This window comes from Eublepharis macularius, chromosome 15 (assembly GCF_028583425.1).
Source record: "Eublepharis macularius isolate TG4126 chromosome 15, MPM_Emac_v1.0, whole genome shotgun sequence".
Lineage (NCBI taxonomy): Eukaryota > Metazoa > Chordata > Lepidosauria > Squamata > Eublepharidae > Eublepharis > Eublepharis macularius.
Window position 1 is genome coordinate 36,898,915 of NC_072804.1, and position 70,818 is coordinate 36,969,732.

General features: G+C 44.5%; 2 protein-coding genes across 7 annotated transcripts; both read left to right on the top strand.

The window, feature by feature from the left end:
• The first annotated feature begins 11,026 nt into the window (after positions 1 to 11,026).
• KHDRBS1 (KH RNA binding domain containing, signal transduction associated 1) lies at positions 11,027 to 42,723 on the top strand. 5 transcript variants are annotated; one of them, XR_008598268.1, is made up of 11 exons: positions 11,027 to 11,563; positions 24,544 to 24,668; positions 25,148 to 25,264; positions 27,029 to 27,175; positions 31,807 to 31,940; positions 33,343 to 33,556; positions 34,157 to 34,224; positions 34,992 to 35,050; positions 36,882 to 37,074; positions 39,986 to 40,243; positions 42,311 to 42,723. XR_008598268.1 is itself a non-coding variant. In XM_054998840.1 (9 exons), exons 1-9 carry the CDS (start codon positions 11,236 to 11,238, stop codon positions 36,977 to 36,979), a joined length of 1,290 nt encoding a protein of 429 aa, XP_054854815.1. In that variant the 5' UTR covers positions 11,027 to 11,235; the 3' UTR covers positions 36,980 to 37,851. The 5 variants fall into 5 exon arrangements, 2 of the variants coding, with proteins under 2 accessions (XP_054854815.1, XP_054854816.1); XR_008598267.1 differs by having other exon boundaries at positions 39,986 to 40,039; XR_008598266.1 differs by having other exon boundaries at positions 39,986 to 42,723.
• A 1,638-nt stretch (positions 42,724 to 44,361) lies between these two features.
• TMEM39B (transmembrane protein 39B) lies at positions 44,362 to 59,357 on the top strand. Of its 2 annotated transcripts, none has more exons than XM_054999987.1 (9): positions 44,362 to 44,479; positions 46,393 to 46,593; positions 47,926 to 48,145; positions 49,931 to 50,023; positions 51,262 to 51,416; positions 52,531 to 52,867; positions 54,453 to 54,640; positions 57,472 to 57,592; positions 58,820 to 59,357. In XM_054999987.1, the coding sequence occupies exons 2-9, from the start codon at positions 46,466 to 46,468 to the stop codon at positions 59,054 to 59,056; spliced, it is 1,479 nt and encodes a 492-aa protein (XP_054855962.1). In that variant the 5' UTR covers positions 44,362 to 44,479; positions 46,393 to 46,465; the 3' UTR covers positions 59,057 to 59,357. The 2 variants fall into 2 exon arrangements, with proteins under 2 accessions (XP_054855962.1, XP_054855963.1); XM_054999988.1 differs by having other exon boundaries at positions 49,931 to 50,014.
• The last annotated feature ends 11,461 nt before the right edge of the window (positions 59,358 to 70,818 follow it).

Below are 70,818 nucleotides of genomic sequence, written 5' to 3' on the forward strand. Positions count from 1 at the left end.
AGAGCTCAGCTCCTTAAGTCACTCAAATGTTTTGGGAAAGCTTCTTAAACAAAAATACAATAAAATATTAAATGATTGACTTGGAGTCAATAGGAGTTTAGGATGATTAGTTCATTAAAAATGTTTCTCCTTACATATGTATACTATTCAGATTCATCCTAACTTACTAATTCATCAACAGTTGGAGTGATCCACACCCATTCTGGGCAGATTGTTGACTCTATTGCCTGGATCCTCTTTCCATCCATGCTGTGCAATGTAATATCTGCATAGAAATCTCTCTGCCAATTGAATGTAACATTTCCTGCATCTGTAGAAGTATAGTCTGAGTCAGGAAGCGTAGGCCACAATAAGTTTGTTAATTTTTAACTGAAGGTGCTGTAAGACTGTTATTTGGACTGCAGCAGACTAACTTTCAACTGTTAGAAATGCGCTGCAACTGTTAGATGCGCTGCAGCATCTGATAGTTTGGAACCTGTACTCTGGATATAAGGTTAGGACAGAATATGGGGAGAAAGAATGGTTTCCAATTGGCCAAGGTGTTAGACAAGGAAGTATTTTATCTCCCTGTTCAACCTATATGTAGAACATATCATATGGAAAGCTAAATTTGATTTAGATGAAGGAGTGAAAATTAGTGGAAGGAACCTTAACAATCTGAGATGTGCAGACACCACCACATTACTGGCAGAAAATAGTAGACTTGAAATGACTACTGGTCAAGATTAAATGAGTAAGTGCCAAAGCAGAATTATGACTGAATATTAAAAAAAAACAAAAGTAATGAATAGAGCCCGCTCTCATCAGTTCTCAGAAGCTAAGCAGGGTTGGCTTAATTAGTAATTGGATAGGAGACTTCCAACAAAGACCATGGTTGTAGAGGCAGATTTGCAGAGGCAAACCACCTCTGTTAGTCTCTTGCCATGAAAACCCCGCCAGGGGTCGACGTAAGTCACCTATGACTTTAAGGCGGTCTCCACCACTAAGGAATTACACAATTTTAAGGATGAGAATGAAGAAATTGAAATAGTTAAAGATTTTCTCTTCCTTGGCTCGATCAACAACCAAAAGGAAAACGGCAACCAAGAAATCAAAAAGAGATTGAGACCTAGAAAGGCAGCCATGAAGGACCATGAAGATCCTTGGAAGGAGGCTATGAATTAACACGAAGATTTCTTAAGTGTGAAGAAGTGTCGCTGGAGACAAAGATCAAGATAATTCATACTACGGAATTTCCTATTACTATGTATGGATGTGAAAGTTGGACAGTGAAGAAAGCTGACAGAAAGAAAATTGATTCATTTGAAATGTGGTGCTAGAAGAGAGTTTTACCATGGACCGCCAAAAAGACAAAAAAATGGGTTCTAGATCAAATCAGACTGGAATTCTCCCCAGAAGCTAAAATGACTAAACTGAAGCTATTGTACCTTGGTCACGTAATGAGAATACAAGACTCACTGGAAAACAATAATTCTAGGAAAAGTTGAAGGCAGCAGGAAAAAGGGAATACCTAACAATGAGATGCATTGACTCAATAAGGAAGCTACATCCTCCACTTTGCAAGACCTGAGCAAGGCTGTCAATCAGATGACATTTTGGAGGGCATTAATTCACAGGATTGTCATAAATCAGAAGCAACTTAATGGCACGTAACACACACACAAGGCGCCTATCATGTTCTCTCTGAGTCTCCCTACAGGAGACATCTGACATGTGAAGAACACATGTCAAGAGATGCAATGTTAGCTGGGAAGGGTAGTTTAAAAAGACAGAGGCAGCAGCAAGGCAAAGGCTTTGCCCATTTCCATTCCTCTGCCCTCAACTGTGCAGTTTTAGGATAGGTGAAATTGACAGAGCCTTTGCAGAGGCAAAGATGAAATTAACAAACCCTCTGAGGAGCTATCTCCACCGGCTCTCTTTTTAAATTACACTTTCCCGCTAACGTTGCGTCTTCTTACACTTGAGGAACACATGCCTAGGTAACTCGTGTAGAGAGACTCTTGGCCTTCTTTTTTCTAAATTAAAAAGTCCCAAACTCTCCAGCTTTTCCTCATAGGAGAGGTGTTCCAGCCCCTATGCCATCTTGATTGCCCTCTCCTATACCTTTTCCAGTTCCTGTTTGTGTGTTTTCATTTTATTTATTTTATTGTACTGAATGTTTTGTATTGTGAGCTGCTTTGGGTCCTTATGGGGAGAAAACAGGATATAAATAAAGAAGAAGAGGCAGCCCCTCTTCTGTCTGTCTGCCTGCTTTTCTTTCTCATGCGCGCACATATGAATACTAGAAGGAATGCAGTTTTTGAGATGGTGCCTGTAAGAGGCAAGTGCATTATGTGCAGAATTACATTCTTCAGAAGTACTGACTTGAAAGTTAATCAATTTAAAATTCACATGATTAATCAATGATTTCACTGATGACAGCCATTGGTATGTTTATAAATACATTATTTGTTGCTAAACTGGGAGGGGGAAAGGAGGCATGCAGGCATACTTGGGAGTAACTTCTGAATAAATATGCTTCAAATCAGGATATGATGTCTATCACATGGGTGGGCTGTTATTAGTCAATATCACTATGAATGTATTTCTTGTATTCCTAATTTATTTAGCAACTTTTAACACTACTTGAATTTCTTACTTTACATCAAAGCAAGGATCCATCTAAGCCAGCATCCTCTTTTCAATACTGCAGCTGCACAAGAACAGCAGCCCTCTCCTCTTTTTCTCCGCTTGCACCTGGTATTCATAGGTGATGCAGTTCCACAATTTAAGAGACCAGGTGAGGTGGTTTTTAAATGATGGCCCAGGAAACTTTAAATGGTCCTTAGGTGTATTTCGAGTAGTCCCTTAGAGACTGCATTAACGTTGAGAAATGAAAATGCTGAACAGCCAGATGTTTTTTCAAACTTTCCAGCACATGCCAAAGAGCCAACTCACTATTCAGTTGAAATGAAACTTTAAGAAAGGCAGCTTACTGCCCTTAGCAGTGCAAGCAGCAGCAGGAAAAGTAGAAAGAAATCCTCATCTCGGCACACGTTTGTCCTCCCTGCATGTATATATGCATACAGCTTTGACAGATTGCAACCACAAAGGAGAAATTCAGTTGCTGAACCTTTCAGAGCAGAGAAAGAAAATGTGGTTTGCCACAAAGAAGACCATAATACTGATCCTTAATGCATCCATTTTTAAGAACTTTGATCCACTGTGGTTTTCAGGCTGGCTCTAGGAGACCTTTGTGTGGAAACTGCCTCAAAGTAGGCCTTTACTGCATACTGAAAGCTTGCTCAGCCACAATGGTAGTGCCAAGGAAATAGGACAATTATGGGCAGAAAGCCACACCAATAATTAACCCTGAGCCAACACATTTTCCATATGCCATAATTGGATGACTTAAAATCACCCTATGACATAGATTGCTAACACAGTGTCCTTCTTCTTTGTCCTACTGATGCAAATCTTGACTTTATGATCCAGAGACAGGTAACTTCAAAGCTGACATCAATGGAAAATGACTGGCGGCCTGCCTGTGTAAATAAGAAGAATGCAGGGTTGTCCCCCTCTATTAGAAAAAAAAAGATGACCCCCTTCCCTCACACAGCTGGTAGGAAAGAAACTGCATAGAATAGGGAACCAAACATATTGCCAGTTTTCATCAGCATTTTCTCAATGCATTTATCTCTGGGCTTTACGCTCCAGCTCTGCTCTGCTGAAATGCTTTCAGTCATTTTCTACTCTTACAGTGAAATCCTAAGCAGAGTCAAACCAGTCTGAGTCCATTGATTTCAGTGGGCTTAGACTGGAGTTAACTCTGTTTAGGATTTCACTGTTAGAATTCTTTCCATGAAAAACTAGTGTATGGAAAATATTACATCAGATCTGAAAATCCAGTCTTAACAGTTGTAGGGTGAGGTCTCCTTGGTGGCACGTAGCACCAATTACTAGCTACAGCTGTTCTTTAAAAAGCGTAATCTGGCTATGCTGATCCATTCTCTGATAACGTCCAGGATAGATTACAGTAATGTGCAGTAGCTGGGGATGCCTTTGAAAACGTTGAGAAACTTCAGTTGGTCCAAGAAGCAGCAGCCAGGCTGTTATCAAGGGATTGTATCTCTCTTGTGTGGAAAGATCTGCACTGGCTGCCTCTTTGTTTCCAAGCACAATCCAGAGCGCCAGTTCTTACCATTAAGATCTTAATGCCTTGCTCTGGGGTACTTACAGGTCCACCCTCCTTTTGCAGAGTCCAGCCAGTCGGTACAGATCCTCCCCCCAAGCCCTGCTACACCCACCTACAGATCCAATGTAGTGTAGTGGTTAGTGTCAGACTAGGATCTGAAAGACCCACGCTCAGATTCTCACGAGCCATGGAAGCTTGCCAGGTGACCTTAGGCCAGCCACGTATTCTTGGCCCAAGCTACCTAATGGGTTGTTGTGAGGATAAAATGGAGGAAGGAAAATGATGGAAACTGCTTCAAGTCCTCATTGGGGAGAAAGGTGAGGAATAATTGAAGGAGATAAACACACATTAAGGGAAGGAAAGTAACGACCAGAGGCAAGGCTTTTTTTTGTGGTGGCATCATACCTTTGAAATGCCCTCCCACTTGACCCTGACTGGGTTGCCAGCTGGGTTGGGAAATTCCTGGAGATTTAGGAGGTGGAAGCTGGAGAGGGGAGGTTTGGGGATGGGAGGGGCCTCAACAACATGAATTGATGGGGTCCTCTCTCCAACACCGGGGAACTGATCTCTGTGATTTAGAGTTCGGTTGTAATTTTGGGAGAACTCCAGCCATCACCTGGAGGCTGGCATCCTAACTCTCACCTACCTTCTTCTCTTGCACATACCAGGCGAAACATTTCTAGTTGCCAAGGCAATTAACTGAGAAGTTTTGTCTTAAAAACTGTTTGTGTGCTCTTCTTCTAGCCCAAGGGGGTGCTTTATAGATATTATTTTAGGCTGCTAGGCATTTTTTTATGCCCCTGACTTTTTTATAGCATGCTTTAATATTGGTAATTCTTGAGCTTTTATTTTATGATTGAATTGTAATGTTTTTAACCTTTTCAGCAGGTCTCTGGAGAGGCAGGATATAAATCTTCCAATTAAATTTAATAATAAATAATTGAATATTACAGGAATAATACATGAGTGGGTTTTAGCATTCTTTTTGCTGTTGCTACTAGTGTAGTCCAGGCAAACCCTCGGAAGCTAAGCAAGATTGGCCTTGGTTAGTAAAGGGATGAGAGACCTCCAAAGAAGACCAGGGCTGCAGAGACAGGTAAGAGTAAACCACCTCTTTTAGTCCCTTGCCCTGAAAACCCCAGCAGAAGGTGCTATCAGTCAGCTATGACTTGATGGCACTTTCCACTATCACCAGCAGTATTGAATGTTTAATCACACCTGTAGAGAAAATACAATTATGCATTGAGTATCTATAATGCCAACTTGAATTCATTAGAATCTGTGCTGGAAAAAGTGACATGACCAGAAGTCTGTGGAGGAGGGAATGAGTAACTAACGTGAGGCTTCAGTATTTGAGAAAAGATTTTAGTGTGGAAACGGAGGGATATTGTGTGTATCTGTACCCCAGCTTTCCAGCAAGGAGTTCTAGGTGGGAAAGCGGGGGCCATCTTCAAAGCAACCCTGCAAGGACTGTGTGAATTTCATTTTCGGATGTCAGGAAATGCTTTTCCATTTCACCTGCACCATGTTTCTGTTTTGCCACTAGAGAGCAGCAGATAAAAAAGTATTCAGCTTTGAAGGAAAAACAAATCAGGAACTAAATAGAGGACAGTACGAGTGGTAGGTACTCCACCTTTCTCACCAAATTGTAGATGTACATTTTTCATGTTTTTACAATTATTATTCAGCTGTATTCTCCACAACGCAGTTTGTAAGAATCTACAGCCCTGAGGCTAAAATTGCTTTGTTGATGGAGGATTCACATGAACACATGAAGTTGCCTTATGTGGATTAATCAGAGCATTGGTCCATCTGGGTCAGTACTCGAGTCTGACTGGCAACAGCTCTCCAGGGTCTCAGACAGATTTCTTCCACATCACCTATCACTTGAGCCTTTTAAGAGATGCCAGGGGGTTGAATCTGAGGCCCTCTGCATGCCAAGCAGATGCTCTACTGCAGCCTCCCTCCACCCCAGACATTAAAGAAAGGGGGGAAGGTTATCTCACACGACTAAGAAAAGGTTCAAAAAGAAGTTCCGGCTGTAATTGCGCTCCACTTCACACTGTCCAGGGCAGGCCTTCCACACCATGTGTGTGTGTTGTACAATAATTTGTCATAAGCAGAACATATCCCCGATTCTACATCCATCTCTACTTGGGATCTGTTGCGGCTGAAACTCAGCAAACAAATAAAAACAGAAGGGCAGTTACATCACTAATGTCCTACTTCCCCAGCATCAGAAGCTGAATATGGTGCTCTCAGGGTCCAACCATGATTGCATGACTGGCTATAAGTCTGGTGACGAAAGTGCCTCTTCCATATGTCCTGCTCACAGACTGTTACCTTATTTTTATTTATGTTTTTTTTTAAAAATTACATTTCACTTTTCTCTCTGATCAGGATCCAAAGCATCTTTTCACACCTGTCTCCCTTCTTCCACCATATCCTCACAACAACCAACTTTGTGAGGTAAATTAAGCTGAGATATTGTGAGGGATCAGGGTCACCCAGTCTGCCTGCCGTACTTCCTTTCACCTAAGCTTGCCAACCTCCAGGTGGAGCCTAGAGAGCTCCTGGAATTACAATTCATCTCCATATCAGTCCACCCTAGAGAAAGTAGCAGCTTTGGAGATAAGACTTTAGGTATCTAGTTACTGTAACATAGTGGTTAAGTGGTTGGGCTGTGAGCCAGCCCTCTGCTGGTTCAAACCCCACTACTGTCCTGAGTGCAGCAGGTAGCCTTGGGCAAGAGGTCTCAGCCAGAGGCAGGCAATCTCCTGGCAGTTTACTCACTTGCCTACCAGCTTGCCCACTGGCAGGCACCCTGGGAACAAGGTTTGCTTGGGGCACTCCTGCAGTTGGTGCTATAGCATCACTCCTGGAAGCGATACCATTGCATCTTTGCCAAGAGTGCATGTGCGCTTTGCATACCCGCAAATAACCTCCTGCTGGTGAGTACTCGCCCCCCCCCTTCCGCCAGGAGGTTATAGGGACCTGGCAACCCTATCTCTGCCCCAGATCTGCTGAGATAACACTGATTTTGTCCACTATTGAGTGGGCACTAGCCCATCTAGAAGTACAGTTATCAGAGCTTTTTTTCAGGGGGAACGTGATGGAACGGAGTTCTGGCACCGCTTGAAAATGGTCACATGGCTGGTGGCCCCGCCCCCTGATCTCCAGATAAAGAGGAGTTTAGATTGCCATGGCGTGGAGGGCAATCTAAACTCCCCTCTGTCTGGAGATCAGGGGGCGGGGCCACCAGCCATGTGACAATTTTCTCCAAGGGCAACCCACTGAGTTCCACCACCTCTTTTCCCATAAAAAAGCCCTGGTTATTATTGAACTTCATTGAAATCCCTCCCCAAACCTCCCCTCTCCAGGCTACACCCCCAAACCATGCATTTCTCAACCTGGAGTTGGCAAGCTTACTTTCACCTGAGCCCCAGATACCAAGGAGGAGGGTCCTCAACACCCTCAGTTAGGGTTCCCAGCCTCCAGGTGGTAGCTGGAGATCTCCCGAAATTACAACTGATCTCCAGGTAACAAAGATTATTCCCAAGGAGAAAATGGCTGCCTCTGAATGTGGACTGTATGACATTACATGCAGCTGAGGTCCCTCTTCCCCCAAACTCCTCCTCCCCCAGGCTCTACCCCCCCTCCCCAAATCTCCAGGAATTTCCCAACCCAGAGCCGGCAACCCTAGTTTCATCCGTTGCAATATACTGTCTTGGAGAATGTTTCACCTAGGCATCCCATTCCCTCAGTGGAAGCGGGGGATCCCCTGCTTCCAGCCTCTGTCCCCTGCCCCTTGGCTGGTGGGGTGGGGGAAGTGCAGTGAACAGGTCTGGGAGGAACCTCCAGGGCCAGCACATGGCAGATTTGCTCCTTACAGGCGCAATGATGTCACTTCAAGTGATATCATTGCACCCAGTGATGGGCACGCTCCCATGCTTTGCAGGTGCCAATTTTGGCCCCCGTTGGGATGAATTGGCCTAGCACAAAGCACACCTACTGCCAGCACCATGACATCACTTCCTGATGCCAAATCCCCCCTCCTGCTAGGAAAGCATATGGACCTGGCAACTCTACCCTCGGACCTCTCTGGCTCTCTACCACCCTCTGCCCACTAGGCTGTGGCCTAGCCAAAAACTGCCTCCAGGTCAGTCTTATAAACAGCTGCCTGAGGGCAAGACCATCCCAGATCCCCTCCAATGTCCACAGGCCGGGGTTTCCAGCCTGGTTACTGATGGGGCTCTGGGCTAATGGCCCTTCCCACCTGGCCCCTCAACTTCCTCTCCCCCACTGATCTTTCAACTGTTCATTGTAGATTCCAACTGGCAGGCAGGCAGGCTTCCCCCTGCTCAGGCTCTTCTACTGCAGTCTGAGAATGGGCACCTGGCCCTCACATAAGGGACTCCCCGTTCAGGGCTGCTCTTTCTGCAGCTGTAGGCTGGTCACGGCTCTTGCCAACGTGATCTTTCTGTTAGGGGATGCCAGCTTGTGTAAGGTGGGGGAGGTAGGGGAGTGTTCCTCCCTGCAAGGCTTTTATGCTCCCCCCTCCCCACAGCAACTTACCTGCCTTGAGACCAAGGAAATAAAACAGGGAAGATTTTTTTCATGTCATTTTTACTCTCTTTCCATACAGATTACATAGACAATTAAACAGAAGCATAAGCGATAGGTTAATAAGCACAACAACAAAGAGCAGAGAAATTCAGACTGTAAATAACATAACCACTATAATCAGTGAGTTATGTTTAAACATGCTTTTTTTGAACATATATGTAGTATTGAACTTCTTAATTGTAACAACTAATAAAAGGCAAAAACAAAGAGTTTCATCATGAATTTTTATTGTTCCCGTAGTGAATTTAGAATCTATAAATCTTTACTAATACCAAACATTTTGGTAACAGAGAAAGTTCACCATTTAAACTACTTTCTTGTTTGAGCATTAAAAATACATATTGCGTGTGATCAGAAATGGAATCTTGATTGAGATCATTATGTGATTCTGTAATTACGGTAAACTTAGGAAGATGTATTTTAAATTTTTATTTTACTACTTGTTATTGTCTTTTTACAGTAAGGCTTTAATCCTATGCCCATGGCCTGCCATGGCAGCATAACTTTCATGTATTGTGTACGCACATAGGCTCTGTCTGCAACATCCAGACCTCTGCATCTTCCAGAGTTCTTCATTGAATAGACAGAACCAATTCACCTATACTTGGTACAGATGTAGGGTCCACTGATGTGATCCACAGTTCTACTGAAAGGACATGGGACAGGACCAGGGTGTGAACCTACTCCCCTTGCACAATTTCTCTTCCTTAATGAACTTTCTGAACAGCCCAACTATTAATTCAGATCCATGAGTTGGATCCAGCAGATTTCCACATGTGCTAGAACCCTTGTGCAAGCAGCGTCACTACAAAGACCGTGCTGGCAGCTTGCACTTTTCAGTTACTGATCCTGACTTGTATTTCTGCTTGTGCAAGTTATCATCAGCTGGCTCATCCTGATCTATATCACAGTATATCCTGCACTGCTGTTTGCCCAAACAAAATTGCCCCAAGCTAACTGGTGATTCGGTTGCTAGATCCAATGCAAGCTGGCTACATTGCCCCATTTGTCCCAATGGATACTGAGTTACGTATGAAACTTGACCCTAACACTTTTAAGTTTCCCTGAACTGGAGAACAGTGTTTTCCCCTTCCAAAATTTTGCAAATCAAAAATCTTCTTCACGTTTCATACCTAAAAAACAACAAGAAATATAAAGAAAAGTTAGGTCATTCCAACCCCACTCCCAGGGACCATCATTCCACCCCGTGGGCTCTCATTGCACTCCCAGAGCACTGATTCTAGTCCTAGGAGTTGTCAATCTACTGTAGGGGCTATCATTCCATTTGCAGAGCAGTTTATCCAGTTCTAGGGACCAAACGTAGTTTATCCGGCGCTGGAGATTGTCATTCTATTCTGTGGACTGTCAGTTCAGTCCCAAAACAGTGTTGCTGGTCCCAGGGACCCTCACTCCACTCTGCCAGGTGCACTAATTCCATTCCTAGGGACCGTGATACCATTCCAGGCGGGATACTCTAATTTGTTTGACATTTTCTTTGTGCAGTGATGTATTTCATCAGAGCGCATTCAAGCGAATCGGCATTTCTGTCTCCCATTTTATCCAAACGTCTTCAGGCAGGCATCTCCCATTGTTCTCAATGGATACTCGTGTTTTAGTAGGCCCCCTCGGGAAAAACTACAAGATTAGATATGTTAAAACCAGACACAGCATCTGAAACTAAAACTGCTCAAGAAAACGCACGCAGCTAACCAGACACACCGCCCTACTCTAAAACTGCCTCTAGTTTTTTTATATTTGATTTATAGTTCGCTCTCCCCACGACAGGCTCTGATCGGAGTACATTTAAAATGCATAAAAATAAGACATAGGTAGAATATAAAATTACAATTTGTTCAAACACTTTAAAAGCAGTGCATGCTTTTGAGTAGGCTGAGCCTGCGTAGTTCTTCCAGCGAGCACGTTTCCAAGGCTTCGCTTTGTTCTTGCCTCGCAAGGCAGCGTCTCCGCATGCGCAGCCAGAGCCCTTCGACTGCAAGCTTTGTCCTCCTCGAGAATGGCGGCGACAGCGCATGCCTCCCCTTGAACAGGCTTGCTTATTACGCATGCACGAAGGCCGCGGAGGAGGAAAGGAAGGCGATGCTTTCAGTCAGGCGATACTACGCGTGCGCACAGTTCGTGGGCCCGTCGGTGCTTTTTATCTCCCCCCCACCCTTTTCTGTTGTTCAGTGGGATTGGTCTTGGCGCGTGCGTAATGGCTAGTTCCGCTAGGCTTACGCAGGCGCAGTGGAGACTCGAGCCGAGCGACGGTTAGCGGCGGCCGAAGGGTTGGCGCCTGAGAGAAAAGCAGCCGGAGAAGCGCGAGGCGTTCCTGCTCCGGGTCATCCCCGCATCGCTTCTTCTCTCGGCGGCCCCGGCGTTCGGTCGGCGTGGCAACCCTGTTCCCTCGCGCGCCCTTGCCGCTCCTTCGGCCGCGGATGCAGCGCCGCGAGGACCTCGCCGCCGCCCGCCTGGGCAGGGCCCCGGGCGCCGCCATCTCGCCCCGCCTCCAGTCGGCCCAGGCCGCGGGCGCGTCGCGCAGGCCGGGCCGGGGCGGAGGGGCTCGGGGGGCTCAGCCGCCGCCCCTCCTGCCGCCCTCCGCCACCGGCTCGGCCCCGCCGGCCCCCACCTCCGCACCCACTCCGCTTATGCCTGGCACCGCCTCGGTCAAGGCCGAGCCCGAGAACAAGTACTTGCCCGAGCTGATGGCCGAGAAGGACAGCCTGGACCCCTCCTTCACGCACGCCATGCAGCTCCTGCAAGCAGGTAACTGCGCCGCCGGGGACGGGAGGGAGCGGCCCGACGCGGGCCTCGTTCGCAGGCGCTTGCAACCTGGGTCGCGCGTACTCGTGAGAACGAGGCCATGTGCTCCTTTTCCACGCTTGCGTTTAGTTTCCAGTAGCAGGCCCGTGCACTCTGCTCGAACCACGAAAAGTTATATGGGAGGGGGCAGCGCGCGCTCCCGTTGGTGGGCCCCCGGGTGCGCGTGGCTGTATTGTCTGAAAAGGGATTTTTCTTCTGTACGTGTACGACTCCAATTTGAGTTAGTGCCTGGGTAGGAGCGTTCCCCTGAGGCCAAGCGCAGTGCCTCTCGGGGGATGCGTGTGTGTGTGTGTGCGCGCGCGCTAGCGGCCCTTTGGGTTTTGTTCGCACTTGGGTGCTGCGGTGTCTGAACGGGCAGCCGTGCCAGTTTGCGGGCGCGAGGTTCTCTCCTCCCGTGGTTCGTACACGTTTTTAAGCACGCTTTTTTGTAACGCGACTCCCACGTGTCTTAAAAACACGTGGAGAGGGATTTCCATGTGGATCATTTTTCTCGGCGTAGTCAGCTGAAGTCCATGCAGGGGACAGACTCGTATTTTATAAACGATAATTTCAGGGAGGTAGCCCAGTTGATTTGCAGTCGAAGAGCAAGATTCGGATCGAATAACAGATTAAAGATCAATTAGATTTCCGAAGTATGAGCTTTTGAGATTCATTTTTCCCATGATTATATTCCCCTGTTGGCAAAACCCAAGGCTTACACTAGCGTCATCTGTAAAGAAGAAAGCTTTGACTCTTGAAGATTCATATGGTAAGAATCTAGTTGGTCTTTAAGGCCTGTTGGATCAGGATTTTATAACAGAAGAGCTTAACAGGCCGATTTATCTGCCCCTGCCCTCTTCTGTGTTTATCTGAGGGAGAGCAGGAAGCAGTTAAGCATCCCTTAAATATTGGGTTTTAATGTACTCTTTTTTTTCTTGTGAGCCAGTTTTAACTAAACAGGACAGTGGTATCACTTAGGACTGAAATTCATGGTAGGAAACATACTGGGTGCATACAGTATTTGAAATAAAACCATAGGTACAGTTAATCTATTTGCATGGGCAAAATTCCTGAGTGAATTAATTGGTTCCTTTTCAGTTTGTGGAACCTGTGTTCCCTAGTCACCAGACTCAATAAAAAAAGGGCCCAAGCCACGTCCTCCAGTTTGCAAGATCTGAGCAAGTCTGTTAAGGATAGGACATTTTGGAGGTCTTTCATTTGTAAGGTCGTAGGTCAGAGGTGACTTAACAGCATATAACAGTCACCAGAGGCAGTTTACAGATGATGAGGCTAGTGGCTTTTTACAATCCTGGCAGTTTTGCACCACTGAGAACATAAGTCATGGGTAAATGATGATTCTGAGTTCATAAATGGTTGTGAGTTGAGCGCATCATCACATTATACCTATATTATTGAAATACTTATTTATTTATGAAAGATCCAAATAAATATAACTTCAGGTATCTGTATTTAATATCAGACCCTTGGACGATGAACATTTACATTCATTTGTATTTTGTTAATGTTCAGGTGGTAGGTTAAAACTACCTTTTACAAGCAAGCAAGGTTAGAGGTCAAGTTTTTTTTCTCTTCAGCCTTCAGTCTACTAGGCTAGCAAGATGCCAGTTCATATGCTGATGTGGAGTAGCCATCAGAACAAAAGATAAGCAAAGAGAACTGACACTAGGAAGATTTGACTTTGCAATGGGAACACTCTAGTAAGAGAGTTGAATGAAAGAGAACCAGGAATTGGTGGGAAAGAGCAGCCTAAAATTTTAAGATTATTTTTCTTAATTAATTCACAGGGGATGGAGTTTAAGCTTTAGACCAAGGAAAAGAAGATTACATTTATTGTACATTTTAGCCTTGCTCTCTTTAGCAGTTTTAGCTTAAAGATAGTTTTCTTTTTTGTAATTGGAAACTGCAACGTAAATTAAAATTTATCTTGTCTCAAAATGGCATGGGTGAAGATAGACTTAGAAGGTAGGGAGACTTCCTCCTGCGTCTGAATTAATCTTAAATGAGATTTTTCAGCACTTCCCCAACATCCAAGGTGATTTGGCAGTTGGACCGTGGCTTTGAATTTGCCTTCTAAAATACAAAAATAATCTAGGTTAGACATGAAAATCTGGAAAAATACAAAGCATTGAAGAAAAAATTCCCCTGAAGACTTTAAAAAATCTCCCAATTTTTTAGGTGTTTTAAAAATGAGCTTAAGATAAAGTGTTACTCAAAATATGTAGTACGAAGATTTTTTTATATATAACATAGTCCGTAGTGTTAACTAATGGGAATTCTTGGGTATGCTTTGTGAAGGTATATGTTTTCAAAGATACACTCATTGTTTAAATGTTACTAACTTTGCCTACAATATGCAATAATATGTATTATGATGATACGTTGAAGAGTTTGATGTTGTAATGTCCAGCTCCATATACAGATGTGCTGCTACACCTGTTGTAACTATGTGAAACTGCCTCTGTCCAAACAATTTTGTTTGCTACAAAGGTTTTCTATTTTTCTCTTATTTTTTGTTAACTGTGCATTTGTATGCTGTTAAATAAAGCTGTAAAATGAGTTCAGGTTTGATAAAGTATTGCATGTATTTCAGTATATTTCATTTTTTTCCATTGATTAGGTAGTGGGTACAGTATTCTCCTAAATCCTCCCTTTGAATCTGGAAGTGGTACGGGCAAGCAGTGGGTGAGAGAGTGAGCTGTGGGTCCCTGAGTAATTCAGTGTCAGGAGGCCTTGCTGCTTTCAGGTGGAATTACCATCTTAATTTATTCATTTGGGAGTTTAGACATGACAAGGCTGTGGGGTCTTTTCCTGGTTTGTCTTTGTGGCTTGTAACACAGTACATTTTCTTTTTGAGGGGTATTTCTTATGACGTTCACTGGCAAGATGACACATTTCTAGCTGCTTTCTGGAAATGATGAAGCCATGAAAAGGCTTGGATTTTTTAAAGAAAACAAATGTAAATTAGGGAGGAATTTCAATCTATAATATATATATAGAGAGAGAGAGGTATATTATTTGTAAATATAAATGCCTTATAAAAAAACTGGGAAAGCAGTAGTAGAGAGATATAAACTACTATGTCATCTGCTGCCTTAGCGTGTGTTTATTAGTTTCTGTCATCTAAGAGGTAAGAAAAAACAAACATTAAAAAAGAAAACAATTTGTAGCATACAAAAGGTTGTATCTTCAATATACACATGACTAATGCTGTAAATACACATCATCATATTACATATTCTGACCAAAAGAGAGAATATTTGTGTGGAGTGTTTACATGGACACCCTTTACAAAAATTTTCCATTGGAAAAAAAAATTGTCAGCAAAATTCCCCCCTCTCCCCTCCCCCCCATTTTTTTCTGAGCTGGGTGTCCAGGCTGTCATCTCTCTTAAGCCCCCAGCCAAGTTTGTGAGGGCAGCGGTATTACTGTGTCTGGCCCAGTGAAGCGTCTTAGTAATATTTTTGGCTTCTCGAGCATGGCAGTGATTTGGTCCAGAGAAGAGTTTAAAGACTGAGCATAGATTTGTTCCAACGGTAATTCCTTTTTAATTCTAAGAAAGGAGTTAAGTGGGTTGATATTCACACTAGTCCTTTCTACATATCCACCCTCTTCTCCTTTTGCAAAGATAGAGAGTGGCTTTGTCATCACTCTTTCGTTCATGGTTCCGGGTATCTGCATTAGCCCTTTTTCCACTGGAACTAAAGAGAGTGGAAATGGCAGCCTTTGTCTCTCTAGCACCTCCTTCCTCATTTTGACAGCGCCTAATCGCCTGCTAGCCATATCGCCACAGTGCAGCTGCTGTGTTTTCAGGCTCTTGCTGTATCAAATGATCCCAAGTGCCTGGAAATAACTAGAATTTAGAACAAAGGGGAATGAGAGGTGATTACTAAGAGCTGTGAGGTTTTATTCTATAAACTAACTCAGTCAAGCAAAAGTACAACTTTTTATTTTTATATAGTTGAAAAACTTTATATTGTAAAAATTACACAGATCCTATCAGAAAATCTTAATGCACTCCTAACGTCCACAAACAAAGTCTATCACCAGCAATAATTTCCATGACATAGCATTGTTAGTTTGTTGTAGCAAAATGGAATAGAAGTCTAGGGGCACAATAAGCACTAATGGTAGTTATTCCAGTATGAGCCTTTGTGAGACAGAGCTCACTTATTCAGATCCAGTACGAGAAATAAACCCTCAAGTTTTACAGAAACTATTGTATCTGAGAGAGTGAGCTCTGAATCACAAAAGTTCATGCTGATATAAATGTTGTTAGTCTTTAAGGTGTCAGTGGACTTCTGTTTTGTTTTGTCACCCAGTTTCCTTATGTTAATCACAAGCTTTCAGAAAAGTGTTGCAGGTTCTGCAGTAATTCACCCAAAGATACACAGTTCATTTTTAATCAGCATGCTGTGGTTAAATGGCTGAAAGTGAACAGATTGAAACTGAACCCAGGCAAGATGGATGCGATTCTGGTTGGGAAACCTGAGATCTTAAGCAATATCTTGCTTTCCGCTTCAGTAGGGTCCAGCTGACTCTGGGTCATACTGGATGCGTTACTGCTGGTGAAGCAAGTTATTGAATCTGCCATTTCCCCCCCTAATATATAGTCTTGTTAATCTGGCCACCTGGATCTATAAAACAGTAATGTCGGGACTAAACTACTGTAATGCACTCTATGTAGGTCTCCTGTTGAAATCAACTTGGAGACTCTTCGTTGGTGCAGAATGCCACAGCTCAGGTTTTATTGGGAGTTAGGTGGAGCATGCATATTACACCCATTCTGCAGTCTCTCCATTGGCTGTTCAACAGTTTCCGAGATCAGTTGCAGGTACTGGACATCCCATACATAGCTCTCATATCTGCAGAAAATGCCTCTACCCTTCTGTCTTGCTGTGACAACTTTGGTCATCTGAGCAGGGCCTTCTGCAAGTGCCACGGCCTATCCCTTAACAGCCTTCCTAGTACTTCTTTCTCCATAGCGTGCAAGAATACTAAATGGCATCCTTTATGAAGCTTCTTAAGAAGTACACACCAGATAGTAGACAGTATCTGGGCTCCCTTTCCCCTAGCATCCCTCCCTGACAGGGCAAAATTGTGTCAGAGGTTTTATGGTATTTTATGTATGGTGTTACAGAAGTATAATACCATAAAGATAATAGCCCTGTTCACTTGTTATAATATAAAAGCATGCACCTCCTGCATGAGTGTGTGTCCATCTCTTTGTAAGGAAGAGCTAATGTGTTCACTTTACAAATGAAACTGGAGACCAGTGCTTGGAACAATGTGAAATTCTCATGTGTTGAATGTAACATGAGAATCAGGACTGGCTTAATCTGCCCTTCCCTGTTGTTGGGGGGGGGGCAGCAGGAAAACAGTGTTAATGAACATATAATGAGTATATACATTGCAAACTTGCTAAGATTGACAAGCCAGCAGAAATCCAATACCAAGCTGCAGAAATGTTGAAACCAGGGTTGATTTCATATAAATCGAATCGATTTAAATCACTAGTCAGACTAGATTTAAATCATTCTTTTCTACATAAAGACTCCTCACACTTAGCTTCTTGTGCAGATCTATTCTACTCCCAACAATCTTCTATTCATTGGATTTTTTGAAACTTAGCACTTAAGAGGTAAGGGGTTGCTTCTGTGTACAAAGATTTGCAAAGGAACAATGGGAATAAGGTCTTTTTCTCAACTGTGTATCTTTATTTTGCAACCTTTTTACTGTGAAGAAGAGACACGTGATCTCTGCAGACACAAGTTTACAGTTTTGAGAACCGTAAAACCAAGCATCTGTGATAATATCTTCTAGATAGAAAAATTGCTCAGTAATCTTACAGAAACCTCTGGAAGAGCATGACATTATGAATGGATTAATAGAATTCGTTTACCAAGAAATTTAAACATTGCATGAATATACAGCCTCATGTTAGATAATTAAAAACTAATCCTTATTTCATGATGATAACCTTTGGACTATAACGTATCTTAAATTGAAAACTATCTTTTAGATAGATTTTTCCTCAAAAACATTTTATTTTAAAAATCTGATTTTTTTTGGATTTTTTGGTTGAAACAGCATAAGCAATTCTGTAACTGACATATTAATAAAGTCTGTGGTTCCTCCTTATCCCTTCATTGATGGGCTCCCTATCCATTTACCGATGGATCTTTTGAGACCACTTCCTTACAGTACAGCCCTCCTATCTGTATAAAAAGCCCTCTTGAATAATTATAAATCTATAATACACATTTATATATATAACTATTTTTGAAACCACGAAGCGTATAATCATTCTTCTGAAAACAATACACTTATCAAAACTTTGCAACCATCACACTTAGGTTCTTATAAATATTTCTGATTAAGCAAAAAAGCATCCCTTTTTAACCTCACAACCACTCCTTATGCGCTGACTATTCTGTCATGCTAACGTCTATAACAATCCTTCCTATAATGCCAGTTAAGTAGAAGAGATCTAAAGCAAAAGCTTTTGGTGGCAGTGAAAGCCTTTTGAGAAGCAGCAATATATAGGTCACACAAATGGGGCAAAATGCCACAGGTGGGGTTAGTGACAGGGTTCAAACTCCAAAGGGAGGGTTTGAGCCAGTTTGGTGTAGTGGTTAAGAGTGTTGGACTCTAATCTGGAGAACTGACTTTGATTCTCCCTCTTCCAGTTGAAGCCAGCTGGGTGACCTTGGGCCAGTCACAGCTTCTAGGAGCTCTCTCAGCTCCACTCACCTCACAGGGTGTTTTGTTGTGGGGATAATAATAACATACTTTGTAAACCACTCGGAGTGGGCGTTAAGTTGTCCTGAAGGGCGGTATATAATAATGTATTATTATAAGGTGTTCTCAAGGTATAAGCCTGGGTAAAGTAGAGAACATTTGAAACTGTAGGAATGGAAATAAAAGGAATGTTGGTTATGACCACAGCCATCCTAAGTTAAAAGTTTATCGTAACATGAGGAGGAGCTTAATTAAAAGTCCAATGCAATGGTTAACAACAATTGTTGCTGGGTCCCTTATACTTTCAGGTACAGATTTGGTGATGGAGGCCTCAAAGTATCTTATAATTGAGTTATAATATGCAAATGAACATAAGTTAATGTCGATTAGGGCCAAATCTAGTCCCAAAATAATTTTTTATTTACCGGTTCATAGAATCTGTTCTGTTTTTTTAATTTCATTCTCCAGTGGCTGAGGGAATGTCTTTTGAGTCCTGTAGATGGAGCCATATAAGTGAAGCATAACCTTGTTTATTCATGTACAGAAAATGGTGCTTGGTCCTCATCTGAACACATGAAGCTACATTATACTGAATCAGACCAGTTATCCATCAGAGTCAGTATTGCCTGCTCAATCTGGCAGCAGCTCATCAGTGTCTCTGACAGACATCTTCCACATCACCTGCCACTTGATCTTTTTAATAAGATGCCAGGGATTGAACCTGAGACCTTCTGCATGCCACACAGATGCTCTGCCTCTGAGCTACGGCCCCTGCCAAGAAGAAGACCCAAGTGAATGAATGGGAATTTAAATAAAATATTCAATAATCCATTTTTTTTCCAACTAAACAATGAATTGGCAGTTACTTTGCCTTTCTTGTTTTAATCTAATCTATCAAAAACCAAACTCTTAATACTTTGCTATCATAATTAATAATAATACTAGATTTTTCTTTATCCTTAAACATTAAAGGGAAACTGTGTTCCCACTGACTCACAGCTTATCCCCGTGCAGGTACAGTATGTGGGGATAAGTATGTAGTCGGCTGGCAACATCGTTTGCCTTCCCACCGCTTTGGGGCTTCCAGAGGCCTGGGAAGCCCCAGCAGCACAGGCAAGCCGAGCAAGCCTTGCTCACCTGCCCTACCCCATCCAAAGCCGCAAACATAGGGGTCAGAGGGTGAGTGGCGGTGGGCAGACGGGGCGCTGGGGCGGGGGCAATGCCCAGTTGGGCTGCCCTGCCCTCCTCCCCCCACCCAGATCAGGATGCGGGGGACGGGGCAGTGCCCAGCCAGGCAACCCTGCCCTCCCCCACACCCCAGATCAGGGCACTGGGGAGAGGGCAATGCCAAACTGGGCCACCCTCCCCTCCACCCCAGATCAGGGCGTTGGGGGGGGGCAATGGCTGGCCCGGCCTCCTGGTCTTTTCTAGAGCCCATTGCATTTTTTGCTACAATGGACTTTGTTGCTAGCCAGGAATATTTGGCACTTGTGCATCTATATGCAGGTGATTGGATGCATGTGTGATGTTGCTGAGCAATATGTATAACCCTTTCTTTACTGCAGTCACCCCATTTTATTGGTTCCCTGAAAGCAATAGGAGAACAGGAATTACCCATGCTTATGCTCTTGGAGGCTTCTGTTCTGAATGCTTTCCAAGAGGGGGGAAGAGCTTCTGTTGACCCTACGTGCATCTGCATGTCTGAGAGAGAGAGTAATATATTGTGGTGGTAGCCTGCCTGCCCCATTTACAGGCTGTTAATGAGATCAAGTATAACCCCCTACATTAGGCAGCTTAATCCATCCATAAGTCATTATAGCTGTTCCAAAGTCAAAGTGCTATGGAGAAATAGGCCATCCCTTAAAATATAATTTATTTTAGTGTATGGCAGTTCATAAAACTCTGCTTCTCCTGGAGACAGCAGTGCCCCCCCATGTTTAGTACTTAACTTAAGAAATTGGTTTTTATGCATGATTAATTCTCTTCACAGTGTTTAACAGCTTGTTTAAATCTCTATACTGCGTGCAGAAAAAAATCAAGAAAGTTCACTCTTCAGTTTGTACTACATAGATTAAAAGAGAGAGGGACCTAGAGATCAACTTCTGTATTATAATTGTTAGGTATTGACTTAGTTTTGGTCCTCTTCCCTGCAAATGGAATGTCCTCATTGTTTATCTTTTCTTTGGACTTTTATGCTCACCTTTGTTTGATCTTTAGTTACTGAGTAAAGCGCTCTATTGCCCTGACCTGGATAGCCCAGACAAGCCCAATCTTGTCAACTCTCAGAAGCTAATCAGGGTTGACCTTGGATAGTAATTGGTTAGGAGGCTTCCAACAAAACCAAAGTTGCAGAAGTGGGCAATGGCAAACCACTTCTGTTAGTCACTTGCCATGAACCCCCGCCCCTGCAGGGGTCACCATGTCAGCTATGACTTGAGGGGACTCTCCACCACCACCAAAGCTCTCTGTTAGAGCTTCTGTAGCTTACATGCAAGAAGGAGAGTACCCTCGAAAGCATCACACTGCAGCTCAATATGTTTGCTTTGCTGGTATCTTGCATTTTGGCATTTTGTACAGACCTCTATGAGGAAAGCCTTGAGAATCCAGTAAGTCCAACCATGTCAATTAAAAACTGCAAGTTTGCCAATTCTTTCTTTAGGTTTGCTTTTAATATAGGCACATGACTTCTGTTGTTTAATGCACAGCCAAAAGGGGTTATTCTGTAATAAAATTGCCATGCTGGAAAAAAAAAGGTGCAACAATACAGGTCAGAATTTTAAGGTCTCATAGTAGAGATTTCCTTTTTTAAAATAGCCATTAACATTGATGGGAGGGTACAGAGATGGGGATCTTGGAGACCCAAGGCAGATTACACAGTGTAAGTCAGTATGCGCAACAGCTGGGATATTAAATAAACAATGCAATAGGGTATGCAAATGCAAAATTTGCATAAATTTGAAAACAATTAGAAATCTAATAGAGCTGGAACAAGCACAAATAATCAAACATGACATATTAAAGAGTGCAGAAATTACTCAGTAGGAACATGCAGCAACAGACAGATACAGAAGTATGATCTATAGTTCTCGCTTTACCAGTGCATCTTTTTAAACCATTTCCGTACATTACAGCCCTCCTGAATAATTCAGTTTTGCACAGTTTGCGGAAAGCCAGGAGAGTGTGTTACCCAAAGAGCAGGTCTCCTTGCAAGTTGGGAGGAATTCGCAGCAAGGAGAAGGTAGCGAGAGGGGGATAACTGGGATCATTTATACCTGTGTATATGAGGATCCCTTCCTTTAGAGAACTCTTTCAATAAGCAGGTAGATGGTCAATTAAAAGGGAGGTTTTATTTCAAATACTACAGATCACTTGCATACAAAGCACACAGCACACACACAGAAAGCTAACTAGAAAAACAGGGAGGAAAGTTAGAGTTACAGAGTTGGGTTTATAGTTACCAAGTACAGAAGATAGAGGGTGTCCAAGGGAGAGCAGCTTCAGTGACAAGAAGAGGGAGAGCGGTTCAGACATGTTGTCTGAGGGTGTGGAAGGTCTAGAGCACACACAAACTTGAGCACATGGCAGGACAGTCAGATATACTGTGAAACATGCTCTGCAGCAGGACTGAGAGTCTGCCCTAAAAGCTATGCTTTATTGGTTGTTCCCAGGGTGGGACAAAGGATTGCGAAGGTTTGGGACGAGAAAGGTTTAATTAGGTTTTCATGAGAGAAACTATAGGTGTAAAAAGATTATTTGATGACCCACAATGGCTGGATGGGTGAGGCTCTACTAGGAGAGTGGGTAAGGGTAGGATTGGCAGGGTGTGTGAATGGATTCATTCAAGTACTTCTGGAGACCTCCATTGTTCTATGGTTATGCACAATTCCGGTGGGTGGGGCTGAGTTAGTCTTACTTCTAGGGGTGTGCGCTTTGGATTTCCAATTTGGGAGAACCAAATCTTTTTGGGTTGCACACCCCTACTTATTCACCTCTCTCATTCCAGTACTTTTCCATCTCCTGCCTAGCTAGGCAGCTTGTCTGTGTTTTAAACACAAGGAGAGGGGCTTATGATACTGCCATATTCATAAGCCTTCTTAATATCATGAGGGCAAGTGTAACCACTTACAATCTGGAGCCCTCATAAGTTTATTAGGCAGTTTGTTCCATAAAGAGAGGGCTGTAACAGAGGATGTGCATATATGGGCAGTTGATTTTTCCTGTTTTCAGGGAGGCATCCGTAGAATTCTCTTTTCAGATGAGCAAAGCTGCCATGACTGAGCATTGGAAGAGTGGTGGTCCTGCAGATATGAGAGACCAAAGTCATGATGGGCCAGTACTTTGAATTGAGCCCGGTAACTGATGGAAAACCAACGGAATGAACAGAAGTAATATGCATGCTCCGCCTAGCTCTTAATAACAACTGAGCTGCAGTGTTCTTCACCAACTTGAGTCTTGGAGTTAATATGAGGAGAGAACTATGTAGAGTGCATTACAGTAGTTGAGTCTTAGTGTTACCATGGTGTGGATTCAGGTAACCATATCATCCTTGTCAAGATAATGGGCCATCTTCCCAGCTAGACTGAGTGAGAAGAAGGCTTTTTATTGCAGCTGCATTAACTTGCTTCTCTAGCAGCAGTGCTGGATCTAGTATAACTCCTATACTCTTAACCAAGTCTGCAAGAGTCAACTGAAATCCTTCAAAAGTAGGGAGTAGTACAATATCCTTCAAAATCTCTGGCTTCCTAACCAGTATCGCTTCCATCCTGTCTGGGTTCAGTTTCAATTTATTTGCCTTCCGTCATTTGACCACAGCTTTCATGCAGTGATTCAAAAGCTCTCCAACATCACCATGGGATTCAGATAGCAATATATAGAGCTGGATGTCATTCGCATATTTGTGACATCCAATTCCATGGTTACAAATTATTTATCCTGAATATTTTATATAGAGGTTGAATAATGTGGGCGAAAAGATTGGGCCCTGTGAAACCCTGAAAGATAATTTCCACCCTGAAGATAGCTGGTCTCTCACAGCAACCCTTCGAGTCCATTCCCAGAGGAATGCTTTAAACCATTAATTAAGGAATGATGTAATCCAGTCCAAGGCACATCCTCGAAACCCACTTCTGCCTCCAAACACCTCAAGAGGATGGCATGCTTTACTGTATCAAAGACTGCAGATAAATCCGGGGTGGGGGGGACGGGGGACAAAGAAGCACAGCCATTGTCTACATTCAGGTGAAGGACATCCACCAGAACCGTCTCCCTCATTAGTAATCATTACAACCCTTTTTAGCATCCATATTCCTTGTATACAATTTTTGCTTGCCTGTGATGAATGAGAATTGGAACCAAATTTTAACAAAAGATTGGTTCTCTGCCCTTTTAGGCCACAAATGACCATGGGTTAGTGGAAGGTGTGTGGGGGGAGGTAGTGTTAACTTTTGTGGACCTATTTTGTATGATTGCTGTAAAAGCTATGTGGAGGGTAATTTTTCATGAGGCTTGGATGGACCTTCTCTAGTGGCCACCACCTGATGGAACAGCCTACTTGAAAAGGTCAGGCATGCTCCTACTCTCCTGACTTTCTGCAAATGATGCAAGACCAAATTATTCAGGAGGGCTTTTTACTCAGATTGGAGGGCTGTACAGTACGAAAGTGACCTCAAAGAAATGCATAGGTAAATGGATGGGCTATAGACTTTACTACTATGTACTGTCTGTTGCTGTAAGTGTGATCCTACTGAATAGTTTCTATGTTCAATATATCATTCTTAGGAATGCTTATGCTCTGTTTGAGCATTTCTTCAACTCTTTATTGGTTTTTTGCTAGTTTTAAATCTTGGTGACTTTGCATTTATATACCTGGTTACATTGAAATATTTTTTGAAATTGAGAGTACTGACTCACACTGTGTAATCCGCCTTGAGTCTTGATGAGAAAGGCAGGGTATAAGCAATGTAAATAAATAAATAAATAAATAAATAAATAAATAAATAAATAAATAAATAAATAAATAAATAAATAAATAAATAAATAAAAATGGTGGCTGGGGGAGCCTAAACAGGCTGCTGCTTGGCACCATCTAGATACTACTCTCACTTGCAAACATGGTGCATAGGCCTTATCTTTGGAAGAATAATTTGAAATGGTGTCTCAACCGATGTACATTTTGTCTTGTTCAGAAATTGACAAAATTCAGAAAGATGAGCCAAAGAAGGATGAGGAAGAGACCTATTTGGACTTGTTTTCCCACAAGAACATGAAGCTGAAGGAACGAGTTCTGATACCAGTCAAGCAGTATCCCAAGGTAAAGCTCTCAAGAGGTTTTGAAAAGGATGCTTGTGTCAAGTTCTGAGAGTCAGCTTTCATCTTGTGCCAATTGATGCTGAGAAATTTTTCCAGAGCATTTCTCCTCTATCTCCGTTCTACATTTGTAGCATGTCTCAGGATAGATTTGCAAAATGTGTTGCATGCTTGAGAACTTTGATTTCTGGCAAAGACTTAGTTCTTTAGTTCTTTGTTTGTCTGTCAAGGCTGAGATAAGATTTTCTGTAGTGTAATAATGAAACAAATGGGTAGTATTTTCATTCAGTTTTTCCAGGCCACACACATATTTTTACCCAAATCCTGAATGATCAGCCATGTTTTTTTTTCCCAGAAGGTTCAAATGAGCTTGGTTTAAGGTTATAATTGCTGTAAGTTGTCATTGCCCATTAGTTATCTCATTGATTCTATTTGCAAGTCTTGAAAGTAGAAAAATAAACCTCTGTGTATACCCTTCATTAGTTTAACTTCGTTGGGAAGATACTGGGACCCCAAGGAAACACCATCAAGCGACTGCAGGAAGAAACTGGAGCAAAGATCTCTGTTCTTGGAAAGGGGTCCATGAGAGACAAGGCAAAGGTAAGGCTGCTGGGCTTGACTGGTAACTCCTTTTGTGGGCACACACACACACACACGAACCTGCACTGAGGGTTATAATCACCTTTATCTCCCATTTTACAGATGGCACGTGGTTTTTCAAGTACATTGTCCCATGGCATAGTGAAAAATTCATTGTTTTCCTTCTCAGAGAAAAAAAGCTAGTAAAGGCTTCATACAGTAGTTTGCAAAACTCCTGTTTATTATCTCAACAAAGATTGGATCCTGTTACTCTGTTCTGCGTTGCACTGCAGGAAGGTTCTGCTGTTAGAACAGAATCGTAGGTTCCAGTCCATAACATCAAGGACTGATGTTTGTCCACTGTGAGAAACACCCATGAATCAGAGACTTTGCAGAGCTGTCTCTCTGTTGAATTCTTGCTGCTTCACCTTAATATGCTATAATGTGTTTAATGAGGAGATGACTGAGAGGTGATACGATAACCATCTAAGTATTTGAAGGGCTGTCATATAGAGGGTGGCATGGAATTGTTTTCCATTGCCCCAGAAACTTGGACCAGAACCAACGGGTTGAGATTAAATTAAAAGAGTTTTCGGCTAAGCATTAGGAAGAACTTCCTGAAAGTTAGAGCAGTCCCTCAATCAAACAGGCTTCCTCGGGAGGTGGTGGGCTTTCTTTGGAGGTTTTTAAGCAGAGACTAGATGGCTATCTGACAGCAATGCTGATTCTGTGAACCAAGGCAGATCATGAGAGGGAGGGCAGGAAGGGTTACATCAATGCTTAGTTCTTGTGGCCCTTTTTTACACGCCCAGGGTAATGCCGATCGCCACTTTGGGGTCAGGAAGCAATTTTCCCCAGGCTAGTTTGGCTAGGGATCCTGATGGTGTTTTATCATCTTCCGGGCATGGAACAGGCGTCACTAGGGGTGTGGGAGGGGACGTAGTTGTGAATTTCCTGCACTGTGCAGGGGGTTGGACTAGATGACACTGGAGGTCCCTTCCAACCCTATGATTCTGTGATTTGTTTTTAATGCTATAAATTTAGCTTGTTACCTCAATATGCTGATAGCCCTACGTAATGAGACTACTATGAGAGTTTCTGTCCAAACAATATATTTTGTTTTGTTTACTTCAAAATTCGCTGTCTGTTTCTCAGATGGCAAAAATTTAAAAATTGGAAATTTTTATTATAGAAAATTTAAGACATGTATATTCTTAAATTACATAAATATTCCAACTGGTACTAGTTTATGTGCTAAGTTATAAATAAAACATTTTTGTTATTGAATCAGTAAGATGATAGGTTTGAAAGGTAAATAAATATTACATATTTCAGTTTTTCCAAAAGCTTCACTTGTTTTTTGAGGAGAAGAAAACCTTTTCTCCCATGGCTTCAAAAGTTCTGGACTTTTTACATCTTTTAAGTAGTCAACAGCTTCAGATCGTAGGGCAGCTGTGGACTTCTGGGTGTCCTTGGACAAGTCATTGTATCCATCTGAAAATTGGAATTGTTTCACAGTAAAAATAAAATTTTCTTTGAACCTTCAAGACAGAAGGAAAGAAAGCTAAATAAAGGGTTTCTGCATTTGAGAAACATAATCCAAGTCATGTTTTAAAGTTCAGTTCTTTTAACTAGTGCAAAGTCTTGTATTTCTGTGCCTGCTTGACCAGTTAGAAATTCTGAAAGACTGATAATTGCTATTTCTAATCTGACAGTCTCTAACAATCATGTGAAACAAGGTGGTGCCTTTAAAAAAAAGCTCTTGCCATAATATATGTGTTTCAGGAGGAGGAACTGCGCAAAGGAGGTGATCCAAAGTATGCTCACTTAAATATGGACCTGCATGTCTTCATTGAAGTTTTTGGGCCACCTTGTGAGGCCTATGCTTTAATGGCCCATGCCATGGAAGAGGTCAAGAAGTTCCTTGTTCCGGTACGTAACCCTCTTTCCAAGCCATCTGAAAAGATGCGCTTCTTTCAAGCAAGTTCAGTCACATGCATACTGACTGTGAAGCAAAAGAGACTATGCTATTGTATGTTCCCTGGAATAGTATTAGCCAGATGAGGGTACGAGGCTTATTTAGAATATTCATTTGCCATATGCTGCTTCCAGTCATATTCAGTATGTGCATGAAACTGTATACTGATGGCATCCAGTTTCCCCTCATTTTCATCTCTCAAGTGGGAGTAGAGGTTCTGATGAAGTGTTTTGAGTGAGGGCTAATAAACTAGGCTACAATCCAGAAAATACGGGGATATTGCTGGTGGCTTGGTTTTATTTTGACGAGCCTGTCCTCAGTTGTTTTATCACCATCCCAATGCTCTCCCCAAAGATCAGGTGTGCTTTATTGAAGTGTGCAGTTCAGTTATGAATTCTGATTTTACTGATTCAGTAAAATCTGGGTATTCCAAATAAAAAATCAGGTATCCTGAACTTTTACCAATTTTTCAAAAAAAAAAAAAAAGGTAAAATTTGCCTATTTTCTATGACAAAATCACTCTGGGAGCTATCTGGTGGGCTGGAGTGGTCATTTTATCAACCAAACTTCACCAAATTTGGTAGGAACCTACTCCTGACTGTCTCCTAAAGACCACCCAAGTATTATGAAGATTAAACCCCAGACGCTAATTTTATGGGCCCCCAGAGAAGGTGCTCCCACCCATTCTCCATTATTCCCTATTAGGAAAATATCTGGGGGTGTCATTTTTCATGCAAACTCCACCAAAGTTTCAGGGGACTTACTCCTGACTGTCCTGTAAAGACTCTCCAAGATTGGACCCTGGAGGCCAGTTCTATGAGCCCCTGAACAAAGTGCCTCCAGAACAGTCAAAGCTGACTCCCGTTGTAGAAAAACACTGGGACAAGGCTGCCACGGCCACGGCACACTCCCCAAAACAAGCTGAGCTCATCCCAAAGAAAACCCAACAGAACCAAAGTGAAGCACAGGAATGGAATTCCACCCCAAACCCAAATGAAGGAATGGGACCAGCACCACATCAGAGAGTCGCATCAATTCCACCCAACCCAAACTGAAGCAAGGGATACTGGTTTGGGTGGAATAGATGTGATTCTCTGTTGTGGTGCTGGTCCCCTTCCTACACTTGGGTTCTGGGGGGATTGCATTCCTGTGCTTTGGTTATGTTGGGCTTTCTCTGGCATAAGTTTTGGAATTCAAGGAATTCTGAATTTTTTCTCAGATTCGGTAAAAAAAGTTGGATTTACCAAATTGTGTATGTGCACATCTCTAGCACGTTATACTTTAATGCCCAGGTAGTGTTATGTCTGTGTATAGCCATGCCATGTTTGTTTGTTGTATCAATGATGCCACAGTATGTTATAATGCCTTAATGCTAACCTGTTGTACTCTCCCCTCTAGCCATATTAACCATGTTTTCTCCTCTTGGAATTATTGCTGTCCAGGCCCAGGAAAGGGCCTCTCCCCTTATCTCTCTAATAGGCATCTTCTAGTTAGAAGCGACCTGGGAGCTTCCAACTGTCAGCTCTAGCTGCTCTGTCTAGACTCTGGGAATGTATGTTTGTGTACTAATCGTGTAGCCATAACTATAAAGGGTTCTCATAGAACCTGTGTAATCTTGCGCGCCAAAAACCTAACCGTTACTGGAGCATGAGATCTTATTTTTCAAACAAGGAAAAGGTTTAGGGAATGCAGTGAGATGGCTAGACAAGAAGAGGGAAGACTGAAAGCAAGCAAAGCTGGACTGTGGCTGGTAGGCAGCTTTGCCAAGAATCCCCCCCAAATCTTGAGCCAATAGTGAGTTATATGCATACATCCGACGACGAAAACTGGTTCTCGAAAGCTTACGCTACAGTAAAGTTGGTTAGTCTTAAAGGTGCTACTGGACTCTTTCCCATTATGCATACGTAGTAACACTCGGTCAGTAGCCAGTCATTATGAGGACGGAATAGAATATAGGGGGTTTGGTATGATTTGAGAAAGGAGGCAAGCAGCAAACTGTGGTTCATTTACAAACTGGTTTACGGACACCTGCTAAACTAACCAGAGTTTGCAATAAACTGGTTAAAGCAAGCCATGATTTTATTGTGTCTGAGCACAGTCTCAGCGTACATATTTTTAATTTTTGAATTCATGTTGGCAGTCTTGGATACTTTTGGTAAAAGTGTGGCTGATGTATAAATGTTAAAGAAAAATAAATAAATTCGCCACTGATGAGGATTGGAAAGAAGCCTTCAGAATTACAGTTGGCTAGTGCAGGTTTGCTGTTCCTGGATAGCCCAGGCTAGCTCAGTGTTATCAGATCTTGAAAGTTAAGCAAGGTTGGCCTAGGTTAGTAATTGGTTGGAAGACCACCAAGGGAGACTAGGGTTCCTATGCAGAGGCAGACAATGGCAAACTACCTCTGTTCAGTGGGAGTCACCGTAAGTTGGCTGCAAGTTGATGATAACTACACACATGCGCACACACACAAACAGTGCAAATACACATTGTTTGAAGAGTTACCTAACAGTGGTTACCTGAAAGATTCTGAACCAGTTTCAGTACCTGGCTTCCCCAGATTATTTATTTTATTTATGTCACTCATCATCTGCCTTTCTCACCGAGACTCTAGGTGGATTACACCGTGTGAGATTAGTACAGTCAATATCAAGGACATTTCCATAACAATGCCATAGGGTAAATAAATACAAGTTTACAAAGACATAGCATTAGCAAGAATCCAATACAAAATTGAAGAAATGCCAAAACAGAACGTAAGCAATTCTAGGACTGACATTGGACAACATGAAGCACAGGTAGCTCATAGGAGCACATATTTAGAGCAGCGTAAGGCAACGTAGTGGTGAAGTCTGTGGTCCCTAATTTATTAGTGAAGTGTCTGAGATTCCCTCCCTATAATACAGCTCTATTGGAATTTTTTTTAAAAAAAATACAGCCCTATCTGAGTAAAAAGCCTTTTTTAATAATTCAGTTTTACATCGTTTGCCAAGGAGAGTGCAAACAGAGCCAGGAGAATGGGGGCTCTCCTGACCTCCTCAGGCAGGCCATTCCACAGGGTAGGAGCCACCACAGAGAAAGCCCGTGTATGGGCTGCTGTTGATTTCACCCGTGTGCAGGGTGACACCTGCAGGAGACCCTGTTTGGATGAGCAAAGCTGCCATGGAGGGAGGCTGTCCCGTAGGTAGGCGGGACCAAGGCCGTGAAGAGCTTTGTATGTGATAACCAATACCTTGAACTGAGTACGGTAACTGATAGGTAGCCAATGAAGTGATTGCAGAATAGGAGTGATGTACATGATCCTGCTCACTCCTAATAACAGTCGAGCTGCAGTATTTTGCACCAATTGGAGTCTCCTAGTTAACTTAGGAGACCTATGTATAGTGCATTTCAATAGTCAAGTCTTGCTGAATACCTATTCTAACTGAAGATTTCTGGGTTTACTGAATGTGCTGAATGAGAACTTGCACAGTCAGTCTTCCTTTTGGAAAAGAGAGCAACCAAGCTTTGCCCTGTTTTGAGAGCTGTTAGGTCCACGGTCTGACAGTTTTGAGGTGGACTCTGGTGATGCTGATAATGGGTTGGCTTTAAACTGAATGGGCAGTTCCCACCAATTCACCGTTTCCACTACAGACCCCCCCCCATGTCATTCCTCAGGGTCCCCAATACCCTAGGAGTGGTCCATTCTGCCATTGGGTTGGATTCAGACTAAATTTCCCAATTGTATGTGCATGTTAATGCATATGTATGTGAAATCTATATTGGCAGGAAGGTTACTTTAATTACTGTAGTCTTGCTGAGCATGTGTATGGGGAGTTGTCTCCAAGGTGCACCCACTGCTATGTGGCAGAAAGAATGGGAACTCCATGCCTGCACCTGTCTGGTGCATGGAGGCCCTCAGAAGAATGTGTTTGCACAGGCTTTTAAAGCTTTTGAACCTTAGTGGACTTCTTTGTGTGTGTGTGTGTGTGTGTTTAGTTTAAAATGGTACATGTTTTAATTAAAATGTTATGTAGTAATGCTTGCAAAAGCAGTCCCTTCACTTGAGGCCCTTGCTTGTAAAGCCACCTGTGCCTTTTGGTCAGCTAAAGCCCCTTGACAGTTTTCCTGCCTCAGCAGCATTGCCATTTCAGCTCTGAAGAATCTCCCTGCTGTATTCTCTCACAGTGTGGGGAGGGAGTGAATGCTTGCTCCTCTGTTGCTGGAACATTGTGCCTGCTGCGGCACCCCCTGGGGAGAGCAAAATGTGTGGAGCAGAGACAGACAGGCGACTTGGGTTGACTGGTGGTGTTTGTCTTTGGACTGAAGTGAGCTCCTGTCTTCAGTGAGTAGGAAAAGTAAGTTTGCACTCTCAAGGGAGCCAGAAGCTTTGATTAGCGGGGAGTTTGCTTGCTCTGAAAGGCTAAAAAATTGTTCTGTGGTAGCTATTGTGTCTTGGGCAGCTCCTGTATATAGCACTCTTCTTGGTCCACCCCCATCCCCTTGGGTATTGGCAAGCAGCATCTGTAGTTAGCAGACCAAAGCACTGCTTCAAATGAGAGCAAGGAGTACGCATTGCCTAGAAGTGAATTCCCTCTTTGTTTCGTAGGATATGATGGATGACATCTGCCAGGAACAGTTTTTGGAGCTGTCCTATCTTAATGGAGTACCAGAACCAACACGTGGCCGAGGGCTTCCTGTGCGAGGAAGGGGAGCTGTGCCTCCACCTCCCCCAGTTCCAAGGTAAACAAATACAAGTCCTGTTGGAAATAAGAGGGCAGAAGCCAGCACTAAGCATTACATGTGTGCTGCTGATATCTTGAAGAGGTGAGGAAAGAGTACAGACTTAAAATTTTGCATGTGGAGTTGAGCAGCCTTAATGAAATGATGAAGTAATAGAAAAGACACTTCATTATATTCCCTTGTGTAGGTGATGGGCTTTGAGTCTTGATTTATTTTTGCTCTAAAGGGCCACATCCCCCTTGTAATGCAACTGGCTACCTGTGGTGGGGGAAATCAGGATGCTGCTGTCCATCCTGGCCTCTCATTAAATACAGGTCAGCTTCAGTCATTCTCATAATCATATGAAAGTACAGAATCTGGCCCTCGGAATTTTGCCTTTCATTTAAGAAACTTGTTCTCGTTATTTTAGAGAGGAGCTTGAATATCTGCATCATGTTTTCAAGCTTCTCAGAACCAGAGGATGTCAGGCACAAGGTTTGATCCAGACTAAGTCGGCAGTTTGCACTGATTTCCTCCTTCCCACTTCAGATCCTCCCCTCATGCTGTTCTTCTGGGCCCCCTATTCCACAGTTGGAAACATTGATCTGGATCCAGCCCGTGGTTTCCAATGGCCAGAGGGGTGGAGGTTTAAGTGCTCTGTGCTAATGGGTTCATAATCTCTCATAATAATAACTGCACTCATATACCGCTCTTCTAGACAGATTAGTGCTTCACCCAGAGCAGTGAACAAGTTGGTGTTATTATTATCCCCACAATACAGCTGGGGAGCTGGGGCTGAGAGGAGTGGCTTACTCAAGGCCACCTATTGAGCTCATGGCAGTAGTGGGATTTGAACCAGTAGAGTACTGATTCGCTGCCAAACAATTTAACCACTGTGCTAAGCAGCTTGTCTACCTTCCAAGCATTGCATTCATGCCTTCCCCCTTGTTCTGCTTCTTTTAGTGCTTAGTTTTTTTTAAAAAACTTGAATTGTGGAAGCAGACTTCGCTCTGATTATAGAATTTGGGCCTTGGGCTGGGCTCAGAATGACACTGCTTTGGCAGAAATGGCCTGACTCTCCCATACGTAGCTGGAATAAAATCAAAAGTAATAAAGTTCATTATTTTACCCATATCTGTTCTGAGAAGTCTGCATCCATTGCTGTTCCACTTTGGCCCACTTCCATATGAAGTGATCCTGGCTGGTACCTAATCTTTGCTGCTTATTCTGAGTTTCCTGTTTGAGCCTTTTTAACTGTGCTTCAGTCCTTCATAGAGCAAGCTTGGTCAGTGTGAATTGTGCTAGTGATTGCTGTTGATTAAACCTCTCAGTTAGGCAGAAGCTTTCTGATCAAACATAGCCAGTGTTATAGCATCGTTGTGTGCAGATTTGTGTGCCTGAAGACTCTCCCCTCCTCTTGTAGGGGACGTGGCGTGGGACCTCCACCACCACCTCCACGTGGAGCCCTGGTACGAGGAGCCCCAGTGAGGGGAGCCATTGCAAGAGGAGCGGGTGTCGCTCGTGGGGTTCCTCCTCTTCCAGCAGTGAGAGGTGCCCCTACCCCAAGAGCTCGTGCAGCAGGCATTCAAAGAATACCTCTTCCTCCCCCTCCTGCACCAGAGGCGTACGAAGATTATGTAAGCAACTTTAAAACTTTCAGAACTCAAGCTTGTGAACAGTTTACTTGATCGAACACTCTGAGTGACACACAAACCATCAGACAACTTGGCAGGACTTCATTTGATTGAGAAATCCCATAAAAAACACTGCACTTTACGCAGTATAACCCACAACTGGTTCTTGGGCTTACCTGTTGCAATGCCAGCAGCGCTAAACTAAAGCAAGGGAGAGAAGAGCAGAAGAAACAAGGCTACATCCCATAATAACACACGTACAAAAAAAAGATTTAATGGATGCAGGAAAGTCTTTGATTTTCTGGCACCAGTGGAATCATTTCCCCCTACCATGCTTCTGAGAAGTGTACAATACACATTTACTACATTCATACATGGTGTTGCCTTATATTGTTTTTTTTTTAAGTGTGAAGTATTAAAGTTATTGCTGGGACAGTCATCTACATGCAAGTTAGATTGGGGCAACATCCCCCCCCCCCCCCCGCTCCTGCCAGTTTCTTGACTTGTATTATATAATTGAGATGGCTTGTCCTTTTTGATTGTATTCATCTTAGCTGTTACCTTTTCAGGCTAATGACTTCCTCACCTCTTTGTCCATTTCAGGGCTATGACGATGCTTACGCGGAGCAAAGCTACGAAGGGTATGAAGGCTACTACAGCCAGGGTCAACAGTAAGTGCCCCATTGGGCAAATATTTGAGACACACAGAGCATTTTGGCTTCTGCTTGCCTCTGCTGCAGGGTTGTGTGTGCCTTGATGGTGGGTATGGCAACAGTGTCTTTTTTTCCCTGGTCCAGAGAGGGCAGCAGCAAATGGTGCTTGGAGAGCTACTTGAAAGCCTTAGCAGAGAGATGTCATTGTCATTGGGCTGACGCTGGGCTCCATCTGCTCCACTGAGCTAGTATCTCTCTTCCTGATGGGATTTATGCCTAGCCTTTCTACATCAGCTCCTCCCTTTCCTCCTTGCACTGAGATTTGCACTTCAGAGACTCATGGTGTAATCCACACCAAGTCTTGACTTCTCTAGCCACCATCAACTTTCCCCATAACCTTTCCCAGTATGTGTAATTTTCCCTTCACATGCCTATTTGATGAAGTGGGTTGTGAGTCACAAAAAATCCACATTGGAATAAATGTTGTTAGTCTCTAAAGTGCCACTGGAGTTTTGTTTTATCTTCCTTACGGTACCATTGTTACAAGCTTCTTCTTTGTCCACTCTTGGGCTATAGAAGTTGGCCAAGGACCCCTCATATGTACCGATTACATACACAAGGAAGGAAGCATGATGTCCAGGACTAGGAAATCCCTAGCTGGGATATTGGGGCACACAACTGCCCCTCGGGGGGTGGGCACACTAAATAGCAGTGGCACAAGTGTTTGGAAAAGAAACCACTATCACTGCCTCAAGCAGTAATGGTGTTCCATCTTTTTCTTGTAGGGAAACTGAATATTATGACTATGGACATGGTGAGGCACAAGAGTCCTATGAAGCATATGGTATGTCTGCATACTTTGTGGCTCTGGCAGAGGCAGGAAATTGTTCAGCTCTGTGTCTGTACTAACATCTGGTTATTTTCTAACACCAGTTCAAAAGACAGCATGCCATGATCTAAACTTTTAGAGAATGGCTGGGGGGCTGCTGTTTCTCCAATTGAGAACCGGCCTGCACATAGGAGTATCTCACTTTCTGTTGCTCTTGTCTGCCGCTTTCAGAGGTAGTATTAGGAATATTCTGACTGTAGAAGACTGCCATTGATACAGGTTTTAGAATTGCTTTGGAAATTCAAAGTATAAGTGGCATTTGTCTTAAATTATCATTTGACTGATTTCTGCACCAAGAAAAGCTGCTTGTTACACGTGTATAATTTATGCAGAATTGTATAATTCTACTAATTACGGTGAGGGGAAGAAGCTGTTACAAGGAACTTAAAGCTCTAGGGAGGCCCTTCTGAGGAGGGTTGCAGCCCATCCCAGAATCTAAAGTGCTAGAAACTTGTGCTTTTGCATTTGTAAGCTGTTTCTCAGAATGCTGAATTCTGCATTGGCACAGTGCAAGTAGCCCAATATTGTCAGATCTCAGAAGCTAATAGGGTTAGCCTTGATCCGTATTTGGATGGGCAACCACCAAGGAAGGCCAGCGTTGCTACACAGAGACAGACGGTGGTAAACCACCTCTGAATGTCTCTTGCCTTGAAAACCCTACAGGGTCACCATAAGTTGGCTGCAACTAGATGCCACAAAAAAGTGCAGTTATGAAATTTACAAACCTGTAACACCAGCATAGAATAAGTATTCTCTGATAAATGTTAATAGATAAAGTTGTACATCCAGAGGGCCCCAGATCATCTCAGAAGGGTGCAGAAATGGAAGTCTGTGCCAAACATCTTGTTTGTTCATCACAGTACCCCTCGCCACTCCCTTTGGGTAGCGCTGGGTGCAGCTTTTATGCCCCTTCAGAATTACTGTGACTCTTCTAGTTTTGCTGTCTAGGTTGCACTGAACAAAACCCTGGTACGCTAGGCATGACATTACTGCTGTTAATTAGTTCAGTCACAGCAATTTTCTTTGGTGTCTGCTTTCTTGCAGACGAAATGAGAAAAATAAATTGTATGGGACGCTGCAGGGAACAATATTGTATGGTTCATAGCACAACTAGTGTGCCTGTGGGGGCTCGGCACATTTATTTTGCTGAAATTGGTTACCTATAGGGAACCACCAGGCTGAATTGAAAGCCTATTTCTTCAAGGCTTTAGCTAGTCAGAAGAGGATGGAAATCAACAGAACCAATTTCCTTTTGTCTTGAAAGGAGCTTCATGTATACTCAGTTTTCCCCAAACTGTTACTTCAGATCTGTTTGTTATGTCAGGTATTATGTTTGTGAAGAACAATTGCTTCCCCCTCTGAGGATTGCGTCGTCTCTTTTGAATATGTGCAGTTTCTCAGAGCAGCTAAACGTTAATGGCGATGGAGCATGAAAGCAGGCAGCGAAATCCTGCTGTCGAAGCTTCTGGCTGTTCAAAGGAAAAAGCAGCGCTTTCAAAAGGAAACAGCATTAAGAACTATGAACTGTGCATGTAACAACCTCTGGACAGGTCAGGATTGTGCCACATGACTGCCTGCTATTCCAGTAGTTGACAGGACTCTTGGTAATTGGCCACAGCCCCTTGGTGCTGAATTGGTGCATCTGACACCCCAAATATACACAGTTTTGTGGTACTCTGGAAGTCCTGCCTCAAGCCTTTTCAGGGAGATCTACTAACCGCGGGATTGTGTAAGCTGCCTTTTTGTCTGCGCCCAGCATATTAAGATACTGTTTTCCCTTCTGCAGGTCAAGATGATTGGAATGGAACTAGGCCTTCACTCAAGGCCCCTCCGGCTAGGCCAGTGAAGGGAGCATACAGAGAGCACCCATATGGCCGCTATTAAAGCATTCATGAGGGGGAAATATCACATATGAGCAAACAGTTGTTTCTGATTCTTGTATCTCCCAGGATTCCTGTTGCTTTACCTACAACAGACAAGTAATTGTCTCCCTGATTTTACTCTGACTCCCTTTTTCTCCCACCTCCATCCCCCCTACCACTGGCCCTGCATTCTAGCTTCTGTATGTAGTATTTTAAAATGAGTTAGATATAGAAGACCGAATTCAATTTTTAAGTGTGTAGATTGCTTTTCTTTCTCTGTTTAGATATATACACACAACTGTACCTTTTAAAAAGTTGAGTTAAAATGTTAGTTTCCAAAGTGACATGCTTGCTTAGCAGTTATTAAACTAAAGTCTGTTAATCTTTAAGTATTTTGCTGTTGTTTATTTTTGAGGCAACCCATAAAAGCTGTAGTTACAGAACCCCCAAAGTAGGCTACATTTCAAAATTCAGGGTTGTTTTTATGAATTAAAAACATAATGTAATAATAGTGACTGCCGCAGTTTAAAAGCAAGCTCGCGTCAAAACTTTGCCCTTAAAAGCAGATTGCTTGATTAATCTTAAGTTTAAATGTTAATATAGAAGAGCCTTCTTAACAAATTAAACAGTAATTTTTGTTGTTGCTTTCAATCAGTTTAACTAAAAAAAAAAAAAGATTAGGTTTGTAATGATGACATTTCCCTTGTGGGTTTTGAAATCTAGCTGAGATGGTAGTGGAGGAGGTTTTCTGGTAAAAAAAAAGTTGTTCTTAGTTTAATTCTGTGTGAAGAACATATAAGAGAAAATGGACATCAAGCTGCTCTGTAATTTTATATTGCTCTATAACTGCCCAGTGTTTTGATATTAGGAAGTATTAAATGAACAGTAGCTGTGCATTGTGTCTTTTTTTCCTTTTCTTTTTTTAAATGAAGAGCTAAACGCTTGACCATGTTTGTAGTTATAATAGAGCTCATGCTTAAAATTGGCAAAACTGTCAACGTGGCCATTCCAATGGCATGTTCAAGTGTATTTCAGCACGAGCATTATGTTTAAAAAGGGACATTGCAGCTGGGGGGGGAAAGACCAGCAAGGAGAGAACGAACTTCATTTTGTACATAGATCAAAGTCCTACCTGGATTTGTACGCTGTCCTCCCATTTTGTTCTTGGAAATTTAATTAATTTGCGTACTACATGTGTAAGCCTGCCTAAATAGGTAGCTAAAATTTGTCAAGATGTTTGCAGCAGTTTGTCAATAAAGTTTAGTCCTTTTTTAAATCAAAGTAAATGTGAATTGTCATTTTCTTTTAATTTTGGTCAAGAGTTAAAAAAAAAAGTAATTTTTCTTCTTTCAATAAATTTAAATTAATGATAAATTTCATGGTCTGTTTAAAAAAAACCATTTAAAATCCAAAGATGTTTTTAAAATGTGTTCCGAAGCTTTTAAAATCTTTACCAAAGTTTAGAAACTTTCATTCTCTTTTTCAAAAAAAAAATTGTTTTTCACCCCCTAGAAGTTGAGCCGCTGCCTCTGAAACTGCGCTTCAAGGAGGTGCATCCCTGTTTCCTTGAACTGAACAGTGGCAAACTGCTGGCACTTTCTTCAGCTTGCTGAGTCCTGCACACACAGTCTGTGGGGAGCCGCTTCTGCCCCAGCACTTTCCAAACGAATGGAAATGAACAAAGTGACGGCAACACTTTTGCCCCCATTCCTAGCAGACGATGCTTTCTGTACAGAGGCCAAAATACCTGAGCCAGAAGTGCAGTATATAGTGTGATCCTTGGGAATGCTCCCAAAGCCTTTAATATTGGGGGGAAAGGCAGTTTTTCTTTCAACCCCAGTTCTCCCTCTCCTCAGGTGGCTGCCTGTTCTCAGAGTGGCATTCTGTGGGGGGCGGATTCCAAACCATTAACAAAACACACGTGGTGGTTTATTCTGCAGGCATGTTGTTCACAGCCCATAGGGAAAAGTGCATAATCCAGTTTTACCAATCACCCACCTGCCTGCTCACACATGATATCTATGTTAGTGATTCATTGTTCAAAAGGGAGGGGAGGGGGAAAGCCTTCCTAAAACTTCCCTGCCTGTTTGCCTGGAGGAAATTCTTGATCACCACAGGTCACCAGAGTAGTTGTACCTGGCAGAATAGCAGAACAAACTGCTTTGTAGGAAGAATGCCTTCTTTGTAGTTTTCCTTTTGGCGAAATTTAAAATCAGATATTCACTGGGAAATAACTGCTTGGGGGTGAAAAAGAATCCTCTGTTATTGTCAAGCTGCTCATAGCAGTGCATGATTGAGGGAAACTACTTTTAAAAGCCAAAAAAAGTTGTATTTGTAGATTGTTATTTTAAAAATGTAAATAACAATTTTCCGCAACGGTTTGGAGTCAGCTTTCAGGGCTTAATGTCTTGCTTGATGAAAAGATCGCCCAAAACCCCCCTTTTAAAGGAAAATTATCGCAGGAGAATTCAGGATGTCTTAAAGCTAACATGCACCGAAAAACTCAAAAGGTAACCTAAATGTCTGATTTTAATAGCGCATTTCTTTTACATAAACTGTGATGGCAACTTGCATAAACTTTTACTTTTACTGAAGAAATTCTTCAAATGTTAATTTTAATGTAAAATTTTGCAAAGAAAAAAAGATGGCTTAAAAATAGATATTTAAAATACATCCACTTGCTTCTGCATAAATTAGTAATAATGTTTAATAATTGTGCCCTTTATCAATACAAGGGACCGTGGGCAAAAAGAAGCCAAAAAGAATTGAGCCTTAAATATCAAAACTGGATGTAGCTAGTACTTTATTTTTGCCCACCAAATCTGTTCAGTTGTAAAAAGTAAAACACTGGCCCTTTTATTTACCCAATATTGCTGTTCACAATATTAAAGCATCCACTTACTTAGATGTTTTAAGTTGCATGTTTTCTTTCCTGGAGTGTGTAAATTGCATGCCAGAGCACAATCAATATTGTTTCATCATGTGCGTCATTTTGAGGAAGCTTACGTTTTTCTTCTCCTATTTACAGGAGGTGGTCTGCCATTCATTGGGATGAAAGCAGTTTGTGCTGAGGACAAGTTGGGTATGCTATTCAGCAGTTTCTGGTTTTCAGAACCAAAGACTTCTATAACTCCCAATGGCTAAATTGGCATGGCGAGCCCACAAACCCTAGTGCACAATTTCAGTATTCTTTTTAATAAAGGGAGGAATATGTGAGTGAAATGGAGATAAAGAAACTCAGCTACACCATACATTCTGTTCACTCTGGTTTCTCTGCAAAGGAAAAGTTGAGTTTTGCATAACTGTATATATGTTCTGCATAATTTGTTATCAATTTGCATTGTTATGGTTTGTGCTAGCCTTGGGCAGAGTGTGTATTAGACGTATGAACAGCACTGAATCCCCAGCCTGTGGGAATCGTAATTAGCATGCTTCTCCGCATACTTTCAAGCATCTTTGCAGTTCTTATAAAAAAGAAATTCTAGTCCTTTTTTAAAACAAAACCTTTTCAAAATGAATTTTATATTCTATAATGCATTCCACTTGTTTTTCGGGCAAACAAAGCCCCCTGATTAATATAGATGCTGCTTTAGAGGGAAATCTGTTCTACCATTTCCGAATTCTTTGTGTAAATAATATGAGCAAATGGCTCTGTCCAACTGGCTGGTTGTCTTAAGGGTTGGGTGAAATTAATGAGGATCGATTGGTCTTGTGAATGTCAATCTCAGCCGTTGTGTTCCCTCTCAGAAGTGGAACCATTAGTGCCCTGAAAGCTGAAGATGTTAAACCACATCATACTAAAAATGTTGTGTAAATGACCAACAATTACTGGTGATTTGCTGGAAAAGAGGCTATTGTATGGGTGGTACACGTGGTCCCTTGTTAGCAATTTAACCATGGACTAATGGAGGAGCTCCCTCTGGTGGTTGCCAGAATGATTTTTCTCTGAGTTGGTTAGAAATTGTTTGCATTCTTCAGGCCCAAGAGAGTCTGCATGTCCAAGCCTGAAGGCAACTAGTTGTAGAAGATATCAGTAGGCTTTAAAAGGCAGTGGGCCTGCCTTGAACTTTTCTGACCGAGCTGGTCTGGAAAACATTCCAGTTTTAAAATATGAAATTCTAGCCTCAATGCATTTAGACCCGGGCCACCATCACAGGAAGAAAAAGCCACTTCTGTGCCAAGAAAACCAGAATTTTGCTGTTTGAATAAATGTTGTGGGTGCACAAAGAATGCTTGTATATTTAGATCTGTTTAGGGTATCCCCAGACTTTGTGTCGTGCAATTGCAATCCCCCCCCAATTCTGCTTTTATAGAAACTTGTTTCTTATGGAGCCAGTTCCCTGTTTTTACCCTTCTTCACCCAGCTAATGTCAAAGGCTATGAAGCGAAGAACTCAATAGTTCTGCCCCTTTTATTCTGCCACCATGTAATTCATTGTATATACTGGATGTGACAGGAATAGCTTTTGTTTGTGTGTCATTTTCTCTGACATGTAGTTGACCTCCGCTCAACAGGTTTTGAACTGAGGGGGGGCAAAGTATTTACAACTTGAACATTACTGGAGTGAATTCAGCATTGAGATACGTTGTATTTATTAAATGAACTGTTGATCCCAGCCCATTCCTGCTGTGAATGGCTACATATTTCACAGAAGCCAGCCCTCTCACAGGCTGCTGCTTCACAAACTAAAATAGTCTCTTCAGATTTACAGCTCTCAGCTCTCTCTCTCTGACTGAATTTAATGGCTCTCAACAGCCAGTCTCTCCTAACATTCCATCAGCTCCCATTGGCTGTTAATTGGGAGAGGCAGAACTGGACCTGTCTGTCATAGTGGGCTAAGGAGGATGGGAAGGGCTTGGTGTGTTGGTTGTTCTTGATGTGAAATGTGCAGTTGTTGATTATGCCAGTGGTTCTTAAACTTTGTGATGCGAAAGACTACCGCTATGACCACTGTCTTTTAATGGGTCAGCAAATTTTCTTATCTTAAAAAGTTTTCTGAACTAGCTTAGGTCTGAATTTCTCCTCATATTGCATGCATGGGCCAGTGCATGGCCAACCAGGAGGATCTTTGCATACTTGTAAAGGCAAGCTGCTTTTCCATTTTGAAAATGAAGTTTAGAAGTGGGTGACCCCTTCACTTGTGATGGAAATTTTATTTTATTCTATTTGTATTCCGCCCTCCCCGCACCAGCAGGCCCCCCTCCAGCTTTTTAAGCATTGCTCTCTTAATTTCATCATGGTTGCGGGTTCCATCTGAACTGTGGTCCATGGATGACAGTTTAAGAACCACTGGTACATAATTTTTGCAGTGGTAATAGCTGCCTGCAGTAACGTTTTTCTTTTTCTCCACTAGGCAAGTCTTCAGTCCCCAGAAAAAATGAATTGGAAGCTGCCTGTTAACAGGGCGTATTCTTACCAAGAAGTGAACTTCTGAGTCTTACTAGTAGTTTCTGTAAATCATAGCTCAGCAGAGGCTTCGAAGATTTTTCGCCAGATTTGTGTTTTGGGTCCGGAGTCATTTTCAGACACAGTTCAGCCTCCTCAAGATGAATGTGTCAGCAAGTAACTGTCTGGGACACAGTGTACTGTTATGCTAGCATAACTTTAGCACAACACAGTGTGTTGAAGATGGTTGAGGCATTTCCCCTATAAATTTATTCACTGTGTGCTTCTCTTGAGTAACATCATCAGATTGGCGCTCTTAGAAGTTCTTTTCTTGTATTAGGATGCTGTTAAGTATATTTTAATAAAGAGATTTCTTTTTTTAAAAAATCTGCTTGCGTGTTAATGATTTGATCGTTTTTCTCAGTGGCATGCTTCACTGCTAGGATGGCTAATAGCCCAGTAATTCCAAAAAAAGAAGTGCTGGGCCATAATCCCCTGTTGAAGACCTGGTTGTTCAGCATTCTAACCATTAAGACTAGGAAGAAAAGGAAATTCTCTTTTTTCAACAGGAGAGGTCAATTTACAATACCAGGTTGACTTTTAAACATACTGTATATTGGAGGTATGTTGTACATTAAAAATCTTTGCTCTTTTTTCACAAGAAGCTGTGATACATTGAGCAAGAAAAGTTTAATGTGTAAAAAAAGTTGTTTGACCTGATTGTTGTCCATGTCCTAGAAGTTGGATCAATTTTTGTCTAGATTGCTTTTGCTGACAACTTTGAGCAACAGGGCCTGGGAACGTGTCCAAAACAAGAGCAAGCAGAAATCTCTGAAATAACAACAGCATTCACTTTGTATACTGTCCTTCAGGGCAATTTAACACCCACTCAGAGCAGTTTACAAAGTATGTTGTTATCCCCACAACAAACACTCTGTGAGGTGGGTGGGGCTGAGAGCTTGGGAAGCTGTGACTGGCCCAAGGTCACCCAGCTGGCTTCAAGTGGAGGAGTGGGGAGTCAAACCTGGTCCCGCTGCTCTTAACCATTGCACCAAACTGCAAGAAAAGTGTAGGCTGGGATTATGATTAGCTGGAGGCAAGTCCTGAATCATGTGTAACAGCAGTAATGTCAGCTCTGGAACATGTAATGGAGTGCTTTTAAGCACCTCCCTCATCTCTAGTGGTTAGGAAGACTTCAATCAGACTTGCTCCTCAACACCTCAGAATCCAGTGCTCAATGGAAATTGCACAGTAGCAATAAGCATCTGAGGATGATCAAACTGGTGCACCCTTCAAATGGGGCCAGCCTATTTTGAAGCTGGCTGACACGGTGGTAGGATATGCAGATGTACATACTGCCCTATGGTGTGGAAATAAAAGGTTGGTATGGATCGTGATGTGCACTATGCCTAGAAGCTCATAGTACTAATTCCTAGCTCAGCTGTTAAGCAAAAGTGCACATGGCCTGTGTTCCTTTCTTCCTTGGCTAACAGAGGGTCGTCTATACCTACTCCCTAAAGTGGCTCTCCCTAGTGGCTGGAGTTCCATAACATGTTCCTTTGTAGTTGGTCATCTAATAGGCAGATGATTGGCTGGTAAATCTTGTTTGACGTTGGGGATGGAGGTTTGTCAATCAAGCCATACCAATAATGGAAGGAGAAAAGGTTAGATTTTTAAGAGCGTAAGCCACTAGCAGAAAGCCTAATAGTCATGTCATTCGATTGAGCCGCACTATTCTGCCTGTGGGAACGTACAACCGGGAGGGGTGGGGGGAGGCTTGCTCGACTCCCAGCCAGCCACGGCCGTGATAGGACGGCGACTTCGGGCCAGAACCTTTCTGAACTGATCCGAGAAATCCCTTCGCCCGCTGATGCGTTTGTCCCTCTGGCCGCTGGGAGAGCGGAGCACGTGCTCGGCGGCGGGGCTTTAAAGGGCCGAAGCTCCGCCCTCCCCCTAGCTTGGAGGTTCTTTGTTGCCTGGCTCGGCCGCCTTCCCGCGCGCGCGCGCCTCTGTGCTTTGTCCTCTGCCGGCCGCCGTCCTCGGAAGCCGCGCTGAGACGAGGTAAAGCAAGGCGGGCAGCCTAGCCACGCCCGCCATCTTGCCCCCCGCGGCTCCCGGAGCTGTTCGCCGGAGATGGGTGAGGAAATGCGGCGGCGGCGGCGTGCCAGGCGCTGTACCGGCTCAGCGCGCAGAAGAGCCCCCTTGGGAGGTTTTGGAGCCAGGCGGGGCGGAGAGCGGAGGGGGCGGGGTTGAGCCCCCCTCGTATCCTATTAGGTCCTGTGGAAAGAGAAAGAGGCTGCCCGGGGACGGGGGGACAAGGAGGCTCTGGGGGGCGCCTGGCTGGTTGCGCAGGGTCTCGTTTGTGCTTCCAAGGCAGAGCTGCCCTGCCCCCTGCTTCAGCCTCACATCAACTCTGCTGGTAGGCTTGGTCCCCAAAGCCACTGAGTGGGTTTGCACCGCGTCCTTTTGCTTAACTTCGCAGCCTTGGGGTTGCCACCTGGCCTGGAGGGGGTGGAAACGTCCCTCTAACAAACACTAAATAGGATGTTATTTCCCAGGTGATGGGATTGATCTCTCTCCCATGAAAAGCTTCAGCTGCCAGTTCCCATATATTCAGCCTCTATTAAAGGGGCGGGACAGGCTTTTCCTCTCCAGATCTGTTGGCGACTATCGCTTTCCTTTTTCAGGTCCCAGATACCCAAGGCAGGTGAAGTTAGGTCCCAAAGAGCCCAAACTGAATTTCTCCAAGACAAACTCAGGCAGGCAGCAGTGTGTGACAAAAACCGCCTCGAGCAGTAAAAATGGTGGAGAGGTGGTATAAAATAAATACATAAATAAATTTCTAGCTGCTTGGTGTGGTGCACTTTTTTTTTTTTTTAAAGTTGCCCTTTTGTTGCAAACCTACCAGGCAGATTTGTGAGGCAAGTGCAGCAGTGGGGCACACCAGAAGGCCAGTTGTGGCTTCCTGTGGTTTGTACCTGGCTGGGAAAAAATGTGCTTTACGTATGTTACAGATAAAGAGTTAGAATTGTATTATTCTTGCTGGAACTTACCTGTGAAAAGGTTAACTAATATTAGTTTGATTGATTTTAGCATCAGGTGGGTAGCAGAACAAACTTTGAGTCCTGTAGCACGGTGGTTTATGGATGCTGATTTTTTGCAGTTGCCACCTCTCTGCCTCCTGACGCCATCTGTCCTTTCTTGGTAATACCATGCCCCAAGCTGCATATAAGATTTGATGGATCTTTATTCTTTCTTGGGTCTGATAAAATGAGCTTCGAGTCATGAAAACTTATATACTGGGTAATTTTGTTAGTCTCTAAGGTGCTACTGTACTTGAATTTGATTGTTTAATTTTATTTCATTTCTACCCTGCCTGCCTTCCCAGTGGGGATCCAAAGTGGCTCCCATCTTCCTCCTCCATTTTTTCCTCACAAGCAGACTGTGTGTGACTGGCCTGAGGTGACCCAGCATGCTTCCATGGCAGAGGGGGAATTTGAACTTGAATATCCCAGATTCTGGCTCAGTACTAACCACAGCAAACCTACCAGGCAGATTTGTGAGGCGAGTGCAGCAGTGGGGTACACCAGAAGGCCAGTTGTGGCTTCCTGTGGTTTGTATCTGGCTGGGAAAAAATGTGTTGTGAAGGATGCTAGTGTATCTTGTGGTTAAGCAACTAATCCTTGAACTGGAAAGATTTCAGATCAGACCTTGCCACTCCAGTTCACTAACAGTGTGGACCTATGCAGAGATAACTCCCGTCTAAGTCTGTTGAAATCAGCAGGCTTAGACTTGAGAGATGCAGGATAGGATTCCCTTGTAAAGTACCCTTGGGGGTGTCTCTTCTTTTCAGTTCTTCTCTTCTAGTCTGCAGCAGGAACACCATCACCCCCATTAGGACTGTTACCCTTGGAATGTGCTGAAGTACTGCATAATCCCTTACATCACTACAGCCGCGGTGACGGAGCATGCAAGAGACGGTGGGCATTGATAGGCCTGCTTTGTAGGCCTGTTCGGTCTCTCAGTCCCTAATAAAGCTTTCTGTTGCAGTCTGAAGAGCCACAGGGATCTTTTGAGAGGAGACGTTGTCCTTCTGTGCCCAGCTGCTGGATTGTTGGTGGTGATGGCCGGGGGAAGGAGGGGGCCTAACCGGACATCTTACTGCCGCAATCCTCTCTGTGAAACTGGAGCTGCAGGGAGTGGTGGCCATTCCACCAGCTCTTCAGTCACCAGCGTGCGCTCCCGTACCAGGTGGGTGTGTGCCTCAGCACCTGTCAGGTGGTCCTGCTTCAGGAAGGGTTCCATCCACTTTGAAAGATTTTTCTGCTCCAGCAGTTATCTGAGTTAACCTGGTACAATATGCCAGCTTAATTTCTCCTACAGCTTACTGTCAGTTTTATCATTTTGCCCTTGTAGTGCAGGAAATGCTTTGTCAGGGACTGCCTTTCTCCATATAGATCCCTGCATTCTGCAAGTTGGGCCATTCACTGAGTCTTTTTAATTTCACTTAATGAGTAAAATATTTATATCCCGCCTTTCCATGAAGCTCAAAATATTTGTATCCTGCCTTCTTATAAAGTTGAAGGGTCCAGAATTGGCTACAAACAGGGTACAGCAGAAAACTCTGTGGAAGAGCACTCCCTTACAGGCTTTCCTGAAAGGGGGAGGGCAGTATATGTACTGCTTCAGCAAACCATTCCATGGGGTAGGGCAGTAGAGGAGAGTGCTCAGTAGTGAGCTACGGAAGTATGCCCAGATGCTAAGAAGGGAAAAGCAGAGGTGGCTACAAAGGGTGCAACAGGCCCATGGTTTCAGGTATGAATGCCCCAGATCATGATGTGCTTTAGAAGAAATTAAGGATATCATTAAAGCATTCCTCCTTTGTATAATTAATAGTTAGGCGCTGTCAAGTTGCAACTGGCTTACAGCAACCCCTCAAGGGTTTTTTAAGACAACAGGTGCGCAGAGGTGGTTTGTTGTTGCTTTCCTCTGTAGAGCAACCCCAGCTTTCCTTGGTGGTCTCCCATCCAAGAACTAACCAGGGCTGACTCTGTTTAGCTTCTGGGATCTGATGAGATTAGGCTAACTAGGACTATTCAGGCTGCTCTTCTTTGTATAGAGAGAGAATATTGGCAGTAAGGAGTTGGGCCTTTGCAGTGATTGCCCCAGGCTGTGAAACGATCTCCCCACAGAGACCTTATTTCTTTATTTAAAAGATTTGTACCTTGCACTCCACCTGAAGCAATTGTTCTCTTACTGTATTTCATAAGGCTTGTAAAGCCCACCCTTTTCAGAGAGTGTTCTTCTGAAATGAGGCAGTGCCTTCAGTGGCTGTTCTAAGAAGATTGGTTTTGGTTTTATTTGAATGTGTTTGATCTTAGTAATGCTGGTCACTGCTGTTTGTTTCACATCTCTGTTCCTTGTCTTGGGAAAAGTGATTGTCACGGCCGTGGGGTAGGACGGATGGAGCAGGAGGCAAGGGAGATTGATGGATACTTATGGAACTGGGGGTGGCAAGTCCAGCTTGGGGAATACGTGATCCTTCTTTTTAGTTGTTCTCAGCTGACTTTTCTTGCCTGGTAGGAGCGGTTCAGGAACAGGCCTTTCCAGTCCTCCGCTGGCAACTCAAACGGTGATTCCTCTCCGGCACTGCAAGATCCCTGAGCTCCCTGTGGAGAGGAGCATCTTGTTTGAACTCCAGCTCTTTTTCTGCCACCTAATCGCTCTCTTTGTCCATTACATCAACATCTACAAAACAGTATGGTGGTACCCGCCATCTCACCCTCCTTCCCATACCTCTTTGGTGAGTATCTTGTATCTTGCAGCCCACAATTACAAAGTAAAATGACAAGAGCTACACAAAATAACATTTAAAAGTTATAAAAATCCAAGGCCTTTTGCAACATCCTAGATGTACAGTACACAGGGACTGCATTTCAGTGCCTGTCATCAGAACACAGCATTAACAACAGGGTAGATTCAAGAAATACATTACCAAATGCTACATTCAGACATCACAATAAATTCCAATTAAAGAAAGGTTTGTCTTTGTGGGTCATGAACATGGCATTGCTCATGGTGTCCATGCACTGCCTTCTCTCGCCCTGTGTTCCTCACTGTTTTGGTCAAGCTCAATTTTTCCTTCTATGTGTAAATGCATGAACATTGGAAAATTTGAGTCCCCATCCCATAAGCCTAGATTCTAAACTGGGGGGAACAAACTCCAGTTGGCCAAGGCCCCTGTGCTTGGATGTCATGGCCAACTGGAGCTTGATTGAGCTAGGTTCAGTCAAGCCACACACCAGAGGAGGAGGAACATGGGAAGAGCAAGCGAAGCAGATGGCTACAATGGGGATTGTAGCCAGCAGTCACGAATTTTCCTGTAATTAGAGTTTATTGTTGCATTTGAAAGAAACATAAACAAAGCAAATTACTCATGTTTTATTATCTGTGGGTAGTAAAGTGTGGTGAGGTTGGGCCTTTGCCAGCATGTGATAGATACCCCAAGTTCAGCCTAGACCTTGCTTCTGCAACAGCTGTGCCATTGCATAAACCCAAAGGCCATACAAGAGAGTTCTTGGTTTATGTGCCCTGCCTCTTCCAGATGAAGGGGACCAGGGGCAGATTGGCCAGTAAGGCCCCTGGGGAAAATCCCAGCAGGCCAGTGGCCTGGGGGCTGATCCTCTCATCAGAGCCACTACAACTCTGGGATGGCACTGCAGAAGTGGGCAGAAGTTCACTTCAAGTCAGGTGAGAGGGAGATGGTGCAGCAGCCCCTGCCTCCAGGTAACCAGTAGGTATGAGAGACCCAGTGAGCTCCTTTCGACAGTGGCAGGAAAACTTTCACCCATGTGGATTTTTATTACAGACACACTCCATGAGTACAGGAGGGGGAAGCTAACCAAAAAACCCTAGACAGTTTGTCCTCTTGTGCATACAGACCAACTCTCTACTTCCACCTTTTGGCATAACTTGTTTCCTGATGCCACTGGAAGCTTCACTCTTCTTCTTGGCCATCTGTTGATCACATTTCTAATCTTGCCCTCTCTCAAAGGAGCTCAGGTGCTGTATGTAGTTTTCCCTTCCTCCATTTATCCTCTTAGCCTTGGAAGGTTGGTTAGGCTGGATAAGAGGAATAGGATTGTAGCTTTAGGAAAGCTCCCATGTTTTTATTGTTCTGCAAAATATGTGGAACAGAGCTATTTAAGAGGCAGTAGGGTGGTAGTAAACAGGGAAATGTTCAGTCAGATCTGAAAAAATTAGTTTTCTTCTTTGTATTGTGTTTTGGATGTATTACACAGGTTTTATTCATTGTTCTTCTGTTTTGTAATTGGTTTTACTGCCCTGTTTGTATGTATTATATTGGTCTTTATTGCATTGTTTTCTAAATCTGTACTGTAAATGAAGTAAATAAATAACCTGTGATCATTCAGAGAATGTCTTCGGTGAGTAAGGGTTTGAAGCCATGTCACCCTAGTTGTAGTTTAGCGCTATAAACATGTCAATCAGCTCCTTTGCCAGAAAGATTTTCTTCATTCTTGCAGGATCACTGTGTACAGACCAACCAGAATGACTTTTCTTTCTGCAGAATTTTCATCTCATTGACTTCAATGTCCTAGCAGTGACTACCATCGTTCTGGCACGAAGGTTGATTGGCGCTATTGTGAAGGAGGTGAAGGAGGTAGAGGCCTGGAGCCTTTATTATATAACAGTTGTGTCCTTGTTCAGTCCTTATTTTTTTCCAGTGGGGAATGTGCAAGAGGATTACATCTGTAGTCTGCTTTCCATATGCAAGGAGGGATAACCACTGTCCAGCCTGCCGGTTATGCTTCTTTTCCCAAACCCTGTTCACTGTGCCCCTGCATACAGAAGGCTTTCTCAGTGGTGGCCCCTCATCTTTGGAATGCCCTCCCCTTGAGGCTGACCTAGCATTTAGCTGACTTCCCTTTAACTTCCAGGACAAACATTTATCTTAACCTAGTCTTTTAACTCTGGGGATTCATCTTTTTTAGCTGTTTTTTATAATCTGCTTCAAGCCTGTTTTATGAATATAATTTTAAGCTGCTCAGTGTTTCATGCTGTTTTTATGCCCCTGGCTTGTTTTTATGCTGTTGGCGTTATGAGTCTGTTGTTGTGCTTTATGAACCACCTTTGGTTCAATGGTTAGGAGTGGCGATCTGGAGAACCGGGTTTGATTCCTCACTCCTCTGCTCGAAGTCAGCTGGGTGACCGTGGTCAGTCACAGCTCTCTCAGAAGAACTCTGTCAGCCCCTCCCACCTCACAGGGTGGTTGTTGTAAGGATGATAATAATAACACACTTTGTAAACCACTCTGAGTGGGCATTAAGTTGTCCTGAAGGGCGGTATATAAATCAGATGGTTATTGCTATTACCTTAAGTGGCTCTTTGAAGAGGCAGCATACAAATTTTTCTATATAAATAAATAAGTAGTCCCACGGATTTTCTCTTGCATAGAAGTTCTGAAGAACAGAGCCACTAGTGTGGAAGCCTTGCACACATTTATTATTTACTTCTTTTATACCCCACCTTTCTCCCCATTAGGTATCTAAAGAGGCCTCTTCCATGATATCCTCCCAATAACCCTGTGAAGTAGGTTAGGCTGAGGTCATCCAGCAAACTTGCATGGCAGAGTGGGGATTCAAACTGCAGCCCCCCCCCGCCCCCCCCCCCCAGATCCCAGTCCAGCATTCTATCCACTACACCTTACTACTTTCATCAGTTAGGATCAGGAGGCATTGACACCCTCAGCAGGGCCTTGATCAGTGTTCTTAATTGGGATGGGGAGTGACATATCTCACTTTGAAGGCCAGCGCCAGCGCCTTGGGTTCAGAGGCGTTGCTGATCTTTCTCCAAAGGGAAAGTCTCGTTTGCATCTTGCTCTTGCTCTTCTTCTTCCAGGCTTCTCATGCTGGCAAAGTCTCCCTGCCACGTTCCATTTTTCTTGTGGTCACTCGCTTTGCTGTCCTTACTGGCACAGGCTGGAGTTTGTGCCGATCCATAATCCATCTCTTCCGGACCCATTCGCTGCTCAACCTCTTGTTCTTGTGTTATCCGTAAGTCCAGACTGCTCTTCTCCTGTTTCTGTTCCTTTCTAGCTTGGGGGTGGGCGGGGCGGCGGTGGTGGTAGAGGTAAACTTAGATTTCCAAAATCATCACATGTTTTCTCTGAGGATGCAGAGTAAACAAGTAACTAAGGCTCTTTCTACTCTGTGCTAGAAAAGTCAAAATTCTCTTCCTCCTCAATCCAGCTTCTGTGTCAAGAAAAACTGAATTCAGTAAAATGAAACCTTAGCTTCTGCACAATACCTTTCCCTGAAGTCATACTACCCCACATATGTCACCTTGATCTCTTTGAAGCGAGACTGTGATAAAAACTGCAATTAAAAGGCGTATCTTCACAGCCATAAGACTGAGAAGCTTGTTCTTTAAGGCCAAATTTTTCAGGATGTTGTTTGTGTCCTGTGCCACATTCTGCCCTCTCAAAATTGTATCATACATGTTGCACTCTGAGCATGTCACTTTTTTTTAAGCAAAACAAGTCCACGAGCACCTTAAAGACTAACAGTATTTATTCCACCACAAGCTTTTGTGAGTGAGAGTTCACTTCCTCAGATGCAGTAAGATTTTGAAGCCAGCTTCAAAGGGGATAGCATATTGAGAAATTATTAGCTGTCTTCTGGCCTACAGTCTTATCTAGTTCAGTACCATCTGATTGAACTGGCAGCTGCTATCCAAATTCTCCATCTTTCCAAGGGTCTTTCCTACCATATTGGCTTTACATCAGAAGTGCTGAGCATGGAAACAGAGACCTCCTTTGTGCTGAGCATTGGTCTCCCACTGAGCTGCATGCTCTTCTGTAGCCAAACTAAGCTTGGTGGTTTAGAGAGGAAGCCTTTGCAAAGAGTGGCTGGTGAGCAACTGCCTTAAGCAGCGTCAGGAAATGATGTGCCTTTCCTCCCTTCCTGAGAGCCCTTGGCTCTGGCCCTCAGAATATGTTTTATGGAAATCCGCCCCCCCCCTTAGCCTTTCCTCCTTCCTTTCCCTACTGTCAACATTCAGTTACTTTGAATGGGGTGGGGAGCAATTGCTTCTGCTCATTACTACTCATTACTGTCTGATGTTGCTGTATAGGATACAATTTCAGCCTCGCTCTTCCTCCTCTTCCAGGTTTGGCATGTACGTCCCCTTCCTGCAGCTGAACTGTGACTTCCGTAAGACGGGTCTCTTCTCCCATGTAGCCAACATTGGCCCTCGGGATACGGGGGATGCCAGCTCAAAGGGCAAGGACTACCTTTCTGTTCTCAAGGAGACCTGGAAGCAGCACACCCGACAGATGTATAGCACAGAGGCCATGCCCACCCATGCCTGCTGCCTCTCTCCAGACTTGATACGCAACGAGGTGGAGTACCTGAAGATGGACTTCAACTGGCGCATGAAGGAGGTGCTGGTGAGCTCCATGCTCAGTGCCTACTATGTGGCATTTGTTCCTGTCTGGTTTGTCAAGGTATGTGCATGATGAGTTGTGCCTGTGGCATGGAGTGACCTTTGCTGTGAGCCCCATGTGTGTAAAGCCCTGTTTAGTAATGGGCTCTTCAATGAAGATTGTGACGCGGAGGGTAGACAGATTCATAGCAGGTAGCTTGAGCAGTAGCCATTAGCCATGGTCGCTAAATGGCATCCTTTGTGTTCAGAACCAGTCGCCCTTAGAATCTCAGCCGGTGGACAGTCGCCAGCAAGGGTATCCGTTAATATGGGATGCCGGCCGGCATAGTTGAGTCTCGCATTCTAGTGCATGCCCTAGAACGCAGCCACCCGCTCCATTGTTTCTGAGCTTCCAGAGGGAGCTGAGTGGTTGTTGTTGGTCCCAGGATGCTGGAAAAGGTGCTGTGATCCAGCAAAGGAAGTCTTGTGTTCTTGCATGAGGGTCTGTGACCATCTAACATCTGACGATATACATCAGCTAAAGTGAGCTGGAAGTTGGGAACTTCCTAGAAGGAAATGGCCTGCCAGAATTCAAATTTACATGCCCTTACCTTGAATGTGTTACATGGTTTTAAAATATTTGAGATGTGTTAGTGTTATTTCTTTAACCTTTCTATCAAAGGCTTAAGCTTAAATTGCTGTGATTCTTTCAAGTCAACCTGTAAATGTCTTTTGTCTCTCCACATGTGGTGAATCCTCCGGGCAACCAGGCTGGGAATCTTTATGATAGTTTTTCTTTTTTCTTTTACACCACAAATGGCTAAGACAGGACCGGTTGAATTTTCTTTGGCTCTAGTAGCTTTCTCCAAAATTTAGGTGTCGGACTCTTGTTTCAGCCTTTGTGCTTTGTATTTTAAATTACAATGTTTTCTAATTATTGCTACCACAAAATTTAATTATAAACTTCACAATTTCTTGTAATGTTATTGAAGATATGCCACAGGTGTTCCAGTATATAAATAAATATGTGGTAATCCTGGTTGTCATTGACTCAACAAGTTAACGTCTACCCCTAGTTCCTCCCCAGTTTCTCATAGTTTCATTATTGTTTTAAAAAGATCCATTTAACTGAATATTGTAGCCTGCATAGAAAGCAACTGATCAATCTGTCACCAATGAATTATGTAAAGTTAGCATATAAACAAGTATGAGATGAACTTCAGGCATGTGCATTATCTCATACAACAAAACATTCTAATGATAAGTAAGTTTTTGTTCTTCTATTGAGGCCAAAACAGCAATAAAATCAGAGCTGAAAATATAGGAACCCACGTTGAAATTTCTAGGTGCCAAGGTGGCCTGGGATTTGTCAATCCCTTGGCTTAGATGAATATATATTTAGTCAAATGTACTAGTAAACACTTATGTGGGTAAGTGAATCTTGTGGTTTTCTTTGCCAGGTTGTTGTAAAGCATTCCTTCAGCACTGGGTTTTGGAACTAAATTCTGTTGGATTTCAGTACATCCCTGCCCCTCTGTGGTTCCTAGGAATGCGCAAGCCAGTTCTGAAGCATCTTACTCCCAATATGTGCAGCTATCCCTTGCCTTCAGTTCCAGCTCTGCTGTTGTAGCTGACTCCTGCACTCTCTTCTTGCCCCCCTTTTGTAGAGCACTCAGTATTACGACAAGCGGTGGTCCTGTGAGCTGTTCCTCTTGGTCTCCATCAGCACTTCTGTCATCCTCATGCAGCATCTACTGCCGGCCCGCTATTGTGACCTCCTCCACAAGGCCGCGGCGCATCTCGGCTGCTGGCAGAAGGTTGATCCGGCACTTTGCTCCAATGTGCTGCAGCACCAGTAAGCCACTCGCTGGGGTGCAGCTCCCACGTCGGGCTTCATCTCTTCTGAAACTTTGCTTCAGATGTGAAGCTCTTTCATGGGATAAGTGGGCCCTTCCCTGTGTTCCTCAGGAAAGTTTCCTTTTGGTGCGGAGGATGTGAGTCCAGTGGCACCTTAGAGACCAGCAAGTTTTTCAGGGGATAAGCTTTTTGAGAGTCAAGAGTTCCTTTCTTCTGAAGATGGAAGCTCTGGTTCTGGAAAGCTCATACTCTGAAAATCTTGTTGGTCTCTAAGGTGCCACTGGACTCAAATCCTACTGTTCAATGCAGAACAACACGGCTACCCACCTAAAACTTTTTGCCAGGGTTTTTGATTATAGGGGCCTCTGTGCATTGGTTTGGCTGAGTTAGAACCCTCCTGTGCTGCATTCTACGTTGCACACACTGTTTGTGTGGGATTCTGACTACACTAGCTGAGCCTCACAGTGCAACACAACACAATTGGACACAATCAACCCTCCCCAGCAAACTGCACAGGGGGACAGTGGACAAGCAGAGAAGTCTAGCTGATGTCATTGTGGCAACCCTTGATAAGCCTCTGAAGAACATGCCTTTTGAAATTCACTGGTCTGCACCATCTTAATAAATTTGAGGATAGCAGTCCTTTTGCCCTGTGGCTTGGGTACCTGTTCAAGGTGTGAATCAAAAGTTGAACTCAGTTTGAAGTAGGGGAGCCTGGATGGCAATATAGAGCTCGCCTTTTTCATTCTGAGATAAATGGTCATGTTGCTCTTTTAAAAGCACCCTGACACATGTTAAATGAATGGAGGTGTTGTGAACCCGCAAATGGCCATGGCCATAGGGGGGGGGGAGTGGAATTCAGAGATTTTTTTTCCCCTCTGAGAATTCCTTCCCTACCACAGTGTTGTGGAGCACTGGGAAAGAAATCCTTTGAAAAGTTTTCTCTTTTGGAATGAGTGGAATGTTTTTGTACGGCAAAGTTTTATTCATTTAAATGTGTCATATGCAGATGTTTATGTAAAACAATCTGTTGAACTTACATTATAGAATCATGCTTGATGTCTGTTGTAGATATATACAGCATACTTTTGTTTTTAAAACTATTTGTTAGCAATATTTACAGGTAATGCTCTGACATGGGTGACCCAGGCTAGCCTGATCTCAGGAGCTAAGCAAGGTCAGCCCTGGTTAGTACTTGGATGGGACGTACTTTCAAAGTTATGTTATGGCATTAGCCCACAGCTAATGCCATAATTCTATAGGCTGTTAAAGAGATGAGTGTTTTCATTGTGTTAAAGTTGCTCTCAGTATGCAGATATGATGTTTGTTCTGTTGTGACTGTCTCTTGGGGTTCTTGTTGCTACTACAAATGCATTTGCAGTCGCCACAGAGCATCCACACAGCAGTTTCCCCCACATTTTCTGTGCATCAGATCCCTGTGACCACAATTTCCTCCCCTTCAGCAAAAGGCTTTTTAAAAAAGAATTTAAAAATTGGAGTTTCTAGATTAATATTGCAGAACATTATAATGACCTAGTGCCATAATCTACTAGTTCTCAGCTTTAATTTTTTAAAAGTAAGTCTCTAGCCCTTGTCATTGTAGTTAGAAGGGGAAATGGGCAGTCCTTCAGTGTGAGGTGTGGCAACCTGGGATAAGGCAAGGAAAATGCCGAAATGCACACCTTCCCATCCACGTGGGATCCAAAGGTTCCTTGTCTGAAATAATTCCAAAAAAATTGTATGAATTCAGATTTGGAAAAGATTGCAGCAATGTAGAGGGAAATGCAGAGGCAGGATGAATAGAGGAAAATGTGTGGATGCTCCCCAAAACATTGCCACACGAAGGCAGCTAAGTCAGAACAAAACAGACTATGAGACTTTCTCTCCAAATCATACCCTTTTTTTGTTCAATGCAGAATTTGTTTTCTACTTTCAGTGTTTTATTTTCCTTAGATAGCAAAAACATATATATATATGTGCTAAGGTACCATAATATGGAGCACTTTGCGGTTCTTTTTCTTTCTAGGGTTGTGTAAAGTCACAGCTTTGCTTTGCTTTGGGATCTTTACGTTCCATAAAAATGCCAAATAGGGCAGTTTCATGTGCTGAGTTCTAAATGATTCATGTTGTTAAATATATTTAGTTATGATAAGCAGGCACTGCATAGAGTTCATCTCCCCTCTCCTATTTTTTTCCAAAGCTCCAACATTTCTGGAAGTTCCACATTTTTGTATGAACTTTTGTCTAGGCAGGTGCTTCTGTGAAGCCTATAACATGGGGGTATGGCGACTCTCCCGCACTGGTCTTTCCCCATCAGGCTGGCTTACAGAGGTGCAGTAGCAGTCTCTGAACCTGAGGTGCATTGAGTAGTTGTTGTTAATGCTTGTGGATAGATCTGGCCTTCATTAATTTGTTTGGTCCTTTTTTAAAGCCTCTTGAATCCATACCCAGAAGGAGGAGTAAAGAGCTAGCAGGCCCAGAAAAAGTTCCTCCTTAGATGGCCTTGAAACAGCCTGCTGTCAGTTGTAGCTGAATCAGTGCTGTTCCTTACCTTGGCAAGGATTGCCTCATTCAGAACAGCTGTCATTGAACAACCAGGGAAACAGGCTCAAGGCTCTCTGTCTGTCTGTCTCATATATGCTCACTCACACTTGACATTGTGTCTGAACCGATATTTGCAACAAAAAAAAAGTCTCATTAAAAGATAGTTAACGCCTGAATGAGCCAAAAAAAAAAATCATTGATTTAATTTTCTATTCCTCTGTTCCCATCCTGGAAACCATGGTGGGACAGAACTCTGTCTCAGCTGATGCTTTCCCTCTTTTGCAGGTGGACCGAGGAGTGCATGTGGCCCCAGGGGGTACTGGTAAAACACAGTAAAAATGTCTACAAAGCAGTGGGCCATTACAATGTGGCAGTGCCTTCCGATGTCTCCCACTTCCGCTTTCACGTAAGCTTTTGCAGTTCTCCTCCTCTTGACACTGCTGGTGTGATGCAGGGACTCTCTTTCAGAAGTGCATTTTGCAGTCCAATTCCTGTAAGACTGAAATGTGCCTGGGGTAGCTTCCATAGCAGAACTGTCCCTGGGTGCTGGAGTGGTGCTTCCTTTAAGTTGTGTCTTTGACTTGTTCCTGCCATGCGTTTGATGAGTTTAGGGAGGGGCCATGTGTCATTGGTAGAGCCGCTGCTTTGCATGCAAAAGATGCCAGGTTCAGTCCCTGGAATCTCCAGTTAAGAGTCAGGAATCAAGTGATATGAAAGAGCTCTGCCTGAAACCATGGAGAGCTGCTGCCAGTCTGAGTAGACAGTAGAGATCTTGATGAACCGAGAGTCTGCTTTGCTGAATGAGAGCCAGTGAGAGCTCACCAATCAGGAGCCAGACTAGGAGGTAAGAGATCCAGCTTTAAGTCTTGCTTTACCTGGGATCTACTCTTGATCCCAAGTACCTAGATTCCTGCCCAGTAGTAGCAACTTACCTGGCTGAGCTGAGGGTGAACGCATGAAAGCCAAACTGTGTTTTCCAAATGCCTTACCTTTACAGAACCCTTTCCCCACTGAGTCACTGCTAAGAACCCCCTGCATGGCTGTGCCCACACAGGGATGATTCCCCACTGTGCACTTATCACTGCCATGTTTGGAGAGGCATTTATGAAAGCAGTGGAGCATCCATGCTTACACGGATTCTCCATGTTTCTTTTCATATCCCCTCATTCCCACCAATGTGTCCACACTGCCAAAGGGCTTTTGCCACCTTTCTTTTAATCAGTAGTAAATATATCACTGTCTAGCCAAGAGAAAGCCCCCCCTCCCACCACCACCACCACCACTGTTCATGGAGTTGTGGAATGGCAAATGCAAAGGAATACCAAGAGATAATGGCACAGGCAGAGAGATCTAAAATTTTGCATCTTACTGACTGCACAGCAACCAAACCCTCTTGTACAGGCAGGGGGGGGGCACATAAGGCAGGGGAAGACATAGAATGTGGATGAGTGGACAGTGGTATAGTTTGTGGGTGAGGAGAAACACAGAGCTTTGTGCATTCCATGGAACCCCATTTTAATTTCTTTATTTTATTTGGTGAGAAGCACAAGTTTGTAACTGTCGTTGTCAGTTGAAGTCGAGAAATTCCTTGGGCACTGCGAACCCCTGACCAGCAGTCTCTTGGCCTTTCCAGTTCTTTTTCAGCAAACCCCTGAGGATCTTGAATATCCTGATTCTCCTGGAAGGGGCAGTCATCTTCTACCAGCTGTACTCGCTGATCGCGTCGGAGAAGTGGCACCAGACCATCTCCCTGGCCTTGATCCTCTTCAGCAACTACTATGCCTTCTTCAAGCTTCTGCGGGACCGGCTGGTGCTGGGGAAGGCTTACTCCTATTCTGCCAGCAGAGAGAGTGATCAGAAGCTGAACTGAAGGCATCGCACTTATTTGGAGTATAAGCATCGAGGAGAGAGCTGGTGGACCCTGACTGTATCGGGGGTGGCCGGTGACGGCTCCACTGTCTATTCTGCAGGGTCTGTTCTGCCCGACCTAAGAAGCCTGCCCCGGGAGCCCTTGACGCCTTGTAAAAAGGGGCAAGGATGCTGGGGCGCATTCTCAAATGGTGTGTAGTCGGGCCGGTCCTGAGCTTTGTAACTTTTTTACCACTGCTCTTGTTTTTTTGTTTGTTTGATAACTGATACAATTATGAAAAACCTTATTTTTGTACTCCCAAGTGCTGTCAGTCTGGCTTATTAAGTGGCAAGACCATGCAAGGGAAAACTGTGGCCTGTGTATCACACTTTTCTGGGTGACTGCTACTTGCTGGTTGTTGTGGCAGGGGAGGGTACGTTTGGGTTTGATTTCTAGGCTCGCCTTATCTTAAAGGGCATACAAGAGTTAACGTCACTAAGGTGATGATTCTCCATTGAGCTCTCGGCAGCGACGGAGCCACCAAAGGTGTCCTTTGTGCTTTCCCTTTGCACATGACCTGCAGCCCCTTCACCGACAGCAAGCACTTTTTGTCAGCTTTAAAAATATGGTAGTAGGTATGTCACTATACTGTTACGATGCTATAGCAATATATCAACTACCTTTTTAAAAAATGGCAAACCGCTTGCTGGTGGTTGGGGAGAAGGGAGAGGAGATGGTGCCGGCTGTGGCAAGGTATGGAAATCTGGACCTTCACATCCACACTGCAACCAAACCCGGTTTGAGTAGTTTTTCAGGAAGCAGCTTACCAAAGCCGATTGAGAAACTGCACAGCAGAGTCAGGGGACAACCAGAAGGTGTTTTGAGGATGCCTCCCCCCACCCCCCACAAGTGCCAGTGCAGTTTGGTGGGAAACATGGGAGAAGGGCTGTGACTCAGGGTAGACCACTTGTTTTGCATGCAGAAGGTCCCAGTTTCAATCCCTGGTGTCTCCGGTTAAAAGGATCTGGTAATACGTGAAAGTCCTCTGCCTTGAGACCGTGGAGGTCCGCTGCCAGTCTGACAGTCCTGACCTTGATGGACCTCTGGTCTGATTCAGTAAGAGGCAGCTTCAAGTGTTCAACATGAAGCAAAATCTCTCCATGGGAGCATCTGAAGAGTGTGACCAAGGAAGCTCCAGTCTGACCTGGTGGTCTTAGCTCAGCTGTTCTTTTCTCCAGTCTGTCCCTCCCTCCCTAAATCCGCAAGCCGGGAATAGTAACTGCCTGTTGGATGTTCAGTTCTAGAGGCAGCAGTTTGAGTACTTCAGAAATATTCCTGCTTCAGGAGGCCGTGGTGCACCATAGTGTAATGTAAGCAGCAAGGGCAGCCAGGTTCCCCACCAGTCGAGCTTCCAGGGTTCACAGGGCTGCAGAAGGTTGACAAAAGGCAACATGATTGAGGTTTGGATGTGGGTAGCTCTTTTTAGGAAGAAATGGCTTTGTAGCTTAGATTCCTAAGTGGGAAGACCTAACATAGGTTTTGTAAAATAAAGATGGGTGCAGACTGCAGAGCAGAAGACGGAAGCAACTTCCTGTGCCAATCTCATTAGGCGTGTCCCCTGATGCAGTTAGGATTGGAAGCACCCAGTAGAGCCGGAGGAGGGATCTGTTTGACAGCAGGGGCCTGGGGGTTGCAGCTTCCGAGCTTGAGATGACCCCTGTGGTCCTGTGCTAAGCAGCCTCCCACATGATAGGGAGCCAAGGTGAAGGCATCAGGTGCAAGGAACTCAACAAGGCCTCGGACGGCATATCTCAGCATTTCATTTGCTGGTAAAGAGTGTGGCTAACCTGCCATCCGAGGACCAACTTGCTTTGTTGCTGAATATTCACTGGAAATGTGAGAGAGGCCAATGAAGTCCCTCTTCAGTCTGCCACAGCCCCACCCTCTGGGTCCACTGGTGGCAGTTGAACTTCTAAAGATACTTGCTGGGCGGGGCTCCTGACTGGCTATCACCCACACTCCTCACCACTGAAACAGTCGAGATGGGATAGAAACAGTTTGGGGTTGGTGGTGTGACAGAGAGGTACTCTGCACATGCTCAGAGGAACAGGCTTCCTTCATAGTAATTTTGTAATAAATTCACGAACGGGAATCCCTGGCTACTGAAAGATTCTGCAGCTGAGCTTTAGGGAGTTGTTCAAATTCTGTGTCCCTCGTCCACCACCCAAGTCCAATGCAAGCAGAGAAGTGTGTGGCTGAATGGGGCAGCATAGCTCTGTGGGCGACGATTTGAGGGAGCGGGTTGTGGCTGTGGCTCAGTGGTATTGCAATTGCCTTGTCAGATGTCTGGGGAAGAAAGGACGGCCCTGTCAGTCTCGTGCAAACCCCTCTCCTTTTCTGGGTGGTGGTGGTGGTGGCACTACCCCAGGTTTCCAAAGCCCCCTCCCAGGCCTCTGCTCCTGGCCTTGTGCTGTGTTCATCCCACAGCTCAGAGGCTTCTCGCTATCTAGGCCACCGGGGCACCATCTGTCTCCAGCAAGATTATTGCAAATGAAAGAAGAAGTCTTACCCAGGGATTAAATATTTAATAAGACATGTTTCTTTCACAGGGAAGAGTGTTCTTCCAAGAAGAGAGCCCACTGGGTTCCCTGTGTATAGCTCCTGCTAGTCCCAAAGCTGCCATGATTTCTTCAGTCAACCGGCCTGATGTGGCAGCATAGAGTTAGACCCTGGCTGCAGAATGGCGGGACAGCTCAAGGCCCTAAAATGTTCCCTGTGCAGGTCCTTCTTGGGGCTGCTTCTCCATAGCATCCAGTTTCCTTGTTCTGGCCTGTGCAAAATTTCTGTTCAAAGATGAGAGATGTCTTAAATACAAGTCTATCTGGAAGCCATGTCGCCTATTCCTAGATGTAAGGCGAGAGTCAGCCTTACTAAGGGGTTGGGGGGTTCTGTACTTAGGAGCATTTGTCGTCACTTTCCGTGTTCTCTGTTGGCAGAGCCAAGGGGTTAACTCTTGCCACAGCAATAACTGAGTGCCTGTTTATTTCTAGGATAATTAAAATGACCTTGGTCAACTGAGGCGCTCTCTTTCATGGCTTTGAAAGCCATATCTTCCCCACTTACCCACTCACCTCAAGTCCTGGAACTTTCTAATAGTTTTCTAGGTAAGCAAGGCCTTCATCTGCCAAACAAGAGGGTCTCTTCCAGGTGCAGCAAATGACAAAAGATGTTTGTACTCATCTCTCAAGCTTCCAAAAAGAGCTTCTGTAGTATTCTGGTTAAGTAGTTGAGTTGCAAATCAGCATTCTGCTGGTTTGAACCCCACTACTGCCATGAGCTCAGTCTGTGGCCTTGGGTAAGCCAGCTGTATTGTGGGGATAATAATATGACGATGGTTGTTGTGGATTTTCCGGGCTGTATAGCCGTGGTCTTTGCCAAGACCACGGCTATACAGCCCGGAAAATCCACAACAACCCTCATTCTCCTTCGATGATAATATATCGACTTTGTTCAATCTGCCTAGAAGAGCAGCTTATAACCACAACTGTTATTAAAGTTTCAAGTGGGTAACCATGTTGGTCTGAATTCCAAGACCAAGATCCGGGTCCAATAGCACCCTAAAGACTAACTAGATTTCCAAAATAGGAGCTTTCAAGAGTCAAAGCTCCCTTTGTCAGATCTCATGAACGGAGCTTTGACTCTCAAAAGTTGATACCTTGGAAATCTAGTTAGTCTTTAAGGCACTCTTAGACCTGAATATTGTTCTTCAGCTTCCAAAGCATTCCTTGCCGCTTGTGGCAACTCCAAAGCCCTTATAGGACACGATGGGCTCTTATTTGGCTTGGCCCCCTTAACATTAGCCTGAAATGGCTTTTTCTAAGCACTAGAGGATGGGAAATTGTCTTAATTTTTACTTCAAAGGAGTCTAGAGTTGAAACCTTGTGATCGCTTGCTTCGTCTGGATGCCCTTCTAATCCAAGTTATTAATTTTACACTTATTTTGTATGAAAAGAAGGCATATATCCATTTATTATTGCCCCCCTTTTCTTGCCAAAAAGGATTCAGAGCGCCTTAGAACATCCTTCTGTCTATTTTTTCACAACAACAACCCTGTTAGGTAGATTAGGCTGAGAACATGTGATGGAGGGTGAATGACTGGGCCAGGTGGGGGTTTGAAACCTGATCTCCGTTTGTGTAGTCCAACACACTAATCATTACACACAACTCTCTGATTGTTCTCAACACTCACTGAGCACATAAGAGCCCTCTGCTTCCATCCATTCCAGTACCCCCTTTCCTGCAATTATGAGACAAATGCCTGCAGGAGAAGCCCACAAATGGCACAAAAGCATCAGCCGTCCCTGGTGTGTAAGCCATATCTGGTACACACAAGTATGCTGCTTTTGACTGGAGAGGCTCCAGGTTGCTGTCCTGGGTGGTAACTGTGGCAAGTCGTTATCTCCCTCCCAAGAACATGTCTACACTTAATGCTCTGGTCATCCATGCACCTTGCAGTTAGGATCATGGCTGTTGCATCCCCACCAGAAAGAGTGTTGTATATTTCTTTTTGAGCAAGCTGCCTTAAGCCAAGAGGAAAGGTAGGTATAAATATTGAAATAACTAAATACATACCCACCTAAGTCCGTCCTTTGTCAAATGAATCCTTCACTCATTTATGTAGCTGAGAGAGGAGGTGTGAAAAACTGGAAAGCCAGTGAGAGTGGCCCAGATGAGTTGGAGTGAAGCCAGCCTACAACTGCGTGACTGCCTAGTCTCCCCACACACACACACCAATCCTTCATCTGGCTGAAAACGATGTTACAAAATGATGTTTGCAGTGGTAGAAAACTTCCGCCTGTGGAGGCATTTGCCCCAGATCCTGAAAGTAGTGGGTTCCATTCACTGTGAAGTTATCCGGCGCAGGTGAGACAGGGCAAAAGATCAAGGAACTGATTCTGCGCACAGCGACCGGAGCTGGTGGCGATTCCTGCCAGAGAAGCTGCTCCTCGGCGCTGGCACTAGCAGGCGCCAAAGCACCACCAGGGAGGTCTCCAAATCACAGCCAGGGAGGAGCCATTCTGTTAAAACCACCTCAATCCCAGAGGGGCGGGGGGGGGGGGGCAGTGGAGAGAAGGGAGTTCTGGCTTTGGAAAAAAAACCAGCGTAATGCAATCCATAATGAGACACCCTGCCCCCCCCCAACAAATACGGAGCCCATGTGCAATGTGTGAGCACAGCAAGAGAAATTCCCATGGCCCTTTTTCTTAAAAGGACCATTCCTTTTCCCTCAAGCTATCCAGGGGGAGCAATTGCTCTTTCTGTGCCCAGCTCCCACAACCTGCTTTGAACTCCTTGCTCTCCGCATGGATATATGAAAAAATGGGAGCCTCTGAGTATGGACAGAGTGTATTTTTTTCACCCCCGCAGTGAGCTTAGCCTTCTTCCTGTGTGTCAGGGTTTAAGGGGCAGGCCTCTGAAGTAGGGTTGCCAGCTCCAAGTTGGGAAATTCCTGGAGATCTAGTGGGAGAAACCTGGAGAAAGAGGGGTTAGGGTAGGCAAAGGACCTTGGCATGGCATAATTCCATAGAGTCCACCCCCCAAAGTAGCCATTTTCTCCAGGTGAACTGATCTCTGTGGCCTGGAGACCAGTTGTAATTCTGGGGGATCTCCAGCTACTACCTGGAGGCTGGTAACCCTGCTCTGAAGTCTAAAGATGAGTTAGCCCCTCTTTTGAGAGCCAAGCCTGGACATGCATGCCTGCCCTTCTCCCCACCCACACCAACACCCGGCTGGCTTCAGTGCTTTTGCATAGAAGGGCCACAGGCCTACCTTTCGCTGTGCTTCCTGCAAATCGGTAATGCCAGCCTCCCCCTGGTCCTTTTGGAGGACTGCTCTTTGTTCTCAAACTGAGTTGTCAGGCCTCCTTCACTTGAATCAGCATGTCAGTCTCACGGAGGCGGCGGCGGCAGCAGCAAACACCCCAGGCACTCAGAGGTACTGCCAGTTCCTCCCAAGGACTTCCCCTCTTGCTCCCGGCTCTTCTCCCCAGACAAGAGCTTCTGAATTTGTAATTAAAGTTTTCATTGGAGTCCCTGGTGCTGGGCCAAGCTATTGTAGGAAAAGGGGGGGGGTAGTTCATCTCCTCTGAACACGAGTGAGCAGACTTGTTCTTCAACTCTTCGTCACATCTGGAATCTTTTCTCTAACGTTGGTCCTCATGCTTGGATTTGTAGCCAGACTGTGGGAAACTCCACAGGGGAAAAACTTTGAATGTATTCAGCAGGGGAGGGGTGCAGGGGGGAAGTGTAATTCCAACCAAATTACTTGTGAACTTCAGAGCACCTCTGTCTAATGGCCTACAACTATTCCACTCTGTATGAAATCTTTATCGGTTGATCCTACATCCAAGATCCCTTTGAATAGACAAGGCTCAGGTGGTGGAACCAGCACGATGTGGCTCCATCTTCTACACAACTATTTAAAGGGGCAGGAGTGCTATTCTCCTTTCCTCCTAGGGAAGAAGTCAATTTTTGAACTCATGGTATGAGATGCTGCAAAGAAAAGTTTGCGGAGAACTGGCAGGGGTGCATTCTATGCATCCTCATTGCGCTGGGTCTTCATTGATTCTCTCTTGGAATGAGCAAGGCTTGTGCTAGATGCTGACTGACTGATTGATTGATTGATTCGTTCATTCATTCCTAAAGAATCAACATTGCTATGTGCTGCACATAGTTTTTTAAAACTGTGCCTGCAGGAAAGAGAAGGAAGCAATTTTCCAATGCCAAATTCACTTCTGTGTTGCTTGCAACCTGCCCTCTGCTGATGGAGTTTTGTTTCTAATGAGAGATGTCAGGGGCTCGTTTTGGAATCAGTGTTCCCTGTTTGGGAAGTTCTCCCTCATCATCCCAAACACTTGGGGAGGGGGCCTTTGGTGAGAGAGAGGCTTTCTGTTCACACATAGGACAGTTTCCTCTCAAACTAGCCACAATCCAAAGGAGATTTGGCTTCCAAATCTGCCACGCTTTTTGCCTTTAATGGTTCCTCTGACATCTTAGTTCCCAGCCTGTCTTCCTTATTCTCTTTCTGCCTACACCCCTTCCTTTTCCTATACCCTGTGATTCTGCCCTCCCCCTGCATTGATCTCATAGAAGCAGAACTCTTTGTCAACAAACTACTGTGGCCCATTTCCTACAGAGCAGTTAAAAGTATTTGTGAGCATTCCATGACATCACTGCAGGCCAACCAATAGCTAGGACTGGACTCACAGGCAACAGGTGGCAGGCAGTTTCCAGCCTCTTTTTATAGAGCAATATGTCAACATCCTGTCCTGCAAGCGACATGTTGTAGAGTGTCCTTGAAGAACAGGGCAGGAGCGGACTTTGCCTGATCCTCTATTACATCCAGTTCTGCGCAGCACAATTCATGCTCTGCCTTGGGAAACAGATTCCTTACCAACAAAGTGGAAAACCTAATTGACTAGTGAATGGTTGCCAAAAGGCTGGCACCAGTCTGGCCTGGCCTGCTCCTCGGTCTCTAGCAGCAGCTTGACCGGCAGAAATCAGTAAGTAAATCTGTACTCCACAGCACGGAGGCAGGCATTATCGCTTGCTAATGTTTGCAGATCGATGCGCTGCTAAGGACACAGCTACAGTGCTGGCAAACCCATTTCTGACACCGCTTTTGTTCTTCTTACTGGATAGGATTCCAGATGGGATCACCTTCTCTGGGGACAAGAAACGAGAAGAAAACAAAGGGGGCAAGGGAAGGAAGGTGATGCTTGCCCCTCCACCCTGTTCTTTTCAAGAAAAAGGCAGGTTAAACATCTTACATTAATTAAAATGTGTGCAGGGCTTTGTTTCAAGCTTCGCTGGCTCCATCTCTCATCCCATCCCCTGTCTGGCCTTGACCTCCACCCAGCCAAAGAGCTAAATATATCTCACAAGAATAATTAACAGAGAGGTTCATGCAGGGTGTTAATTTCACTCCCCCCCCTTTCAAAGTGAGAACACCAAGCCCCAACCAATGGGGCCAGCAGCAAAGGTCAGGCTTGGCACAGTGTGACAGCCATGGAGTGGGCAGTGCAATCATACTCACTGGTGTGTAGCTTTGCTGCATTTGAATGCCTGGGCCGAATGACACCTTGCTTGTGTACTGAGCAGTTTACTGGGGTTGGAGTGTGCAGTGCTGAATACACAGCCTTGGAGGACAGCCAACAAGAGTCAGGGTTTTATGTGACCCTAAGCAAACTGACCCCTCTTCCTTTTTTTCAGATATACTAAACTGAGCATAATACTATTTTCTTATTTTCATTTTCCAGGAACAGTTGGAAGGCAAACAACGCTGCAACTTTGCTTAAGCTAAACAGATTGGTGTCTCCGTAAGAGACTTCCCAGGAACCTTATGCATGTGGCCCAGAGTATCATGATGGGAGAAAGGTAGAATATACACAGTGTCTGCTCCTTCTAAGGTGGCCAGATTGAGCCTGGAATTCTCCCGGAATTACAACTGATCTCCAGACTACAGAGATCCCCTGGAGAAAACGGCTGCTTTAAAGGGTAGACTCTATGGCACTATACCCTGCTGAGGTCCCTCCTTTTGCCAAACTCTGCCCTGCAAGACTCCGTGCCCAGATCTCCAGGGTTTTCCTAAGCCAGTATTGGCAACCCTAGCCCCTTTCCACCCTTCATTTCTGTGTTTATGGACTCAAGATCAGAATGCAGGCAACGTCAACCAATCCATGAACAGTTTAGTTGCCTCTGTGCATCTGTGGTTCTTGTTCCAGGGCATCTGCAGAGCCACTGCTACCCCCAAATCAGACAAGCAGACAGTTGTCTCCTTTGCTTCTCTGGCAGGGTGGGTTCTGCAATCTGTGGTGCTCAGTGCAGCTAGGGATCTCTATCCCAGGTCCCTAAGCCATATTCCCTGCCTCGTCTGCCATCTTGTAAAGAGAAAATTAACAGCCTATCTGCAAAGAGCAAGCTGGGCATGCATCTTGCCTCAGAAAACTTGGCCAATCGGACCGCAACACAAAGCCCCATTAAAAAAACGACTATCAGTATTATGGTGACAAAGAGTAGCTCTGTTCATCTGCTGCAGCCAAAATAACAGAAGAGTTTGGGGGCATATCTAAGATGAACAAATGTATTGTGGTAGAAGCTGTCATGAGCTAAAGCTCATATCGTCAGATACAGGAAACGATCCATTCAGAGTCTGTCCACACGAGACACTTGGCATGTGTTCTTCAAATGTAGGGAGATGCAATGTTAGTAGGGAAGCATAGTTTTAAAAAGACAGAGCCTGCAGAGATCACTCCTCAGAGGGTTTGTTAATTTCTAGGAGAAATAGAAGTCCTGGAGTGATATCACACCCCTGCTGAGCTCCCTCCCTTAAACTCCATATTCCCCAGGTGCTGCGCCCAAAACTCCAGTATCAGCAACCCTACAAATAATGACTGCATCGAGGGAGCTTTAAACACATCATTAATACAAAAGGGGTTTGTGCTGCCCTATAAAAACTGAATCCCCCTTCCTTTTTTTGCATGCTTAACTGACCCGGTCAGACCTAATTTTAATACTAGCAATATAGAACACACTATTTAGCATATTCGTATATGTTGCATGTTGGCAATGGCACAATCCCGTAAAAATCAAATGGCAGGGCAGTGGCGTTTGCACATTCCTCACTTCTGTGAATAGCTGCAATGACGTAACTGGGGCCATTTTTTAAAACGACACTGCCAATGTCTCGGTGTAGGCCAAGGAGGTCTCGGCCTTCCCACCAGCCACCGCCCTCTGCCATGATTTCCCCTCCAAATAGACCTCAGTTCAGCCCCTAGACAATGCCCCCTCCCCAAGGCAGCCGCCATTTCTGCGTCAATGGGCTGATGCCGCTTGGTGGGAAGGGGAGGGGGATTCGGGACAAGGAAGCTTTCTAAACCCTGAATGGTTGCTGTGGAAACCCAAGGAAAAGGTTACCACTGTCGTCATGGGAACGACTGTCGTCAGACACCCCCTACCATGGCCACCAACTCCCACCCCTCTTCCTTCATCATGCAAAAGAGGAGGGGGGAGTTGATGGCTGGAAAGAGACAGAGAAAAGAGTCCTCTTGAGGTGAAGAAAGGGGCGTTGGAACAATTGAGGGCTGAGGAGCAGGGCAGGGAAGCCTTGTGCAGCAGCCAAGGGGCATCCTTCATCCCCCTCAGCCAGGTGAATTAACAAGTAAGGGACCTCTGAGCCCGTGCAGACTGCCTTCCTGTTGCCCTAAGTAGGCCAGGGCCAGCTCCATGCATCTCAGTGTGAGACGGAGATAGCTATGAATTTTACAGTGTGAAATCACCAGGCGACGAGGAGAATCCTAAGTCGAGCAGGAAGGGTAAGGGCAGGGGGGTGAGAAAAGTTTTACCACCTGAAATCCCTTCTGGTATACTAACCTGAAAGGGAGAGTGGCACCCACACATCCTTGGATATTGCGCTAAAGTCGAGCTATGGTAATGGTTTGCAACAAGGTTGGCATATCCTGCCCCCGGCTGTTGCAATTTCTGTTTTTTTAATCAGCACTAGAATATTGTTATACTAGTAACAAAGCCTGTTGTGGGGAAAAATACAACGGGATCTAGAACACTGATTTGGCAGCCCCCCGCTGCAGGGCCTTGGGAGGGCCACACAGCCATGCCAGGCCTCTCTGCTACCTCCATAGCCACTGTGGGGCCTTGGGAGGGCTGCGCCACTCTGCCGGGACTCCCTGCCACCTGCGCGGCCCCTCAGAGGCCTGGCACAGGCCAGGTTGCCAGGTTCTCTTACCCTCTGGGAAGAAGACCTGGCACTCACCTTTGGGGCTCCCAGGCTACGTGATGACGTCACTGCCAGGATGTGCTGGCAATGTGCAAGCCACATGATGCCCCAGGCCAAATTGGATTTCTGTAGGGCGCAGGAGCATTGCTGGGGCGGCATGGCAGGCCCTGGAGTGCTCCTGCGCTCTGCAGCGGCCCGATTCAGGCTGAATCGGGTGGCTACAGCGCCCAGGAGTGCTGCTAGGGGGAGGGCAGAAAGGGCCCTGGAGTGCTCCTGTGCTCCGCAGCTGCTTGATACAGCCCTGATTTGGGGTGAATCAGGAGGCTGAGGGACTTGGAAGCGCTGCTGGGAGGACCGAAAGGGCCCTGGAGTGCTCCTGCACTCCACAGCTGCCCGATTCAGGCAGAATTGGGTGGCTACAGAGCCCAGGAGTACTGGTGGGGGGAGGGCAGAAAGGGCCCTGTAGCGCTTCTGTGCTCCACAGCTGTCTGATAAGGCCCTGATTTGGGCTGAATCAGGATGCTGTGGTGTCTGGGAGCATGGCAGCAGGGTCCGATAGTGCTCCTGGGCCCTGCTGCTGCCTGAATCAGGGCCAAATCCGGCGACTACGGGGCACAAGAGCACTCCAGGGCCCTTTCCACTCTCCCCACAGTGTGCCTGGGCCCCACAGCCACCTGAATCAGGGCCAAATCGGGTGGCTGTGGGGCACAAGAGCATTCCTACACCTTGCAACTGCCAGATTCAGCACTGATTTGGGTGGCTGTGGGGCCCCGGAGTGCTCCTGCGCCCCTCAGCCACCCGATTTGGCTCTGATTCGGGCAACTGCAGAGTCCTGCCAGGGGACAGAAAGGATCCTGTTGTGTTCCTGTGCCCCACAGCCACATGATTTAGCCCCAATTTGGGTGCCTGCAGGGCCTGGGAACATTCCTGCGACCCACAGCCACGATTCGGCCCCGATTTGGGCTACTGCAGGGCCCAGGAGTGCTGGCGGG

Coding starts and splice junctions, on each gene's coding strand:
- KHDRBS1 (XM_054998840.1), top strand. CDS start 11,236: ATGCAGCGCCGCGAGGACCTCGCCGCCGCCCGCCTGGGCAGGGCCCCG. Junction 24,669..25,147: donor CAGTCAAGCAGTATCCCAAG/GTAAAGCTCTCA, acceptor ACCCTTCATTAG/TTTAACTTCGTTGGGAAGAT. Junction 33,557..34,156: donor CAGAGGCGTACGAAGATTAT/GTAAGCAACTTT, acceptor TGTCCATTTCAG/GGCTATGACGATGCTTACGC.
- TMEM39B (XM_054999987.1), top strand. CDS start 46,466: ATGGCCGGGGGAAGGAGGGGGCCTAACCGGACATCTTACTGCCGCAAT. Junction 50,024..51,261: donor TTGTGAAGGAGGTGAAGGAG/GTAGAGGCCTGG, acceptor TTCTTCTTCCAG/GCTTCTCATGCTGGCAAAGT. Junction 54,641..57,471: donor TCCAATGTGCTGCAGCACCA/GTAAGCCACTCG, acceptor CCTCTTTTGCAG/GTGGACCGAGGAGTGCATGT.